At 38.2% G+C, this 72,089-nt stretch overlaps 1 protein-coding gene, 3 long non-coding RNA genes and 4 other non-coding genes across 8 annotated transcripts; 4 read left to right on the forward strand and 4 right to left on the reverse strand.

Annotated features, from left to right (window-relative positions):
* Window positions 1-4,448: 4,448 nt before the first annotated feature.
* On the reverse strand, window positions 4,449-6,352 carry LOC118487122. Its single transcript, XR_004880351.1, has 4 exons — window positions 6,324-6,352; window positions 6,104-6,124; window positions 5,429-5,496; window positions 4,449-4,468 (listed from the first exon to the last, which is right to left on the reverse strand). It is a non-coding gene; the product is annotated as an uncharacterized LOC118487122 (long non-coding RNA).
* A 2-nt stretch (window positions 6,353-6,354) lies between these two features.
* LOC110910915 lies at window positions 6,355-6,931 on the reverse strand. The gene is made up of 3 exons (XR_002576577.2): window positions 6,632-6,931; window positions 6,490-6,537; window positions 6,355-6,398 (listed from the first exon to the last, which is right to left on the reverse strand). It is a non-coding gene; the product is annotated as an uncharacterized LOC110910915 (long non-coding RNA).
* A 21,846-nt stretch (window positions 6,932-28,777) lies between these two features.
* LOC110912971 (probable apyrase 7) lies at window positions 28,778-35,790 on the reverse strand. Its single transcript, XM_022157818.2, has 3 exons — window positions 35,483-35,790; window positions 30,729-32,858; window positions 28,778-29,609 (listed from the first exon to the last, which is right to left on the reverse strand). The coding sequence occupies exons 2-3, from the start codon at window positions 32,683-32,685 to the stop codon at window positions 29,323-29,325; spliced, it is 2,244 nt and encodes a 747-aa protein (XP_022013510.1). The 5' UTR covers window positions 32,686-32,858; window positions 35,483-35,790; the 3' UTR covers window positions 28,778-29,322.
* A 3,938-nt stretch (window positions 35,791-39,728) lies between these two features.
* TRNAK-CUU lies at window positions 39,729-39,801 on the forward strand. Its single transcript has one exon. It is a non-coding gene; the product is annotated as a tRNA-Lys (tRNA).
* A 4,484-nt stretch (window positions 39,802-44,285) lies between these two features.
* Window positions 44,286-44,358, forward strand: TRNAK-CUU. Its single transcript has one exon. It is a non-coding gene; the product is annotated as a tRNA-Lys (tRNA).
* A 1,129-nt stretch (window positions 44,359-45,487) lies between these two features.
* TRNAK-CUU lies at window positions 45,488-45,560 on the forward strand. Its single transcript has one exon. It is a non-coding gene; the product is annotated as a tRNA-Lys (tRNA).
* A 959-nt stretch (window positions 45,561-46,519) lies between these two features.
* Window positions 46,520-49,603, reverse strand: LOC110912969. The gene is made up of 6 exons (XR_002578295.2): window positions 49,167-49,603; window positions 48,538-49,060; window positions 48,187-48,409; window positions 48,040-48,081; window positions 46,953-47,952; window positions 46,520-46,740 (listed from the first exon to the last, which is right to left on the reverse strand). It is a non-coding gene; the product is annotated as an uncharacterized LOC110912969 (long non-coding RNA).
* Window positions 49,604-50,412: 809 nt separating this feature from the next.
* TRNAK-CUU lies at window positions 50,413-50,485 on the forward strand. Its single transcript has one exon. It is a non-coding gene; the product is annotated as a tRNA-Lys (tRNA).
* Window positions 50,486-72,089: the final 21,604 nt, after the last annotated feature.

The raw sequence follows: 72,089 nt of genomic DNA on the forward strand, positions 1-72,089 counted from the left end.
AACTTTTTTATGGCAACAACAACACCCTGCCATCGGATCGTGGATGAGGTTGTCGACACCTCTTATTGGTGGATGGACTCATGGCGCAAAGATTTTGGGGGCATTAGCTTTGTATTAAAACTAGGTTATCACCCGCGAACTTCGCGGGTAGAAAAATTTACTTTATATTAATCGAGTTATGTCATTAAATAAAATAAAAATACATGTTTTCAAACGTAATTTTTTTATAATTGTTTTGAATTGAAAGTTGTAGTCAATGGGTTGCGAGTAAGGTCAGAAACTTCGGGCAAGAACCGGAGGCAGAAACTTGCCTCTCTGAACGACCCATGAAACAAAAAAAAAAAACTTTTATTTTTTATAATAAAATATACACATGAAGTTGTTCGAACCTGCAAAACAAACTCATTTAATTAAATTTAGAAGTTAATTAAAAGTTTAAATTAGAAAATATAAACAACAAAAACTTTATTCATTAAAATATACACATGAAGTTGTTAACCTGAGCTTCACCAACATCTCTGCATCATCGACATCGCAGAGTACATCCAAAATCATTTAACATCCTAAACCTGTAACAACCACCCAGATAAGAGACTTAATCTTCCAAGTACCTCGAATGGTTTGTCGGATCGTTCAAAATCTAGTATGTGTAACGCAACTTCACAGCTCTATGAAACAATCGGCTCTGGATCTTTGGAGAATTCCTCAAATAGAGATATACATTGGTCATCTACAAAAATGGTTTATTAAGGTCAGAAACATCAAGTTTTTCATAAAAGTGTCCCGAGTCAACCCAACACAGCCGTTTTGACCCTAAAAACCATGTTTGACTACCTACCCAATATAGTCCATTTTCCACAAAATATTATTAAAAAGTATAGTAGATTTTAGAAGCATGGTTACCTTATATTTTTGGTTTTAAAAATGTGGCAACTCTCTCTCTATCCTCTTTTCTCTGTGTTAAATTATTCTTTTTTTCCTTTTCCTTTTAGTTTTTTCGTTCAGAATATAATTCAGATTATAACAACCTCTCATTTTTTATACTTAAATGTGAATCTAATTGTTCAAACTTATTTGTCTACAATCAACAAAATCTCATATAACCAGCAATTTCATGCACAATCAAAGGTGTCACAATCAAACACAAACATAATTCAATCTACACATTTCTCAAAACACAATCTCTAACATCACTAACCTGTAGCAATAATTTAAAACCCTAACTAATGTGTTGTGCACTCACTAATATCTGCTACACATGTCTCACTTATTCATCTTCACAACTTCAAACACATCTTATCTAACACCTTATGCCAATCAACAAAATCTCATATATACATAAACCTTGAATATTACTCAAACACATCTTATTTAATGAATCAAAATAAAAACACATAAACCTTGAATATTACTCAATTTATGACTACTATCCCACAAAACAAAACTTTGTCAACAAATTATACTAACTTATGCAATGGTAAACCATAAAAATAACAAATTAATTTAGATGATTAGCCTTGCAGAAAACCCAAATCGGGAAAGTTTACCAGAATCGTTAACGAAAAAAAAATCAAACTCAGATTGGGTTACTCAAGCGGATATTAATCACGAAAAAAATCAGACTCAGATTGCCATTACTTCAAAATTTAAATTTAAAATAATGATTGACTTCAAAATTTAAAATTTAAAATCTGAAAATCAAATCACTAATATCCAATCCCATAAATCAAGCAAACTTATTAGGAAAGTCTAACCTTTCAAATTTAAATTCAATTTACAGTTTCGAAATTTAAAATCAAACACATTAATGGCAAACTTTCAAATCTAATAAGTTATGTTCAAACTTATTTGTCTACAATCAACAAAATCTCATATAACCAGCAATTTCATGCACAATCAAAGGTGTCACAATCAAACACAGACATAATTCAATCTACACATTTCTCATAACACAATCTCTAACATCACTAACCTGTAGCAATAATTCAAAACCCTAACTAATGTGTTGTGCACTCACTAATATCTGCTACACATGTCTCACTTATTCATCTTCACAACTTCAAACACATCTTATCTAATACCTTATGCCAATCAACAAAATCTCATACATCAATCAGCAATACAATGCACAATCAAAGACCTCACAATCAATTTCAAACATCAATCAATATACAAAATTTCTCAAGGCACAAATTTTAATATCACTAACCTAATGCGCTACTACTCAATAATGTGTCGGTGCCATGAAAAAACATCATAACCTTAACTAATGTGTTAACTTACCAAGGCTCAAGGCTGTATATTTTCCCAATGTTGTTTGTCCGACGCATCGTCACAAATCTAACAACCGAGTCAATCAAATTATTAGTTAAAACCCAATAAACAAAGTATACTAATATCCAATCCCGTAAATCAAGCAAACTTATTAGGAAAGACTAACTTTTCAAATTTAAATTCAATTTACAGATTCGAAATTTAAAATCAAACACATTAATGGCAAACTTTCAAATTTAAATTTAACATAATAATTGACTTCGAAATTGAAAATTTAAAATCAAACACAATAATGGTTTATTTCAAAATTTAAATTTAGAATAATGATTAACTTCAAAATTTAAAATTTAAAATCTGAAAATCAAATCACTAATATCTAATCCCGTAAATCAAGCAAACTTATTAGGAAAGTCTAACCTTACCAAGCAAAACCAACCGACATGGTACCAATTTACAGCAATAGCAAGCATATCTCTGTCCAACATAGTTGCAGCCAAAAACTCCGGACCATCCAAAATAAACACCTAATGAATCAAAATAAAAGCACATCCCTAAAATTACAAATAATATAGTCAAAGCATCTCATAAAAAAACATCAGGATTTCAAAGCATTCAAAATTTAAAATCAAACACAATAATGGTTTACTTCAAAATTTAAATTTAAAATAATGATTGACTTCAAAATTTAAAATTTAAAATCTGAAAATCAAATCACTAATATCCAATCCCGTAAATCAAGCAAACTTATTAGGAAAGTCTAACCTTTCAAATTTAAATTCAATTTACAGATTCGAAATTTAAAATCAAACACATTAATGGAAAACTTTCAAATTTAAATTTAAAATAATGATTGATTTCAAAATTTAAAATTTAAAAATCAAATCACTAAGGAAACATACCAAAAATATAGGATCATATTCCTCAATCAACTTTAACAACGAATGAGAGTTGTTTTTAGGGTCCATAACTGCAAAGGAAGTAACCATTGTTTTAAAAAATATATAATGGTAATATATTTATAGAAACAAAGTCTATTTACAGAAACCGAATCATAATTCCGAATACAAAAATAATCTTTGACAACAGTAATCTGTTTATAGAAACAAAAACAACTTTAAAATTGAAATCAAAGGCATCTTTAAAGAATTAACAACTAACTAAATACAAAAATTATAACTCAATGACTCACGATAAATCATCATCAATAATTTTAAGACATTGACATATGAAAGTTGTTCTCACCACAATAAGGTTGCAAAATCATATGGTATTTCCTATCAATCGAAAAAAAAACATATAAGTTGCAATAACTTATTGTGTGCACAAAACTGAAAACTTAAGAAACATAACAAAAATATAGGATCATAGTCCCCAATCAACTTTAACAACGAAGGAGCGTTGTTTTCATGATCCATAACTGCAATGGAAGTAACCACTGTTTTAAAAAAAATATAACGGTAATCTATTTATAGAAACAAAGTCTATTTACATAAACCGAATCATAATTTCGAATACAAAAATCATCTTTAACAACACTAATCTATTTATAGAAACAAAAACAACTTTAAAAAGAAATTAAAGACATCTTTAAAGAATTAACAATTAACTAAGTACAAAAATCATAACTAAATACAAAAAATTATAACTCACAAAACAAACCATAAGAACTTCAAAAGATAATCACATAAAATTTCATCTTAACACCTAAAGACAAAAATAAAAAAGAAAGACTATACATATCAAAAAACAAACAACACCAACAAAACTGAACTAACCTGTTTTTGGTCGACGAACAATTCGAAAAATATAGGATCATAGTCCTCAATCGACTTTAATAACGAAGGAGCGTTGTTTTCATTATCCATAACTGCAAAGGAAGTAACCATTGTTTAAAAAAAAATATAACGGTAATCTATTTATAGAAACAAAGTCTATTTACAGAAACCGAATCATAATTTTGAATACAAAAATCATCTTTAACAACACTAATCTATTTATAAAAACAAAAACAGATTTAAAAAGAAATTAAAGACATCTTTAAAGAATTAAAAACTAATTAAATACAAAAATTATAACTAAAATACAAAAAATTATAACTCACAAAACAGTGCAAGATATACCTTTTCTTCAACTTCTCATAGGAACCCATTCAATAGTTCCTTGTAGGGGAAGAAGTCTGAAAGAAGCTCTTCACCTAAAATTACAAAACACAAAAAGTTTGTGAGATATGCAACTCGAGTACAAAAACAATAGTCAAAGACTCGAAACATCCCTAAAATTACAAATAATATAGTCAAAGCATCTCATAAAAAACATCAAGATTTCAAAGCATACAAAATTTAAAATCAAACACAATAATGGTTTACTTCAAAATTTAAATTTAAAATAATGATTGACTTCAAAATTTAAAATTTAAAATCTGAAAATCAAATCACTAATATCCAATCCCGTAAATCAAGCAAACTTATTAGGAAAGTCTAACCTTTCAAATTTAAATTCAATTTACAGATTCGAAATTTAAAATGAAACACATTAATGGAAAACTTTTAAATTTAAAATTTAAATAGAAACCTTAATTCCGGAAAAATTATCATACTAAAAATAAATCACTAAAATTTAAATTTGAGGTTTCAAAAAAAAAAACATTAACGAAATTTAAAATTGCTCACAATTTAAAATTTAAAATTTGAATTCCGGAAATAGAAATAGAAACCCTAATTCCGAAAAATAATCATACTAAAAATAAATCACTAACGAAAATTAAAATTGCTCAAAATTTTAAATTTAAAATTTAAATTCCGGAAATATAAATAGAAACCTTTAAATTTTAAATTTGAGGTTTCAAAAAACGTAACACCATTTATTTATAGAAACAGAAACCTTACTTCCGCAAAATTATCATACTAAAAATAAATCACTAACGAAATTTAAAATTGCTCAAAATTTTAAATTTAAAATTTAAAATAGAAACCTCAAAATTTAAAATTTAAAATTTGAATTCTGAATATTATATCACTAACATCCAATGCCATAAATTATCATACTAAATATAAATCACCATTTATTTGCTATAAGTTTAAAACAAAGTAAAAAAAAAAGATAAATATCAGTTTACTTAAAATATGATTAGTAATTAGAATACACATAAACGTACCAAAAATATCGGGTCATCTTCATCAATAAGCTTTAAAAATGAAGGACTGTTGTGCAAGGGATGCATATCTGAAAAATATATATGAAGGTTTTTAAAAAAAATAAAACGGTAAAGTATTTATAGAAAAACAATCAATATTCCTAAATCAACAATCAATAAGCTTTAAAAGATAATTTAATCAATTGAGAAACTTCCAAATCCAAAAATAAAAAGAAACGGTTTAAAAAAAATAAAAAATATTTATTTTTTAGAAACAAAATCAAGATTCCGAATACAAAAACATTATACCGGATGAAAAAATATCAGACCACTGTAAATCTTCATCAACACAATCAAAAAACATCGGACACAATCAAAACATATCATCATCAACAACAAACTAAAAGACTGTAAATAAAAATATGAGTAACATGAGAACAAAATCAAAACATCAACAGAATATCATTTCATATGATTGGAATCGGATAATGCAAAATCATCATCAACAAACAACGAAAAAAAAAGAAAAATCAAACAATAAGCATCTGCGAAGAAGGAGATGAAGAACAAATTTTTTATAGATCGTTGATTAAACTTACATATAACAGGTTCGATCAACAAAAAAAAAACATAAAAATCATCAAAAATTCACATTAAACATTTACAATAAATAACAATCTAATATAAATTACATACCTGCAAATTATGTGGAACGATCTACAAACAAATAACAACGAAAATGATTAAGACCTGCCGAATGGGTTTTGAACAAAAAAAAAGTTCTTATAAGATCTAATAACATAAATAAACAGTATAAGATCTAATTACAGATGAAACCGTAGATGAGCTTTAGGGTTTGTAAAATTGAATGTGGATGAAAGATGATTGAATAACAAAATTGAGAGAAGAAACTAACCATATTGTGAAGAACTTTTGACGATTTCTTCGGTCGATTAGGGTTTTGACGGATACGAAAGACCACAAGCAAACCCTAGATATGACAAAACACATCGTAAATCATTATTAAACAGCAAACAAATCGATCTCTTCAAATCTGGAAACATGAAACAAATAGCATTTACATGAAGATGAAGAAAGCATCAAAACATTGTCGTCCTTATGAATCTCATCTGAATATGTATGATAGTTGATGAAATCGAAAAAAATCAAAGATGTATTAGATTAACAATACGAAAACAAAGAAGGAATGGCATAATAACATACCTAAGGACGATGAATCTCTGAAAAACGAAGAAGCAGATTTAGGAAATGGTATGTAGGGTTTGTGAAAAGTGAGGTTATGAGATATGGTGGTCTGGTAAAGATGATATATAGGATCCGTTTTTTAATATTGGGTGACCCGAATCACAGCCGGATCCCGCCACTTTTTTGTTAAAATCGTGAATGATGAAGGCATTTGAGAATTCCCTCCTAAACTCAAAAATATAAGTTGCCACATCAGCAAAAATGTCCCAAATCCAATGCCACCTAGCCCAAATCACATCTCATTTATATATATATATATATATAGATGTGTTAATTGTAAGTGTGTGCCTAAATGAATGAGGGGTACTAGACAAGTGTTGTAACTTTTGGCCTCTTAGTTCTTTGCTGAGAGTGGCCCATTGTTAAATAAAGATATGCTTAGCTTTGTCATCCAATTTTTTTTAATATAATTAATGATATTTACACGTATTTTCACTGTAGATTTAATCATATTCAATGTCATGATATGGAAAGGTTTATGTTTAGATGTCTTGACTCCGGAAAAAAAGAATTTGTTACATTCTTAAGAAAACTGTTTGGCTACGGTTTATGTTTAGATGTCTTGACTCCGGAAAAAAGAATTTGTTACATTCTTAAGAAAAGCATATGGCATTGTTTGGTTTCAAAGTGGAATTGAAAATAAATACGAATCATAAAAAGAGAAGAAAAAAAACAAGTATTACTTTAAAAAGTCTTAATACGGTATGCCCCTTATGTGGTTAGGCAAGGGCTGGTAATTATTAATGACCTATGCCACTTAAGTTGTTGTGCCCAGGAATCATTCCTGGCAAACCACCTTCTAATATCTTGCTCGGTGGCCCAATTAGTGTGGCGGTTGGTATGGGTGTGGGTTCAAGCCCTATTCCCGGGCTAGGTTGGTATGGTTGCAAGTATGCTCGAATATGCATCAGGTCTTCCATTTACAAGCTCTAAGGTGAAGATCATCCAAGTAATAGTTATGCTAACCTGCTGGATATTATGGCTTTGGCGGAACAAGGTATTCGGAAGTAGCTGTCAAAGACCGGAGAGGCTAGAGGATGAAATTGTTGAAATGTCTTTTTGGTGGGTCAAGCAGAGATCGAAATGGAGAAGTCTACTAGGAATCTTGGCGAGAAATTTTGGAGGCATTTTTTTTTGTTAATTGGCAGTATAGTTTAGTAGTGGTGGATCAATTTGTCTAAGTGTCCAAAAGTCCTCTAATGCCTCTTAGATTGTTTTATTTAAAGATCAAGTTAATGATGGTTTTCGATTCACTTTGACGAAAAAATGGTCAAAGAATCTTTACATCGCGGCCATTTGTTCACTGGTATTGTAGGTGCACCTCATCAGGCTTATTTTGGTTGGATGTTGTCCTATGAACAACTAAGTGGCTGTTGAAGCAACAAATAATAGAACAAATGTAGTAGCGAGGATGGTTAGGCAAAAGGGTTAAAGGGTTTAACCTTGCCTAACGCAGGTCGTGGGGTCCCCCCACGTTTGCAAGACGTGGAAGGAGGTTCACTAGTTTATTTTTGTTGTTTGCTGAGGATCCTTCTATGAAGTGTATTCAGATTCGGATGAAGAAACAAATAGAATATGTGTGAGTTGGATGTGAAAGGGAGTAACTTGCATGAAGCAAGTACACGATGTGAATGACCAGAGTTTTAAGGAAACAGGTCTGGTCCGGAATGTCCCAACTCAGTAAATGAAGTGTCAATTATATAGGAGAAGACATCTCCCAAAGAGGCATGCATTTGACTAGTGACCTAGCTTGCAACGAGGGGCTTGCCCTTTCGGGGGTTGAAGCCTTTTGACCCCTAGATAATAGCATGTGCTCTGCAGACCTGCATTGCTTTTGCGGCTGTGGTTGGTGAAGCAATCCCTGGATGTGACTGGCTACTGTTTCCGCATTGCTTTTTCCCCACTTCACAACTTTTTTAACCTTCGAACCATTTAACCTTTCGGTCGTTTATGTACTTAAGTCATTTTATTTGGTCTTGGGCTACCCCCATCATCAGCCCCGCAAGTCAGAGGTTTTTGTGGGATGAGCTCAAAGACGTCTGACTTTTGTACATGTATTTTATTGCCTGAAGGTTTCAAGGGTTCAATGCTTGAAGGCTTGAAAGGTTGTAGGCAGTTAATTTTTGAATTTTAAATAACTGACAATCGATTTGATTGATGTGTGGCAGTTCATAGGGTGGCGGTTTTTGCAGTAGTTACTGTTTGCAATTATCACCCCTATTTAGGTTATTTTCTTTTTATATTTACATTATTTCCTTCACTTTTTACATATTTCCTCAAGTTCCTTCCTGCGATTTCTTTCCTCCTTTCCAAGGTTAGTTTCAGTTTCCTTTGCATTTTCCTTATATTCTTCGTTTATTTCGAAAATGGGTGCTCGTAAGGATTTAGCAAAATCCTTTTCCCGATTAACACAAGAAGAGGTAGACTTATTTTGTATGGAATATGGTATTGATAGAAAGTTTAAACCCATTGCTCCTGCTTGTGATGTTCCTGTTGATAAACCGATTTCTGGTTCGATTGCTCTTTATTGTCGCCACTTTGAGTTTTCGAACCTTCGTTATCCCTTTTCTCTCTTTGTTTTGAATCTGTTAGAGTATTATCGGATTTCCTTTGGGCAAGTTCATCCGAAGGGCATGGCTAGGGTTTTGCATTTTGAGGTTTTGTTCCATGCCCTCGGATATGATCCTTCATTATTGCTTTTTCGCCGTTTTTTCCGTTTGGCCAAAAATGGCGATTGGTTTACCTTTGAAACATCCAAGGTTGATTCTTGCCTCATTTCATCTATGGTTACAACACTTGGGACTTGGAAGGATCGTTTATTCTGGGTTTCCGATACTATTGTTCCATTTAAGATGGTGTGGAGGCACCCAGATGCCGTTCTCAATGATCCGGAGCCCTCTGAATCGGAGTTGAATGATGTTTTTCTCAAAGCCATCCGGGAGTGCCCTTCGAGGGTTCGTCCCTTTCTTGAACATTTACTAGTTCATTTAGGGGTTAGTAAAATCTAGGGAAATGCCGATCGGGATCCGGTTATAATGAGAGGTGGCATGGGTATGCATTTTCCTTTTTTGCCCTCTTTGCTTTTTCTTGACTTATGCCTTATGTGCTTTTGTTTTGTTATTTGCAGTTATGTCTGCTCTGGATTTCATTAAGAGTGACGACACCTCTGATGTTGTGTTTGGGGATGCTCCATCTGTTCCGGGTGAAAATGTTGTTGTTAGAACTGCTGAGCAAAGGTTTGAGGGTTTCGATTATATTAGTGCTTCCAATGTCAAAGGGTTTTCTAAGCCTAGTGCTCCCAAGTCCTCAACCCGTCGATCTACCCACCGTTTGTTGAAGGCTGCTCCTCAATCCACTTCTACTGAACCAGTGGAATTGAGTGATGATGTTGAAGTTTCTGAAGATCAAGGTGTTGAGGCAGGTGTTGAAAAGGAGAAGGGATTGGTTGTTCATGGCAAGAAGGCTTCGAGCAAAAAGGTTGTTGTGACCCCTGTTCAGGGTTCTTCGAGCAGGGATGTTGAAGGGTTGGATCCCGAAGAGGTTTATGTGCCTGGTTGGTCGGTGAAAAATGATGACAGCTTTAAGGATGCTGCTGTTTATGAAGATGCTCTGAGTCATCTTTCTCCTCCTTCGGTTCACAATACTATTGCTGGAATAGATGATGACTTAATGTTATCCCGTATGATTTTGAGCACCTGTAACCTTGCTTCTATGCTTCCTCAAGGGATTGCTCATTTTCGTAAGAGGATGCAGGAATATGAGGAATTTTCTAAGAAGAAGGATAAAATGAAATCCTCCATGGTTGTGATGAAAAAGGAGATAGCTGGTTTTGCTGAGAAGGAAGAGGCGTGGGACAAAAAGGTTAGTGAGCTTACTAGGGTGCATGAGATTAAGATGGGTAACTTGAAGAAAAGCTTTGAGGCTGATCGGTTGAAGCTTAAAGCTGATAGGGAAGCCTTATTTGTTCAGCAACGGGTTTTTGATGAGGAAAATGAGGGGTTGAAGGCTTCGGTTGCTCGATCCACCCTTGATAATCAATGGTTAATTGAGCAGGGTTTTCATCAGGTTGTTACTTACCTTCTTCATTCCAAGGAGTTTAATTCTGCCCTTGGTGAAGTTTATACTAAGTTGCTCAACCTAGGGAAACACCAAGGCCTCATCGCTGGTTATAAGCTTCATGAATCCGGCCAACCTTTGGAGAAGTCTCCTTTGTTTTGTCCCGAGGCTTCCGATGTTTTCAAAGGCTCCGTTGAGCAGATGGAGAAGCTGACCTACCCTTACATTCATCAAGTTTCTGCTTGTTTTGGTAAGCCTCTTGCTGTGTTGCAGGACTTGAAGCCGGAAGGCCTTAATGAAAAGGTCTGTGCTGAAATCTTGGGTTCCCTTTCAAGGAAAAGGTCCTACTCGGGTGATAGTGATGACACTTTTTCAGCAGAACAAGGTGTTCCAAAGGATGCAAGCTTGGAGGCTTCAGCGGTAGGCGGTGATGGTGATGTAAAGACTAAGAAGTCTAAAAAAGCGAAGAAGGTGAAGGGTGAAGGTTCCAGGGTTTCTAAGTCCTCTGCTGATGTTTGATTCGTAGCTTTCTTAGCATCAAAAACAATTCGTGGTTTGTAATGTTATCTTGAACAATATTAGGTTTCCAGGAACCCTTAAGGTTCCTGTTGGTTGTGTCTTCGGCGTGTATGGCCGTTTTAACAATAGCTAAACTTGCAAGTTACTAGGACTTGCCTTAACTCTTGTTTGAAAGTCTTTCAGGGCTTTCTTTGATATGGTATGATGTTTAACTATTTTATTTGTGTTATGTTTTTATACTTATGCCTGTTTTGTTAAGGCAGTTTGGTTGGCTTTAACCCTTCAAGCCTTTTGGCTACCCGTAGGTAGGTTGAAGCCTTCGGGGTTTCGAGCTGTCACGTAGGTTGCTTGAAGCCTTGACGGTTCTTTATGACTTGATTTGGTTTGTATTTTTTGCAAAAAAAAAAAATTTCTTTTTGCTTGTATCCTTCCTTAGATAATTTTCGTCTTCTTGTAACTTTGTCTTTGTCGAGTTTGTGTTGCCTTTATGTTTTTTACACCTTAAAGGGTTCAGTGCTGCAGACACTTAGCCTTGGTGTTTCTTAACAAGAAGACATAGCACCTATCCTTTTTTATCATTTCTTTGTTATTTATTTGACTTCGTAAGCCTGTTTGTTGGTTATATTTCTAAGGCTTAAGGAACATTTGGTGTAGGTTGTTCAGACCTGTCTATGAGACAATTTTGCTTTGGCTTAATAAGTCTCATGGAGTTGTATTGATTTAGGAACTCACCCCTTATATAGGTTCATTCAACCCTTGAACCTATTGAGCGATGTGGCCTGGGAGCTCATCCCCTTTCATGGCCCTTGCCATGGAGGTTTTTGCTAGGTTCTCAACCTGATTTTAGGATAGAAAGACAAGTTTGATAAAACAACTTCATTCATTCAAGCAATACTTGCTTTTTTCAAAAGGTATTCATAGTGTTGTTCGATATACATTGTAATACAAACCAAACATTCCTGTCTAAACATAGAACCTTTTCAGGGTTTTGCCATTCCAATGCCTTGGAAGCCTGTTGCCTTCTGAATCTGCTAGCTTGTAGGATCCACCCTTGTGTGCTTCAAGGATGGTATATGGACCTTCCCATTTTGGGCCAAGCTTTCCTTGATTTTCTTTTTTGCTAGCTTCATTGTTTCTAAGGACTAGGTCCCCCGGCTTGAATCGTTCATTCTTGACTTTCTTGTTGTAGTAGGCTTCCATTTGTTGCTTATATTTGGCTTCTTGAATTGCGGCTTGATCTCGGCCTTCCTCTAGGAGTTGTAAATTCAACATGGCCTCTTTTTGGTTTGTTTCGGGATCCATGTTGACAATTCGTTGGGTTACAACTCCTATTTCAGCGGGGATTACAGCCTCGGATCCAAATACCAAGCTATAAGGTGTTTTCTTGTGGCTGGTTTTTTCGCTTGTCCTAATTGCCCATAGAACACTAGGCAATTCTTCAAGCCAGTTGCTTTCGTATCTTCCCAATCTTGTCTTGATACCTTCCACTATGCTTCGATTTGCCCTTTCAACCTGGCCATTTGATTGCGGGTAAGCCACTGAGCTGAAGATCTGATTGATCCTGTACTCTTTACACCAAACGCTGAAAGGCTTCTAAGCAAATTGCTTCTCGTTGTCGGTGACAGTTACTCCCGGCAATCCATAACGACAGATGATGTTTTCCCAAACGAAGTCAATGACCTGTTTGCCTGTGATCTTTGCGAGTGGTTTAACCTCGGGCCACTTGGTGAAATAATCTATTGCCACTAGCAAGAATTTTACTCCTTCTTTGCTTGGAGGGAATGGTCCAACAATGTCCATTCCCCATTTATGGAATGGCCATGCCGAGGTTATTGGGACAAGATCATGCTTGGGATTTTTTGGGATTGGTGCATGAATCTGGCAAGCATCACATTTCTTCAATTGCTCAGTGGTGTCACGGTGCATTGAGGGCCAGAAATATCCAAGGTTCATGAGTTTTGCAACCACCGACCTAGCTCCAAAATGAGCTCCACACTATGCCTTCGTGAACCTCTTTGATCAAATACTTACTTTGCTCAGGACGACACATCTTAGCAATGGGGCAAGGTAACCCTTTTTGTAAGGGTTTTCTCCTTGCAGCACATATTGCCTTGCTTTGATTTTAACCCTTTCAGCTTCTACTTGATCATCGGGTAGTTCACCATTTTTAAGGAACTTTTTGATAGGAGTCATCCAGTTTGGATCTTCCTCGGTGACTACGTCTTGAACTTCCAATTCATCAATCGATGGAGCCTTCAGCACTTCTACCAACACCTTCTTAGTGAGGTGGGCAAAGGTGAGAGATGCTAGCTTACTTAAGGCATCAGCCTTTTTGTTTTGGGATCTGGGGATTTGTTTGATGCAGCATGCTTGGAAGGTATTCATCAACTCCTTGGATTTTTCCTTATATCTTCTCATGTTGGGTTCTTTGGCAACATAGCTATCGTTTACTTGGCTTGAGACTAGTAATGAATCTGTGAACACTTCAAGCTTTTGGACTTTCGTCTCTTTGGCCAGCCTTAAACCGGCGATCAGTGTCTCATATTCAGCCTCGTTATTGGTGGTCTGAAAGTCAAAACGAAGAGCATATGTGAATTCCAACCCTTCTGGGTTGATTAAAATTAGCCCAGCCCCTGACCCTTCAAAGCTTGAAGCTCCGTCGGTAAAAAGCTTCCAGGCTTCAGGGTTGGAGGGTTCAGTGGTGGTAGTGTTTACTTCATTGATTATTTGGTTCGGGACTTCCACGATGAAATCAGCCAAGACTTGGGCTTTGATAGCTTTTCGTGTGACGTAGGTGATGTTGTGTTCACCTAGTTCCACTGCCCATTTTGCCAACCTTCCCGAATTCTCTGGTTTTTCAAGCACATTCTTAATAGGTTGGTCAGTGACCACTTGTATAGGATGTGCCTGGAAATACCTCCGAAGCCTTCTAGCTGTTTGAACTAGGGCTAGGGCAAGCTTTTCAAGGGGAGGATATTTGGTCTCAGCCAATTTTAAAGTTTTGCTGAAGAAATAAACGGGTACCTAACCCGTGTCTCGTTCGATGGTGAGGACTGCACTTATGGCCTCTTCAGTAATTGATAGATAGACTGAAATTAATTCCCCCGTTTTAGGAGCTGCAATGTCTGGCAGGAAGCGAGATGTTGTTTCATCTGGTTGAAGGCTTCTTCAGCCTCATCAGTCCACTTGAAATCCTTCTTATCAGAACAATTTTTGAGTGTTTTGTAGAAGGGTAGAGACCTTTCAGCCAACTTGGAGGTGAAATGCTTCAAGGCTGCAAGCTTCCCGTTTAAGCTTTCCACCTCCTTTTTGGTTTTTGGTGGTTTGGTTACGAGGACAGCTTTTACTTTGTTTGGGTTAGCCTTGATGCTTTGCTCCCGACAATGTGACCCAGGAATTTTCCTTCTTCAAATCCAAATGAACATTTTTCAGGGTTAAGTTTCATGTTAACCTTTCTGAGATTCTTGAAAGTTTCTTGGATGTCGTCAAGCATTTGATACTCCATCTTGCTTTTGATCACCAAGTCATCGACGTATGCCTTCATGTTTTTACCAATTTGGTTTGCAAAGGCTTTGTCTACTAGACGTTGGTAGGTTGCTCCCGCGTTCTTGAGTCCAAAGGGCATCTTCTTGTAGCAGAAGATCCCTTTATCGGTGTGGAACGCCGTTTTCTCTTCGTCTTCTTCTTTCATGAGTATTTGATGATACCCTTTGTAAGCATCAAGAAAGCATTTGAAAGGGTAACCGGTGAGCGAGTCAACCTTGAGATCGATTTCCGATAGTGGATAACAGTCCTTAGGACAAGCCTTGTTAAGATCCTTGAAGTCTATGCACATCCTCCAAGAGTTGTCTGGTTTTTTGACCATAACCAGGTTTGCAACCCATGATTGGTACTTGACTTCTCGGAGGATGTCGGCCGATACGAGCTTTTCAACCTCTTGGCAAGCAGCCAGGCTTCTCTCGGGTGCTAAGCTTCTTTTCTTTTGGACCACGGGCTTAACATCGGGCGGTATTCTTAACTCATGTTCAGCAATGTTTTGGGGGATCCCTGTCATATCTTCTGGACACCAAGCGAAGACATCGCTGTAATGTGTTAACAACTTTTCCAGATAAGAGAGAGTTTCCTGTGAAAGGCTTGGATTGACCTTTATTCTTTGTTCAGGATACTTAGGATTTATGATTAGCCTTTGCTTGTCTTCTTCACTTCTGGGACTTTCACCTTCAACCAGGTAGGCCTCTTGAGAGGGTTGAAGGGTTGCTATCCCCCTCTCAGTTAGAAATTTTACTGTGCCATGTCCAACAGACACGGCCATGTAGAAGGCACACTGTCCTGGTCTTCCTATGATCACATCATAGTTTGAAGGTATGTTGATAACCACAAAGGTGAGTGGTTGGATTCTTTCCTTCTGACCTTCGTTAAAACGAACATTTACTGTCAGTTGCCCTAAAGGCTTGAGGGGGATATCAGCAATACCTTTTATGGAAGTTCCAGAGGGTTGAAGCCTTGAACGCTCTTCACTACTCAAACGGTTGAAGAACTTCTCGAACATGATTTCAGTGGCCGCCCCAGTGTCTATGTATGCCCTATATGTTTTCAACGTTCCCACAGTAGCTTCTACAATAAGAGGGCTTGAAAGAGGACCTTTTTCTGTTGGGGGAAAGCAAACACACTGAAGCTCCCAAGCTTCCAACCGTTGTCTTTTATGAGGAACCCTTTCCTTAGAGTCCACCATATTGACTTCCTTACCCTTTCCCTCAGCCATTTTGTCTTGAACCCCTTTTAACAAATGAGCGAGTTCCCCGGACTTAACAGCCTCTTCAATTCTTTTCTTGAGCTGGAAGCAATCATTGGTGTGGTGACCCTTTTCTTCATGGAACTCACAATACTGTGTGGAGTTCTCATTTTTCCTGCTTTTGGGGAGAGGCCTAGGAGGCCTAAAGTTCTGCTTGACTTCTTCTGTTGCAAGGATTTCTTGAGGAGTCTTTGTGAGGGGTGTGAAGCTCATGCCTTTCTCCCTGGTTAGAGGGTTCCGACCTTCAGACCTTCGATGGTCTGAACCCTTCTGTCGTCTGTCATAGGAGTTATAGTTCCCTCTTTTTCTGGCCGGGCTGTTACTTCGCCAACTAGACCCTCTTGTAGTAGCGAGGATGGTTAGGCAAAAGGGTTAAAGGGTTTAACCTTGCCTAACGCAGGTCGTGGGGTCCCCCCACGTTTGCAAGACGTGGAAGGAGGTTCACTAGTTTATTTTTGTTGTTTGCTGAGGATCCTTCTATGAAGTGTATTCAGATTCGGATGAAGAAACAAATAGAATATGTGTGAGTTGGATGTGAAAGGGAGTAACTTGCATGAAGCAAGTACACGATGTGAATGACCAGAGTTTTAAGGAAACAGGTCTGGTCCGGAATGTCCCAACTCAGTAAATGAAGTGTCAATTATATAGGAGAAGACATCTCCCAAAGAGGCATTCATTTGACTAGTGACCTAGCTTGCAGCGAGAGGCTTGCCCTTTCGGGGGTTGAAGCCTTTTGACCCCTGGATAATAGCATGTGCTCTGCAGACCTGCGTTGCTTTTGCAGCTGTGGTTGGTGAAGCAATCCCTGGATGTGACTGGCTACTGTTTCCGCATTGCTTTTTCCCCACTTCACAGCTTTTTTAACCTTCGAACCATTTAACCTTTCGGTCGTTTATGTACTTAAGTCATTTTATTTGGTCTTGGGCTACCCCCGTCATCAGTGGCAGATGTAAATTATTTTACCAGTGATGTGTTGTAAAATGAATAGAGAGTTGATAATCGAAATGAAAATGATAAAAGAAAGGAAAGAAAGAACTCAGATAGAAAGGTAGAGAATTGTGTGTTATAGACTCAAATGTGATTTATAGAATTTGGCTTGGTTTGGTTCATAAGTCATAACATTTTTACCTGATATGATTATGGGATGGCGAAATCTAGGGATAAGCACGGTACTCGTTCGGTATAAAAAATATAAATGTCGGGAGTTGGGTATGGGGAGTGGACGTCACATAAGTAGTTATAAATTATCTTTATTAAAAATAGTTTATTAATCACAAGATATTATTATTACCACATTTACACTACTTTGTTATATTAACCTTAAAATTTGAACAAAATCTGTTTGGGCTCCCCTAGGTTACCGGGTGCACATTTTGGTCCACTACCAAACCCGCGGATTTTGCCAAATGGAGACTGCTCATATAATTGTGTGTAATATGACCCAATTTTATTTCTTTGTGTTCGCAGGTTCATTCATGTTTTATCTCTCTATCAGTTTTATTTTATACTGTTTGTTGTTGTACACCGTTCACGTAGGTTTTCCTTTTATAAATTAAAAATGGTGTTTTTGTTTATAATGTTCTTTAGACTTGTGTTCACCTAACGTGGGTGTTTGGGATTGTTTATTTTGAGCTGCTTTTAAGTTTTTGACTTCTTAAAAGTTAGTATGTCATTTTTGTAGTGTTTGGATAATGTGTTTTGAGAATGTGTTTCACTGGTTTGAAAACAAGAAAAAGAAAAGTTCGATGGTTGTAATATTTTCAAATAGGAGATGGAAAAGAGGAAAAGGAGAAGCAAACTGAAACACCATCAATATACATTGTCTTTGTTTGTTACCTTAGCGTAACCCGTCCAACGGACGGATATTAAACTAGTTGTTGATATGAATTAGTTTCAGTGTGTAATCTCACTAGAAACATCATTTAGTCAAGAAACATTTAGAACATATTGTTAACGTTAAAATATTTTTTAAAATTAAAATACGTGACCACACATTTAAATAGATACGTGACCACACTTTTATTTATATATTTGTAATTGTAATTGATGACGGGGGTATCCCAAGACCAAATAAAAGTGACTTAAATACATGAATGCTCAAAAGGTTAAATGGTTCAAAGGTTGAAAACATGGGGAGTTGAGATAAAGCAATGCAGGAACAATAAAGGGTCACATCTCTGGATTGCTTCACCAACTCACCAGCCGCAAAAGTGACACAGACTCACAGAATACACTCTTTTATCCGCAGGTCAAAAGGCTTCCACCCCCGAAAGGGTAAGTCCCCCACTGCAAGCATGTTCACTAGTCAACACATTCCCCTTTGAGCAATGTCTTTTCCTATAAATTAGACACTTCATTTACTACGGAAGACATTCCGATCAGCTCTGATCCTTGGAGAATCTCTGATCATTGTTCTCGAGTACTTGCTTCATGCAAGTCACTTTCTTTCACATTCAACACACACATTCCTTTTGCTCATACATCCGAATCTGAACACACTTCAGAGGAGGATCTTGAGCAAACAACAAAAACAATCTAGTGAACCTCTCTCCACGTCTTGCAAACGTGGGGGGACCCCATGACCTACGTTAGGCAAAGTTGAACTCTTCAACCCTTTTGCCTAACTGGCCCAGCAACTATCCTTGGTCTATTATTTGTTGCATCAACAAGTTGGCGCCCACCGTGAGGCTACGCCACTATTTTTCTTCAAAAGACCCAGTAGTGTAGCTCCATTATCTTGAAATTATCATGTCAGAAAGTGGATCCCCGGGAGAAGTGAATCAGGTTCCAAACACCACTACCCCAGGTACTAGCCAGACTCATGTGGCTATACCAACTTCTTTTTCGACTCCGGGAAGCACTCCCGAGTTTCTCACTTTCAACACTCCAACCCCATCCAGGTCCGGGGTCCCTTCCCCTAATGTTGGTGTCTCTGGCACCCCCTCACATGCTAAACTTACCCCTGAAGGGGTCGCTAACAATTTCCTTGAGTTGAGGTCTCTTCTCAACCAATATGTGAGTAGGGAAAGGGACAAGGGAGTGAGGATTCGTTTAGACTATGATGAGTCAGAACCAACACTATCTCCTGGACCTCCTATCCCTCCTTTTGCATCTAGGGATGAGGCTGGTCCCAGTAATCCTCCTCCAAACCCTAACCCATATTTATCCGCAAGGCCAAATCCTACAACATATCCTCTCTTTTCATCCCAACCAGCCACCAATGGTGCTCCTTTGGGCCATGAGCTGACCCTTGACCAGCTCCTACAGTCCCCAGTGACGAGTATTCCACCCTCAACAACAACTTCATGGGAACAGACCTTGTCCGTACTCCCCTTGGCATGAAGTGCCGTTATGAGCACTCCCTTGGGAGTTAGCTGCTCAGTTGCACCCGGAAGCCTTCAAGGCTTCAACCTAATGCCCCAGATGATGGCCCAGATGATGGCCAACTTCCCATGGCATCACTTTATTAATCAGGTGATAGACACTCAAGGGAACAACAATAATAGCAACAACGCGGGTGCAAGGGTTGAAGAAGATTTTGCCAAACCTTATAAGCCAAGTAACCTCTCATGCTTTTCACAGAAAATAGCCGATTACGATTTTCAAACGAAGATTAAAATGCCATCCCACATCAAAACATATGATGGGACTGAAGATCCCGAAGACCATCTTCAGATTTTTACTGGCACTGCAAGAATTGAGAAATGGTCAAATGCTGAATGTTGTTTAATGTTCATGCAAACCCTTGTCGGATCAGCCAGAATTTGGTTCAATGAATTACCTGTTCGAAGAATTCGAAGCTTCGATGACCTCAGCAAGGGGTTCCTGGCCAATTTCTCCCAACAGAGGTGATATGTTAAAGATGCTACAGTAGTCTTTCAGATCAAATAAAGAGATGATGAGAGCCTTCGAGAGTTCATAGAAAGATACAAGAAGGAGGATCTAACATATGTAGGGGCAGATGAAAAGATGAGGGTGATCGGTTTTATGAACGCCATTACATCCAAATATCTCACAAGAGATTTCAACAAATCCATGCCCAAGACCTTGGAAGAAGCTCTCGAAAGTGCTGAAGCCCACATCCGGGGAGAGGAGGCAGTAGACATTAAAGAGCAAAGGAAAAGAGGATCCAGCCGGCGAGGCAACAGCCCAGCTAGAAAAAGGGGGAACTTTAACTCCTATGACAGACGCCAAAAGGGTTCAGACCATCGAAGGTCTGAAGGCCGGAACCCTTCCAGCAGGGAGAAAGGCATAAGTTTCATACCCCTCACCAAGACTTCTCAAGAAATCCTCGCCACAGAAGAGGTCAAGCAAAACTTTCGGCCTCATAGGCCTCTCCCCAAGAGCAGAAAGAATGAAAATTCCACACAATACTGTGAATTTTATGAAGAAAAGGGGCACCACACCAATGATTGCTTCCAGCTTAACAAAAGGATTAAAGAAGCTGTTAAGTCCGGGGAACTTGCTCACTTGGTAAAGGGAGTAAGGGACAAAATGGCTGAGGGAAAGGGCAAGGATGTCAATATGGTGGATTTTGATGGAAGGGTTCCACACAAAAGGCAACGGTTGGAAGCTTGGGAGCGTCAGTGTGTTTGCTTTCCTCCAACCGAGAAAGACCCTTTTTCAAACCCTCTTGTGGTAGAAGCAACTGTGGGAACATTACAAATGAGCAGAGCATACATAGACACTGGTGCTGCCACCGAAATCATGTTTGAAAAGTTCTTAAACCGTTTGAGCAATGAAGAACGTTCAAGGCTTCAACCCTCTGGGACCTCCATAAAAGGTATTGCCGATATACCCCTCAAGCCTTTAGGGCAACTGACACTTGATGTTCGTTTCAGTGAAGGACAGAAGGAGAGAATCCAACCACTCACCTTTGTGGTTATCAATATACCTTCAAACTATGATGTGATCATTGGATGGCCGGGGCAGTGTGCATTCTATATGGCTGTGTCGGTTGGCCATGGCACTGTCAAGTTTCCCACCGAGAGGGGAATAGCAACCCTTCAACCTTCTCAGGAGGCCTACATGGTTGAAGGTGAAAGTTCCAAAAGTGAAGAAGACAAACAAAGGCTAATTATAAATCCTAAGCACCCGGAGCAGAGGATAAGAGTCAATCCAAGCCTTTCACAAGAAACCCTCTCATATCTTGAAAAGTTGTTAACACATTACAGTGATGTCTTTGCTTGGTGCCCGGAAGATATGACAGGCATCCCTTGAAGCATTGTTGAATAGGAGCTGAGAATACCACCTGATGTCAAGCCTGTTGTCCAAAAGAAACGAAGTCTACCCCTGAAAGAAGCTTAGCTGCATGCCAAGAGGTTGAAAAGCTTTTGTCAGCCGGCATTCTCCGAGAAGTCAAGTACCAATCCTGGGTTGCAAACCCGGTCATGGTTTGAAAACCAAACAATTCTTGGAGAATGTGCATAGACTTCAAGGATCTTAACAAGGCTTGCCCCAAAGATTGCTACCCGTTACCAGAAATTGATCTCAAGGTTGACTCCCTCTCCGGTTACCCTTTCAAGTGTTTTCTTGATGCTTACAAGGGTTACCATCAAATCCTCATGAAGGAAGAAGATGAAGAGAAGACCGCGTTCCACACAGACAAAGAGATCTTTTGTTATCGAAAGATGCCTTTTGGCCTCAAAAACGCTGGAGCAACCTACCAACGCCTTGTTGACAAGACCTTTGCAAGTCAAATTGGCAAAAACATGGAGGCATATGTCGACGACTTGGTGATCAAAAGCAAAATGGAATATCAAATTCTCGATGACATCCAAGAAACCTTCAAGAACCTAAGAAAGGTCAATATGAAACTCAACCCCGAAAAATGCTCATTTGGGTTTGAGGAAGGTAAATTCCTTGGGCATATTGTGGGAAAACAAAGCATTAAAGCAAATCCAAACAACGTGAAAGCTGTTCTTGAAACCAAACCACCGAAAAGCAAGAAGGAGGTTGAAAGCTTAAACGGGAAGCTTGCAGCCTTGTAGCGTTTTACCTCAAAATTGGCTGAAAGGTCTTTACCCTTTTTCAAAACGCTCAAGGGTTGCTCTGATAAGAAGGACTTCAAATGGACTGAGTAGGCCGAAGAAGCCTTCAACCAGATGAAGCAACACCTAGCTTCCCTACCTGACATTGCAGCCCCAGAAACAGGAGAATTAATCTCAGTATACCTCTCAGTCGCTGAAGAAGCAATAAGTGCGGTGCTCACCATTGAACGGGACAAGGTTCAGGTACCCGTTTATTTCTTCAGCAAAACACTAAAATTGGCTGAAATCAAATATCCTCCCCTGGAAAAACTTGCTCTAGCCCTAGTTCAAACAGCTAGAATGCTTCGAAGGTATTTCCAAGCACACCCTATACAAGTGGTCACCGACCAACCTATTAAGAGTGTGCTTGAAAAAACTAGAAAACTCGGGACGATTAGCCAAATGGGCAGTGAAACTAGGTGAACATAATATCACCTATGTCCCAAGAAAGGCCATCAAACCCAAGTCTTGGTTGATTTTATCGTAGAAGTCTCAAAGAAAACAATCACCGAAGTGAACACCACTGCCACTGAACCCTCAGACCTTGAAGCCTGGAAGCTTTTTACCGATGGGGGTTCAAGCGTTGAAGGGTCAGGGGCTGGGCTCATTCTAATCAACCCAGAAGGGTTAGAATTCACATATGCTCTTCGCTTTGATTTTCAGATCACCAACAACGAAGCTGAATATGAAGCACTAATAGCTGGCTTAAGACTAGCTAAAGAAATGAAGGTCCAGAAGCTTGAAGTGTTCACAGATTCGTTGCTGGTATCAAGCCAAGTGAATAATAGCTACATTGCAAAAGAGCCCAACATGAAAAAGGTACAAAGAAAAATCAAAAGAATTGATGAACACCTTCTAAACATGTACCATCAAGCAAATTCCCAGGTCTCAAAACAACAAAGCAGATGCCTTGAGTAAACTCGCATCTCTCACTTTTGCCCACCTTACCAAGAAGGTATTGGTAGAAGTGTTACAGGCTCCATCAATCGATGAGTTGTAAGTTCAAGATGTAATCACCGAAGAAGATCCAAATTGGATGACTCCAATCAAGAAATTTCTTAAAACGGTGAATTGCCTAGTGATCAAACAGAGGCTGAAAGGGTTAAGATCAAGGCAAGGCAGTGTATACTACAAGGTGAAACCCTCTACAATAAGGGTTACCTTGCACCCTTGCTAAGATGTGTCGGTCCCGAGCAAAGTCAGTATTTGGTCAAAGAGGTTCATGAAGGTATATGCGGAGCTCATTTTGGAGCTAGGTCGGTGGTTGCAAAACTAATGAACCTTGGGTATTTTTGGCCCTCCATGCACCGAGATACCACTGAGCAACTAAGGAAGTGTGATGCCTGCCAAATTAATGCATCAGTCCCGAAAAGTCCCAAACATGATCTTGTCCCTATAACCTCAGCATAGCCATTTTATAAATGGGGGATGGACATTGTCGGTCCATTTCCCCCAAGCAAAGGTGGAGTAAAATTCTTGTTGGTGGCCATAGATTATTTCACCAAGTGGCCTGAGGTTAAACCACTCGCAAAAATCACGGGCAAACAAGTCATTGACTTTGTTTGGGAAAACATTATTTGCCGTTATGGATTGCCAGGAGTACTCGTTACCGACAATGGAAAGCAATTTGCCGAGAAGCCTTTCAGTGTTTGGTGCAAAGAATTCAGAATCAATCAGGTTTTCAGCTCAGTGGCGTACCCGCAATCAAACGGACAAGTTGAGAGGACGAATCAAAGCATAGTGGAAGGTATCAAAACAAGATTGGGAAGGTATGAAAGCAATTGGCTTGAAGAATTGCCAAGTGTTCTATGGGCCATAAGAACAACCGAAAAAACAAGCCACAAAAGAACACCCTATAGCTTGGTATTTGGGTCCGAAGCCGTGATTCCAGCTGAAATAGGAGTTGTAACACAACGAATTGTCAACATGGATCTCGAAACAAACCAAAAAGAGACCATGTTGAACTTACAACTCCTAGAGGAAGCACGAGACCAAGCTGCAATTCAAGAGGCCAAGTATAAGCAACGAATGGAAGCCTACTACAACAAGAGAGTCAAGAATGAACGCTTCAAGCCAGGAGACCTGGTGCTTAAAACAATGAAGCTAGCAAAAAAGAGAACCAAGGAAAGCTTGGCCCAAAATAGGAAGACCCGTATATCATCCTTGAAGCACATAAGGGTGGATCTTACAAGCTAGCAGACTCATAGGGTAAAAGGCTTCCAAGGCACTGGAATGGAAAAACCTTGAAAAGGTTCCATGTCTAAATGGAAGAGATTGGTTTGTATTTCACAAGTTGTATTTCAAGAGTAGCACTATGAATACCTTTTGTAAAAACAATATCTCTTGAATGGATGAAGTTGTTTTATCAAATTTGTCTTTCTATCCTAAGATCAGGTTGAGAACCTAGCAAAAAACTCCATGGCAAGGGCCATGTAAGGGGATGAGCTCCCAGGCCACATCGCTCAATAGGTTCAAGGGTTGAATGGACCTATATAAGGGGTGAGTTCCTAAATCAATACAACTCCATGAGACTTATTATCAAAAACAAAATTGTCTCATAGACAGGTTTGAACAGCCTACACCAAATGTTCCTTAAGCCTTAGAAAAATAACCAACAAACAGGCTTACGAAATCAAATAAAGACAACAAAAGAAATAGGATAGGTGCTATGTCTTCTTGTTAAAAATACCAAGGCTAAGTGACTGCAGCACTGAACCCTTTAAGGTATAAAAAACATAAAGACAACACAAACTCAACAAAGACAAAGCTACAAAAAAACAAAAATAACCTAAGGAATAATGCAACAACTTGAACGAAAAATTATAAAAAACTTAAAGATACAAACCAAGCCAAGTCACAAAACTAAGAAGCCTTAGAGGCTTCAAGCTACATACGTGACAACTCAAAGCCTTAAAGGCTTCAACGTACATACGGGATAGCCAAAAAGCTTGAAGGCTTGAAGCCAACCAAGCTGCCCTAACAAAATAGGCACAAGTATAAAAAACACAACACAAAGCAAATAGTTAAACATAATAGCATAGCAAAGAAAGCCTTGACAGACTTTCAAATATCCAAACCAAGTTAAAAGCAAGCCCTAACGACTTGTAAGCTGAAAAATTGGTCAAACGGCCATAAAGGCCTAACCACAACCACATAACAAGAACCGTAAGGGTTCCTGTAAAACCTAATATTGTTTTAGTTAACATTACAAACCATGAATTGTTTTAAAGAGTGCTAAGAAAGCTACGAATATCATGCATCAGTGGAAGGCTTAGAAGCCCCAGAACTGTTACCTTTGGTCTTCTTGGTCTTCTTAGCCTTCGAGCCCTCACCACCAACAGCTGAACCCTCCAAGCTGGCATCCTTAGCAGCATCAAGTTCTCCCGAAAAGGTATCTTCGCTATCTCCTGAATAGGAACGTTTCCTTGAAAGAGAGCCAAGCACTTCGGTACATACATTCTCATTAAGACCATCCGGCTTTAGTTCCTGCAAAACGGAGAGGGGCTTAGCATAGCAAGAAGCAACCTGGCTCACATACGGGTATGTCAACCTCTCCATCTGCTCAACGGAACCTTTGAAGACATCAAAAGCCTCAGGACAGTACAAAGGAGATTTTTCCAAAGGATGGCCAGACTCATGAAGCTTATAACCTGCAACAAGACCTTGATGTTTCCCCAGGTTGAGCAGTTTCGTGTAAACTTCACCAACAGCAGAATTAAACTCTTTAGAGTGAAGAAGATAGGTAATAACTTGATGAAAACCCTGCTCAATAAGCCACTGGTTATCCCTAGTGGCTTGGGCAACCAAAGCCTTCAAGCCATCTTTTTCTTCATCAAAGGCCTTCTGTTGAACAGCCAAGGCCTCCCTATCAGATTTTAGCTTTAATCGGTCAGCTTCAAAACCCTTTTTGAGATCATTCATCTCAATTTTGTGTCTTCTCGTCAACTCACCCACTTTCTTGACCCAAGCTAGCTGCTTTTCAGAAAAGCTATCAATCTCTTTTTTCATAGCGGCAATCGAACCTTTCATCTTTTCCTTCTTCTTGGAGGCTTCCTCATATTCCTGCATGCCCTTGGCAAAAACGGGTAACACCTTCAGCCAACAAGGCTGAAAGGTTGCAGGAACTCAGCATCATCCTAGAAATTAGATGATCAGCCTCCATCTCAGAAATAGCGCTTCGAACACCAGGAGGAGCAAAATGAGCTAAGGCTTCAGCACAAACAGCCGGGTCTTTGAAACTATCTCCAACTTTAACCCCCTAGTTGGGCACATAAACCTCTTGACCCTCTGAACCTTCGAAGCTCTCAACGCTTTTGACTGACGAACCTTGAATGACAGGAGTGCTACCTTTCTTAACTAACTTCTTCTTCTTGCTAGAAACAATCAACTCCTTCTCCTTACCCTTGCTGACATCAATAGCTTGCTCTGCTGATACTTCGATATCATCGCTAACATCGATAGCCTCCAAACCAGATGGCTGATCAGCACCTTTCAGATAACGTTTTGAACGACGAGTGGAAACCTTGGAAGCAGTAGCCTTGGTAAAGCCTTTGACATCGGGAATATTTGCATATCCAGAACCCTCGAACCTATAATCAGAACCCCTAACAACCGCATCCTCACCCGGAGTAGCAGCAACATCATCAAAGGCAACGTCGAAGGTATCATCACTTTTGATAAAGTCAAGTGCAGACATAACTACAAAACAAACATAAAAACACATGAGCAAACAAAAAATAGGAACATAAGAGCACGAGAAGAATAAATGAATACCTTTCCCATCTCTCAAAAGCACCGGGTCTCGATCACGTTTTTCCCACAACTTACTAAGACCCAACAACACCAACAAATGCTCGGGAAAGGTACGAAGCCTTGAAGGACACTCCCTAAGAGTTTCTAAAAAACGAGCATTTATATCAGAAGCAGAAGGTTCAGGTTCATTCAAAACGGTATCCGGGTGTCTCCAAACAAGTTTAAAAGGAACAATTTCCTCGGACACCAAGAAAAACCGGTCCTTCCAGACCCCAAGGGTAGAAACCATAGACGAAATCAGGCAAGTGTCAACTTGAGTGGTCTCGAAGGTAAACCAATCACCATTCTTAGCCAATCGGAAAAAACGGCGAAATGACAAAAGAGTTGGGTCATACCCGGAGGCCCGACACAAAATTTCAAAATATAAAACCCTAGCCATGCCAAGGGGGTGAACCTGACCAAAAGATATGCGATAATATTCCAAGATATTCAAAACAAAGTTTGAAAACGGATGACGAAGATTGGAAAACTCAAAATGTCGAATACAAAGCAATCGAACCAGGAGGACATCGATCGATAGACTTATCACAAGTCGGTGCAACCGGTTTAAACTTCGTCCCTATTCCCCACTCCATACAAAACACATCGACTTCCTCTTGAGTCATTCGAGAAAACGACTTTGCCAAATCCTTACGAGCACCCATGATATGAGAAAATTAAGCAGAAAATAAGCAAAGGAAACTAACCTGTTTTGAAAAAAGGGGAAAACTTGAGAAAAAAGAGAGCAAGTGATGTTTTTCTGTAAAAGTATATGTAAATTAATGAGTTAAAAATAATATAATTAGGCGATAGAATTAAAAACCGCCGCCTGACAAACTGCCACAAGTTATATCAACTGTCTTGTCAAAATTCAAAATTCAAAAAACCCAAACTGTTTCCAACCCTTCAAGCTTTAAACCCTTGAAGCCTTTGGGCAGTGGAATACATGTATAAAAGTCAGAAGTCTTTGAGCTCATTTCCCAAAACCTCTGACTTGGGAGGCTGATGACGGGGGTAGCCCAAGACCAAATAAAAGTGACTTAAATACATGAATGCTCAAAAGGTTAAATGGTTCAAAGGTTGAAAACCTGGGGAGTTGAGATAAAGCAATGCAGGAACAGTATAGGGTCACATCTCTGGATTGCTACACCAACTCACCAGCCGCAAAAGTGACACAGACTCACAGAATGCACTCTTTTATCCGCAGGTCAAAAGGCTTCCACCCCCGAAAGGGTAAGTCCCCCACTGCAAGCATGTTCACTAGTCAACACTTTCCCCTTTGAGCAATGTCTTTTCCTATAAATTAGACACTTCATTTACTAAGGAAGACATTCCGATCAGCTCTGATCCTTGGAGAATCTCTGATCATTGTTCTCGAGTACTTGCTTCATGCAATTCACTTTCTTTCACATTCAACACACACATTCCTTTTGCTCATACATCCGAATCTGAACACACTTCAGAGGAGGATCTTGAGCAAACAACAAAAACAATCTAGTGAACCTCTCTCCACGTCTTGCAAACGTGGGGGGACCCCACGACCTGCGTTAGGCAAAGTTGAACCCTTCAACCCTTTTGCCTAACCGGCCAGCTACTATCCTTGATCTATTATTTATTTCATTAACAGTAATTGGTATAAGTAATTGATAGTATGAAGTAGTTTCAGTGTGTAATCTCACTAAAAATATCTTTTAGTTGAGAAACACTTGCAAAAGATTTTTCTTTTTCATCCTTTCAAAAAAAATTCATGTTGAAACGTTAATAAAAATAATCACCGAATTTTATAAAATATTTCATATTTTAAAGATTTAAAGCAAATTATCTGTTTTCTGTATTTTACTGTTTTTTCTTGAATTTTTAAACATGGAGCTTGCATTACTAATGAAATTGAGAATATAATAAACTTTTACATGCCAATGAGATCTGCCATACTTGCTGCCAGTTTGTGTTGTAATAAACTGATTACTGTTCAAATTAGCTACACCGCCAAACAAGAATGACGACTTGCTTTAGCTCATTTTGTTGTAACCGAGTTTTTGGGTCAACGCGTAATTGCACATTTGCTTTGCACTCATTCTGTATTCCTTATAGATCGCAATGTAATCCTAAACCATAAACCCTGAACCTATCTTAAATAGTACAGTCTGCTATGCGTGTCGATGCAAAACCTATCATAATTTTTCAATTCAGTTGCTAATTGTTTAAAATGATTCAACAGATCATGACCCGAACATCAATCTCTCCTAATCAACGATGGCAAATCGATTGTACAAAACAGGCCTCAGCTTCAACAACCACTTGGTCAAACCCGTCAAGATCAACAAGTTAAGGTATTTACAAGGTATCCATCACAACTTTCAGTTGACTCGCTTCGGGTCCAAAAAGACTTTGCATATAGAAACAAAGTCCCCATGAAAATCGAGTTTATTGTGAGCAATATGCTGGTATACTTGACGAAAAAGTCAAACCTTGACCAAATGTGCATCGGCAACCGAGGAATTAAGGTCTTCTCGAGATTGTGATCGTCTGCTTTGAAGACGCATTTGACCCCGGTGAGGGCCAGAGTAAAACGCACCCATGTTACTGCTACTATCGAATTGGGACTGACCCAGACTACTTGAGGAAAAACTATGTGCAACACTGCTAGATGACGGGTATAGTGAAGATTCCGCCAGCTGGATATCCGAACCAAAGGCCCGGTTTTGCGCACTTGCCACCGGGCTCAAAGGCATCTTAACTCTTCCTTCCCCTGAGACACCACCACAAATCACAAGTTAAATGAATATTAAAAGAAAGAGTTGATAACTTGGTATCATAACAAGCCAAGAAACTTTTTTTTATTAAAAAGTCGAGTAAATTGCCATTTTCGTCCCTGAGGTTTGGCCATTTTTGCGACTTCCATCCAAAGGTTTGTTTTTCACATCTGGGTCCTCGTGGTTTCAAAATCTTGTCATTTTCGTCCCTGGGGGCCAAACCTCGAAGGACGCAAGTTACAATAAATTGCCAAACCTTAAGGACGAAAATGGTAAGATTTTGAAACCACGAGGACCCAGATGCGAAAAAACAAACCTTTGGATGAAAGTCGCAAAGGTGGCCAAACCTCAAGGACGAAAATGACAATTTACGCTTAAAAAGTCCCTCAACTTAATTTTGATGATTAAAGTTCCTCAATTTGTAAAAGGTACACGAAAAAGTCGATAAACTATTTTTTTTTTTATATTAAAGTCACTGAACTTGTCTAAAATGCACAAGCTTGTGATTTTAATTAAAAATAATGATTTTCTTTATCAAAATTTGATAATGTCATATTCAATACTTTTGTTTAAAAGGATTATACAACAATAGTTTAGTAACTTTTCGTTTACTTTTTACAAGTTGAGGGACCTTTATATACCAACATAACGTTGTGGGACTTTTTATTAAAAAAAAAAAAAAAAAAAGAGTAAAATGCCATTTTCTCCCGGAGGTTTGGCCACTTTTGCGACTTTCGTCCAAAGGTTTGTTTTTCCGCATCTGGATCCAAAAGGTTTGAAATCTGGCCATTTTCATCCGACTCGTTAACTCCATCCATTTTTTTACGTTAAGTCGGGGGCATTTTCGTCATTTTAGCTGTTTGTTTTGTTTATCTATATCAAAATGGCAAGATTGAATGACGGAAATACCTCTGACTTGTCGTTAAAAATGGATGGAGTTAACAAATCGAATGAAAATCGTAAGATTTCAAACCTTTTGGATCCAGATGTGAAAAAACAAACCTTTGAACGAAAGTCGCAAAGGTGACCAAACCTCAGGGACGAAAATGGCATTTTACTATAAAAAATAAGAAAGTATAGGGGTCTTTTACGGTAATAACCCTACAAGAAATCACCTGAAATAATAGGACTCCATCGCCGGAAATTAAGAACAGAAGTCCCCGAGGCGTTGTTGTGTCTGAAAAACGGCAGATACAACCTACGGAAGAATCGGGGCCCACAATTACCCGCACATGATAACGCACAAACCACAAGAAACAAAGAAACAACCAATATCACAGAAACGATAAGCGGGTTTATCTTCATTTGTAACAATCTGTAGCTATGCAGGCCTGCACGTGTCGATATCGCTTTCCCAGCTTCCAATAACGCAACACCCGCTGTCCAAGTAATACCTCCCGAACCAATAGTCATTTGACGGTCCGTTATGTGCAAGCCTTCTCGTAATAGTAAAACGATATACGGCGCCCTGAAGCAGTATTGCTCGATAAAAGGCTGAGGTGGCACACTCGTCTTAGCAGAATCCCATGTTTTTTCACAAAATTCACGACCTTTTTCTAGAACATCGTCAAGGGCAGCATCCGAACTCAAGTTGAAGAACCTATACACAACGTAAAATCCCGACATCGCGTAGAATTGTCCTTGCGGACGCGGGAAGTTTTTTTGAAGCGCGCACGGGTGTAAGTCACAATCGATTCCTTGACTTTGAGTTGACCATTCGGATATATTGACCGTGATCTTCGCTAACGCACTGCATTCCTCCCATTTCGGTTCACCGATTAGCTGAATGGGAATTCCCGATTTTCCGACTTTACCCAAAACTTTCCGTCTGTTCGATTGTGACGTTTGACACTGGGAACATATATATCTCTCTTTATATCCAGACTGCAAGCACGGATGTCGAATCACAGCTTTTCCATTAAGTAAATTCGGTTGCGGATTCTTCTTTAAAAGATGAACGACTGATTTGTCAAACGCGTCGTTTAAACCGTAACCCGGGAGGGAATAAGCGCTTAAGTGATGGTTAAGCGGACCGATTTGTAAGTTTAAGCTAGTCTCGTTGTTGACATAATCCTCGCTCTCGAATGTCACCTGTAACGATGAACCGCCTAAATCAAGCGCACCGAACGATTCTTTCTTCGGTATAGATCCAAGCACGTTAGCGTGATAATTCAACGCAATCCACCCATAATACGCTTCTTCCATACCACTAATGATCTTAATCCACTCTTTTCGACACAAAAACGACGAATGTTTGATTATGGACCATGCATATTTCAACAGCCAATCGGAGTCGGAACTCGGTAGCCGACGAACGCCACCTGTCGCGTAAAGAAAAACTGAAGTGGACTTGTGAGCGTGTTTCGGGATTTGTTTTTCTGCCCATTTAAGAAGCGGTTTTATCGCATGCTTTAAACCAGACGCGTTACGGACCAGTTTGTCGAATCCAGGTTCAGTTTCCATACGATTATAAGCCCGCCCGCTTTGCGAACTAGGTCTGGTTTGAAGACTTTGAAGATCCTCCGGTATCGATTTCAATAAAATAGGAAGTGAGTCTGTTTTTTTGTGATTTATCGACGCTTGATAAACATAAACACGCGTTCCAGTGCTACCACAATCGAGCACAACGTAAAACCGGGCCGATCCGTGAGCCCAATTAGAATACAAAAACAGCAACCCATAAATAAAAAGAGCCAAAAAAAGAAAGCAGAAGAGAACCATGATTACCCGAACCCATTTTCGTCTTACACCGGTTTGCGGTGACGATTTCTCCTTGGAGAAACTTGTCCCACCGTTAACGAAATGATGTTGGTTCGTATTCGGTGAATGCGTTTCAACGCCAGGTATAGAATTGCCGTTTTCAGGATCAAGTCGCCGATACGTAGAGAAATCTTGAAGTGATGACGAGAGTCGTAAAAGATTCTTTTGCCTGGAACTAGGAAAACCGTAACCGTGAGGAGAACCACCGAGTGGCGGTAAACCGGATGATGCGTATGGACTGGTGGATGATTTGGAAGATGAAAACCGACTTGTTACAGAAGAAAATAGTTCTTTAATTCCACTAAACGCCATGTGTGCAGGAGTTTTAGAAGTTTTAAGACGTATAAGATTCCATCCCAAGAGGTGATACCGACGTAAGTATTAAGACCTGCATCTCCCCTTTGCGGAGCTTCTAAGAACAAAACCGTTCATGTCACTATGCGGAATATGTCACTAGTGTTGACAGTTGAAACGCATTTGTTCACCTGCAATATCACATTGTGAGCAACTTGTCAAATAATGGCATTGTCATATTAAAGTTAAAACGAGATCAAAAAATCACTCTTGACACTTCAAATTTACTCTTGCATCTGTAATCTCCATCTTTTAAATTCAATCTTCCACATTTCAGTTTGATTATAACTAAAAACGTAAATAAAATTGGCGTGCTGACTATACTAAAAACCTAATATGAGATCAAATCATTCTGACACTTTAAATTTACTCTTGCAGATCTCCATCTTCTGAATTCTATCTTCCGTCATTACAGTTTGATTACAACTATTATCCTAAATGCAATTCGCATATGATTACAACACTAAAAACCTAAAAGTGAGATCAAATCATTCTGGCACTTCAAAGTTACTATTGCATCCGCAATCTACATCACGTAAATCCTATCTTCCACCATTACAGATTGATTACAACTAAAACCTAAATGCAATCCGCGCACGCTTTCAACACAGAAAACCTAAAAAAAAGATCAAATCATTCCGACACTATAAATATACTCTTGCATCTGCAATCTCCATCTTCTAAACCCTACCTTCCGCCATTTTAGTTTGATTATAACTAAAATCCTAATTAGCAAACGATTTCAACACACACAAAAAAAAAACCTAAAAACGAGATCAAATCATTCTGACACTTCAAATTTCCTATTGCACCCATAATCTCCATCTTCTAAATTCAATCTTCCAGTTTGATTATGACTAAAATCCTAAATGCAACGTGATGGCTATGCTACAAACATAAAAATGAGATCAAATCATTCTGACACTTCAAATTTACTCTTGCATCTGTCATCTCCATCTTTTTAATTCAGTCTTCCGCCATTTCAGGTTGATTATAACTAAAAACATAATGCATTTGGTGTGATGATTATACTAAAAACCTAAAAAATAAGATCAAATCATTCTGAGTTTCTGACACTTTAAATTTACTCTTCCATATCTCCATCTTCTGAATTCTATCTTCTATCATTACAGGTTGATTATAATTTATAACTAATATCCTAATTCCTAAATGCAATCAGTGTATGGTTTTAACACAGAATACCTGAAAATAAGATCAAATCATTCTGACACTTTAAATTTACTCTTGCATATCTCCATCTTCTGACTTCAATCTTCTATCATTACAGGTTGATTATAAATTTATAACTAATATCCTAAATGCAATCAGCTCATGGTTTCAACACAGAATACCAAAAAATATGATCAAATCATTCTGACACTTTAAATTTACTCTTGCATATCTCCATCTTCAAACTTCTATCTTCCGCCATTTCAGATAATTATCATACGATTTCAACACAGAAAACCTAAATACGAGATCAAATCATTCTGACACTTGAAATTTACCCTTGCATCTGCAATCTCTATCTTCTATATTCAATCTTCCACCATTTCAGTTTGATTAGATCTAAATTCATAAATGCAATTCCACTTCCAATTCACACTTACATTTACAATCTCCATCTTCTAACTCCTAACAAAAACCTAAACGCAAAATCAGCATACAATCTCAACACAAACAAAAACCTAAAAACAAGATCAAACTCACAATCTCAATCTTCTAAATCCTAATATCCGCCATTCCACTTCAATCGCAACTAAAAACCTAAACCTCAATCTTCCACCATTTCAGCTTGATTAGATCTAAATTCCTAAATGCAATTAGCATGATCACTATACTAAAAACCTAAAAACAAGATCAAATCATCCAAACACTTCCAATTCACACTTACATCTACAATCTCCATCTTCTAACTCCTAACTAAAACCTAAACACAAAATCAGCATACAATCTCAACACAAACAAAAACCTAAAAACAAGATCAAACTCACAATCTCCATCTTCTAAATCCTAATATCCGCCATTCCACTTCAATCGCAACTAAAAACCTAAACCTCAATCTTCCACCATTTCAGCTTGATTAGATCTAAATTCCTAAATGCAATTAGCATGATCACTATACTAAAAACCTAAAAACAAGATCAAATCATCCAAACACTTCCAATTCACACTTACATCTACAATCTCCATCTTCTAACTCCTAACTAAAACCTAAACACAAAATCAGCATACAATCTCAACACAAACAAAAACCTAAAAACAAGATCAAACTCACAATCTCCATCTTCTAAATCCTAATATCCGCCATTCCACTTCAATCGCAACTAAAAACCTAAACCTCAATCTTCCACCATTTCAGCTTGATTAGATCTAAATTCCTAAATGCAATTAGCATGATCACTATACTAAAAACCTAAAAACAAGATCAAATCATCCTAACACTTCCAAATCACACTTACATCTACAATCTCCATCTTCTAACTCCTAACTAAAACCTAAATGCAAAATCAGCATACAATCTCAACACAAACAAAAACCTAAAAACAAGATCAAACTCACAATCTCAATCTTCTAAATCCTAATATCCGCCATTCCACTTCAATCACAACTAAAAACCTAAACCTCAATCATCAAAACCACATCACAATCAAAAACCGCAATATAACACAAATTCAGATCCCGTACTAACAGCGAGTAAACAAAAATCAAAATCTGAAAACATGATAAGATAATAAGATTCGCAAACACTTACAGAATAATCAACAGCAATGAGGTTTTTGTTGACGAATGAGTGCAGAATGAGTTCGGATCTCGATCGATGAGTATGAATGAAGTGAGAGGTTTGATCGGATAGATTGAGAGGATAATTATTGAATAAATTATGGAGGAAAGTTAGATGTGGTTGCCGGAGATGGTGAAGAACGGCGGTTACCGGAAATTGGTTGGATCCAGAAAGGGGAGAATAGTGATGTTGAACAACTCCGACGCGCACATCATACCAAAGTAATTTTTAACCTTCTTTTTATTATTATTCTTTTGCTTTTTACCATTCTACCCCTCACTTCTTTCAAATGTTTTCCTATGTATATATAAATCTTATTCATACAAATATATTTGGTTAATTATCCATATATCGTGTCTTGTCGTATTGGTGTCTGTCGAGTTAACAGATTACTTGTTAAGTTCAGCGGCGGATCTAGAAAATCCGTCAAGCCGTAACGTTTTATAAATAAGCCGTAACGAAATCGAAAAAACCTCAAATTTTTCCAAAATTTACACTAATTTTTCCAAATTTTTCCGCGCCAAGCCGTAGCGGGCGTTGCCCCCCGGCCTAAGGTATATCCGCCACTGGTTAAGTTGTTAGCGGTTTGAGTGGTTAACCTGAACATGAAGTGTATTTGTATTCATGTAAAAAGTGTCAATTTATTGCCCACACAAATTGAATTTATACGTCCCGCTTACGGTTATATGTCTTGCTTACAGTATACGCATATAATGTATATATTGTGGGCTCTCGGAGGCAAAAGTGAAAGTGCACTAATTTTAACGTTATTTTACTAATTTCGTGAAACTAATGTTAAAAAACGAGGGACGGTTAATCATGCATCATGTGGTGGCGTTGATAGCCGAAAGACAAGGGGGTACATGCATTAATCGGCTTTTGTACCAATTGTTGAGTGTTATGTGCCTTATGTCCAAGGCTTGATACAAAACTACTATCGAGTCGGGGGTCTCACTGGAAGCAGCTTCTCTATTCCTATGGGATAGAGGTAAGGTGATCTAAATCTTACCCTCCTCAGACCCTACCTTGGATTTGCTATTGGTGGGATTTACTGAGTATGATGATGATAATGATGACAAATTGAATTGTGTGACCTAAGTACGTTTTGTTTAGTACATTTATATGGAAGTGTTGATAGATTGTAAACATGTTGGTTAGGACGATGTGTTGTAATAAAATAGGTTCAACATGTCATGAATGGGTTAGTGGGTTGACTTTTTAATTAAACAGATTGACGAGTTGACTTTTTTTTAGCTAAACGGGTTAAACAAGCCAAACATTAATTAAACTAGCTATTAGACACAACGAAACTATAATGCGTTAGAGGTGATTTTATGTAAATATAGTTAGAGGAGGGTATTGTGTAAACGTGTTCACTCCTCATCTTGAGTCTTAGGCCAATGGGGGTGGTGCGTGATAGGGAGTCCACCACGCGTGGAAGTCCACCAATTCCCACCGCCACCATCATATTCCACGAGTGATTGGTTGATGTCCGTGATAAATTCAACGAGTGATGGAAGTTGAGTGATAAATGGATGTGAGGGGGTGTGAGGGTTTATTGTTGGGTGTTGTGAGTGATGACCATTGCCACTAAAAAAAGTTGTGAGTAATGAAAAAATGATTGATGACATGACGGAACTTGATTGCGTGTTGTGAGTGATGAGTGATGACCACCCCCACCCCCCTTAGAGTTTTGTATTGGTTTTCCCATATTCAACATCAAGTTCTTGATTTATCTACTTGCAAATTTTTTTTTAACATTTTCAAGAGATAAAAACTTTGTTGCAAGATTATATTATGTTGTTAACATTTGTATGTACTTTTTTATGCAACATATTTTAGCTTCTAAATGATAAGAGCACAATCAGTAGATAGATTTTGTGTTGTCACACATTTTGCTTGACCTCAAATAGCACTTTGTCATCATGAATATCCATTGGACCTCATAACAAGATAACAACCATTGTCATACTTTCATATTATCTTGTTTCTCTAACACCTATAAAAGTACTATAGCCGCTGACCCCACATTCCTTTTAGTTACCACATTCTTGACAATACCTATATCTTGTCAATGTAATGTTTATCGGTAACAAGCCTTGATCGAACATAAAAACACGATAAGAACAAATTCATCCATCTCTTTAATTATTATGAATCAGAGTACACATTACAATGAATGATAAGAGATCATGTACGAGACAGAATTCTTATACGAAGTCTAGGAGACAAACTCAATCATTGATCTCCCACAATCAATTGCTCAAAATTAGGTAGTGACATTTTCGTAATATTAGGTTAAAACAATTGAAGAAACAAATAGAGAAAATGTATTCTGGTCTTTTCTCACTTGAACTCTTTCTCCACCTTGATTTTCAAATGGCTATAACTTTTTCATAAGTTAATATTTTTTTTTAAATTACACCGTATTAACGAGCATTTTATTCTCTTTAATTCGAGCAACCTATTGCTATAGTTTTCTTAAAAAAATACATGATTTTGAATACTTATTACGTGATCACATGATTTTGAATACACACCTGTATATGATAACCGACACATGTTTTTTTTTATTTTTTCATTATTTCTATGATTTGTTGTTTTCTGAGTTCCCATTGAAGTAATCATCTATGATTTGTTGTTTTCTAAGTTCCCATTGAAGTAATCAAACGGATCATCATGGCTTCTTGACGTATTTAACAACGATCTGATCTATTTTCCCATTTCAATGGCAACATAGGCAATCTTAGGAGCTGTTTGGTAGCCTCTGAATGGTCATTAAGAGGCTGCCTCTTAATGGAACCATTAAGAATTTTACCAATGAGAAGGTAGAAGAATGTGACATGTGATGATTTACCATTCAGAGGTTACCTCTTAATCATTCAGACTTGAGGTTACCTCTTATTCATTCAGAGGTTTTAAACCATTAAGAGGTAGCATCTGAATAGTCATTAAGAGGCTACCAAACAGCCCCTTAGGGTGTTTATTATTTGGTTACAAACAAAATGAACCAAAAACCAAACAAAATCATAACCGAAAAAACTGAAGAATTCTTATTCGGCAATTCAATTCGGTTTGTAACCCATATTACTTATCAGCGAGTAACACGTATCAACTGAATCACTAATCAACGAGTAACAAGTATCAATCGAATTTCCATAATATATTTTTTTATTATATACCATAGATCTAATCACTTGTAAGGAGTAAATGAGTAACCCATATTAACTGAATTTCCATAATATATATTTTTTTATTATATACCATACATCTAATGCTTAACAAATTACATAATTTTCCCATGTGTTTCAAAATCCCAACTCTCAATTATCGATCTATAATTTATCAAGTTTCTTTATACTCACATTTTTACTATTCAATTTTACTTTATCTTATTTGTACATTCATTTCAGTCCATCATTAAAACAAAAAGGTCACTTTTATGGAGCAAAGTGTGTATTTTTATATTATTGTTTGTCATATTATATTATTTTTCAACATACCAATCAATATCATACATAACAAAAAACATACATTCTTCTAATTAATTTTTAGGGTTATTGGATTTTATCATTCCTAAGTATTAGATATTGACTGCTGTCACCCTCGACTATCACTTTGACGTCCGTCACCCTCAACTTAACACTTAGTGTATTCTGTCACCACTTCGTTAACTGATAACTAACTTTTGATCCTGTTTTTATACTCTTGGGGTTGTTATAGGGATCTTAGGAAGGTTTTAAGGATCTTTGGACACCCCGAAAAGTATAGTAACAAGCTCAAAAGTTAGTGACCGGTTACCGACGTGGTGACAGAACAAACTAAATGTTAAGTTGGGGGTGGCGAGCGTCAAAGTGATAGTTGGGGGTGGCAACGGCTAATAGCCAATAGTTAGGGGTGATAAAATCCAATAACCCTAATTTTTATAATATCATTTTAATACAATATAGTAGTATAATTTAACTGGTCCAGTTACATACTAATTTTAAACTATTATTAATTTAATTTTCAAGTTTTCCAAAAACGTGTTGTATTCGAATGGTCCATGTGGTTTACCAAAATACGTATATGATTAGAGGTCTGCCGCAAAGCATGGGTCCTCGGTACTAGTTTAGATAATAACATAATTAAATTTTGTACAATACTTTAGATTAAATAAATTATAGTTATTTGATTGTTGATATTGATAAGATGTAAAACTCATATAAAAACAGAAGCCCGTCTAGCTCAGTTGGTAGAGCGCAAGGCTCTTAACCTTGTGGTCGTGGGTTCGAGCCCCACGGTGGGCGATTAATTATTGTTTTTTAACAAATTTAGCTGGTGTATTTTTTGAGATATACAACCACCATGGATTTTAAGTTTTAACATCTTTATATTGGTTTTTCAAACTTGCGTATAGACTTGTTTACCTTTAACCGTGATCATGATAATCTTTAACTACAGTTTAAGACTTTAAGCTTATGCAATTTTTAACGTGACCGGATTAAACACATATTTTCCTAATAAGGAGAGGGGTTAAGACATTAAAATAAATCATAAAATGATTAAAATCTATGAATTTATGTTATATTTATATATGGATTAAAATTACCTTGCCATAGAAAGTAAAACGAGTACTAAAACTAGAATTTAATTGTACGTTGTTTATAAAGTCTTCCCATTTGTCACTAAAATAAAAGACCATTTATCACCACACCTAAGTCCTAACTCCTAACACACTTTAATAACATTTAATTAACCTTTAATAAATAAAAATACACTAACCACGCCTTTTTTGAGTAAATTACGTTTTTGGCCCCTGTGGTTATATCACTTTTACTATATTAGCCCAAAATAAGAATTTTTAACATATCTGGCCCCATGGTCTCTATAACTAACCATTTTGGTCCCTAAGTCTAGAGATCATGGGGGCCAAAATGGTTAGTTATAGAGACCATGGTGGCCAAAATGATTAGACTTAGTGATACGAACGTGAGTAGATAACCTAGGCTTACCCTAGCGGCGTTACCCTTGGCCAACCAAGATAGCAACGACGGTCGTGATCCGGCCGACCGGAATTCACAAGAACAACAAAAAAAACCTTGTTGCAGAGAAGAGGAATTTTCCAATAACTGATAAATCCCTTCCAGCCATAATTGCAATATAAATAAAAGAAAGATAACAAACTAATAGATAAAACTTATCCACCTAAGAAATTCAAATGTTTAAAAACAAACCAACAAATAGATAAAATAAATAAAACAAATACTAGAACTCGGCTGGAAGTTAAAACGAACTCGGACGCGCCCTTTAGCCACTTTGCATCGAACCCAGTTTGTCACGGTCTTGACGGTCATCCGGTTCCGTATCATTCTCCCCCCCCCCTAAAAAACGACTCGTCCCCGAGTCATCCTCTAAATCAACATCAGCCGTATAGGGGGAAAGATCAGCAACATTAAATGTAGCCGAAACATTGTAGTGGCCTGGTAACTCGACTTTGTAAGCATTATCGTTGATGCGCTGAAGAATACGGAATGGCCCATCGGCTCTCGGCTGGAGTTTCCCGAAACGTCCCTGCGGGAATCTTTCTTTCCTCAAATACACCCACACGAGGTCACCCACCTCAAAAACAACACGGCGTCGATGTTTATTAGCCCGGTTTTAGTACTGCAGATTATGCTTCGTGATTTGCTCCTTAACACGTTCATGGATTTCCTTGATTTGTAAAACCTATTCCTCGGCATCTGTAGACAATCGCTCGGTATCCACGACTAGCGACAAGTCTAAAGGCGTGAAAGGATTTCGGCCGTAAACAACCAAAAAGGGGCTACAGCCCGTGGTACTATGAGTGGACCAATTATATGCAAATTCGGCTTGAGGAAGGACTAAATCCCACTGTTTTGGATGCTCTCCCACTAAACTTCGAAGTAAATTCCCAAGACTTCGGTTTGTAACCTCGGTTTGACCATCCGTTTGTGGATGGTGTGACGAACTAAATTGCAATTTAGCACCTAGTCGCTTCCAAAGGGTTCGCCAAAAATGACTAACGAACTTAACATCACGATCCGATCTTATAGTCTTTGGAATACCATGTAAACGTACGATCTCGGTGAAATACAAGCGGGCGACTTGGGAAGCATCAAACGTTTTATTACACGGAAGGAAATGTGCCATTTTAGAAAATTTATCAACTACGACCATAATGGAGTCCTTCTTCCGTTGGGTGACCGGTAAGCCGAGAACAAAATCCAAAGAAACGTCCTCCCACGGGGCGGACGGTGTAGGCAACGGTGTGTATAACCCCTGATTAGTACTGTGTGTTTTCGCCACGTGACATACACAACACCTTGCCAAAACTTTGATAACATCCTTAGTGATACTCGGCCAATAAAACCGCTCGACGACTGAAGCGACCGTCTTTGCTCATCCAAAATGACCTGCCAAAGTACCTGCATGACATTCGAGAATAAGGGCCTCCTGAAACGACGAAAGCGGAACACACAATTGGCGCCCTTTATAAAGGAGTTCCCCTTGTCGATAAAAATCTTTAAACGGGCCAAGAGCACATTGCGACCAAATATCACAAAAATCAGGATCATCACGAATAGAGGTATGAAAAAGAAGCCACGCCGGTTACCTCAAAACTCGAAGAAGTGAATAAAACGGGACGGTGGCTAAGTGCATCGGCCACGAGATTAGCGGTACCCGGTTTATGACGAATTACGAACGTGAAATCTTGGAGTAGCTCAACCCACTTTGCATGACGTGGGTTCAAATGTGTTTGGCCGTGAATAAACCTGAGGGCTTGATGATCAGAGCAAAGGATGAACTCATTCGGAAGAAGGTAATGGCGCCAATATTCGAGACTTAGGATAATGGCGTAAAACTCCTTATCATATGTACTATATCGCTTCCGAGTGTCACTAAACTTCTCACTGAAAAAAGCAATGGAGCGGTTATTTTGACTCAAAACCCCACCGATGCCTAAGCCGGAAGCATCGGTAAAAACTTTGTTGAAAGACGGCATAGCTAAAACCGGAGCCTTTGTGACCGCCTCCTTCAACGAGTCAAAAGCTTGTTGTGCGGCCTTTGTCCAAACGAATTTGGACTGCTTTAAACAGTCCGTAATTGGTGCAACAATGGAACTAAAATCCCGTATGAACCGCCTATAAAAAGATGCGAGGCCATGGAAGCTACGTACCTCGTGGAACGAAGAGGGTGGCGGCCAAGAAGTGATAGCGGCTGTTTTTGACGGGTCCATGCGAATACCCTTTTTGGAAACTAAATACCCCAAAAACAAGACCTCGGATGTCAAGAAATGGCACTTCTTCGGATTAGCATATAGCTTTTGATCCCGGAGTACTTGAAAGATTTCACATAATTTACTCTTTTTTTTTAGTGGCGATTTTTCATTCAACAAGCCTGCTAGTAAGCAACTAGCAGGGCAACAAATAACAGAAAAAGAGAGAGATACATGGAGGGGTATTATTATTATACACGAATGTAAAACTAGTATGCAATTACCAGTTTCCACACAACATTTGAGCTAAGCGAGTATTAGGATAGAAGGGGCACCTAAGGGTACTACCCTTGCCCCGCCGAATTCTGCGTTGTCATGTACTCATGTCCAGGGCCGGCTCAACTATTTTGGTGGCCTAAAGCAAATTCAAAAAACTCGAGGCCTTTTTCCGAAAAAAATACTATTTGAGAAAAAACTCTCTTTTACCGGGGCTTGGAACCGGCAAAATAAGCTAAAAGATTTATTGTTGGCGAAGTTAACTTAATTTTTTTGTATTTTTATATATTTTTTGTATATGTAAAGATAAGTTCAATCCAACTCAAATATCATATATAATTTTTTTTTTTAAGTTGGAGACCCTTTTGATTTGGAGGCCTAAAGCCCAAGACTCAAAATACTTGGGTTTGGGCCGGACCTGATCATGTCAATTCTACATCCAAGGATCTTAGAACCACCAATGCCTTGTCATGTCAATTCTACATCCAAGTATCTTAAAACCACCAAAACACTGGTGATCATAGAAGCATGGGCTCCACCCCTTTACTTCATCCACCGACACACACCATAAACCTTAAACTCTCCAACCCTCAAGGCCTTACCCTAGCGGCAAACCTTAACCTGACAAGGAATCCACAAGGCATACCCATGGGGGTGGCGGCGATATTACCGTGTGGTTCGAAACCACGGAGCCAACCCGCAAAGGTGCCCCATACTCCCTTATTGAAAAAACAATATGATACCCGACACTATAGGCTATAGATGCATAATTGTATATCACAAATATAAAATAAGTATTGTTGGACTTTAGTTTCACCTTATCCTTGCACATAACGTTGTGGGCCTCATTCACATTCCATGTCTTTAGATCCCCATTTTCTAGTTTCTCTTTTGGTATCTAAAGAAAACCCAAATCATGGGGTTTGTTTGCTTGATGTAATTCAGTGAAGACATTCAAGGGTCGATTTTTCTTAACTTGAAGGTATTTTCTTCCATTACGCATCTTTGATTTGTTGTTTTATCAGTTTCCAATATAAAAATAATCAAATGGATCATCGAACGCCCATATTGATTTGGATCTAAACTGATCACGATTTCGGATCAAAAGTTTTTCCTTCTCACCGTTTGGGTATTATTATCTAAATAAACTTGTATATGAGGTTCTAGTTCTAAACATAAATAATAACGATGTGTTCTTCTGTTAATTTCCACTTGTTCTTTCGATGTAACCCAATAAAATATAAACCTATGCTATTGAGAAGATACATATAGTCAAAAGCCCGTCTAGCTCAGTTGGTAGAGCGCAAGGCTCTTAACCTTGTGGTCGTGGGTTCGAGCCCCACGGTGGGCGATTTAATTTTTAAACCCACACCAGTTTTATGGGGCAGTTACCACACAACTAGACCACTAATGATTTGATTTACTCGCATCCAGGGGTATTCTTCGTGTTATTTTTCGGGTTTTTGGCTAAGAAAAAGTGACCCGATAACCGACCCATTTAAAGTTCGGGTTGTTCGGGTTAGTTCGGGTCGGGTTGTTCGGTTTTCGGGTTTAGATGTAAAATGAAAAAAATGTGTTTTTTTTTTTCACAAAATATCATCAAATATATCATCATGTTAAAAATATCATCACAATTCAAACATCATTTAACAAATATGGTATGATAACATTCAAACGTCTCGAAACTCAATGTTTCAAATACAAAACACTCCAAATCAAATCGCATATATAAAAAAAAGGACAAATAATGTTCGGGTTTTTATTCGGGTTTCAAGTTTCGGGTTATTCGGGTCGGGTTGTTCAGGTTTTTGGTTGGGAAAAGTGACCCGATAACCGACCCATTTAAGGTTCGGGTTGGTCGGGTTTGGGTTGTTCGGGTTCGGGTTTTTCGGTTGTTCTCTAGTTCGGGTTCGGGTGACTTCAAATTCGGGTTGGTTTTCGGGTTTCGGATAAAAAGAACCGCCCTACTCGCAGCCGTCTAGTTTGATTTCAATTCGATTAACTTTGTGGTTGATGGGTTCTGCCTTATGTCCTTATCAGTCTCTCCTTTTACACACACACATAAAAAAAAAAAAAACAGTAGCTTGTCTAGCTTAGTTGATACGGTGCAAGGCTCTTAACCTTTTGGACGTGGGTTCTAGCCGCAGGGTTGGCGGATTGGCCCTTTGTATACACATGTAACTATAAAGTGCATTATGTACTATTTTGGTTATCGGAGTTTTTATTACTCATTCTTTTCTTGAGCTACGTTTGGAGTTATAGATAATAGGGAAGGTCTCCATGGGCCGGATTGTGGCAACACAAACGGTTTGTCTCAACTCTCGGACCCAAAATTTTGACATATTTAGCAGCTATCTGATCTATTATTTCCAACTTGTTCTTTCAATGGCACCATAACCAATCTCGCAGATGGATATTCAAACAGATGTTGCATCAAGAAAACAAAGTATGTATAGTGTAAAACTCATATAAAAACAAAAGCCCGTCTAGCTCAGTTGGTAGAGCGCAAGGCTCTTAACCTTGTGGTCGTGGGTTCGAGCCCCACGGTGGGCGTTTATTTTTTATAAGGTAATCGTAAGAACTTGTTTCAGTTTTTTTTTTTTTTCAATTGGATTAATTTTTTAATAACTAGCTGTTTGAATGCCATCTAGTTTGATTTCAAATTAATTAACTTTTGTGGTCAGTGGGTTATTGCCTGCCTGATTAGCTTGGTACATATGTGTGACCTATGTTAACTTTTTGGATGCGGTTTCGAGCCCCACGGTTGGCCGCTTGTCTCCAGGGCTGGCCCTGAGAATTCGTGTACCCTGTTCGAGCTTCAAAAAACATGCCCTTAGGCCTTAACGAAATTGGGTATTGAGCTCAATAAAGGTCTAAACATAGTGCTAATGGGCTAATAACTAATTTAAAGCATAAGAATAGTTTTGAAAGTGGGCCTATGTTGGTGTTTGTATAAGTATACTCTATTAAAAAAGAAATTTGTACGTATACATATCGGGTTTTTTTCTTAAAATAACGTGCCCTCCGAAATAACAGGCCCTGGCCGGTGGTCCTCCCCGCCCACCCCCAGGGCCGGCCCTGCTTGTCTCTTTGGTGTGACTAAAATATGTTACACTTATCATTACTAGTGGGAAACCCGCGCGTTGCTGCGGAGTCGATAATACGGGACGAGAATATAATTCAAACCTTAAAACAATAAAAAATTATAATATATTAGGTGTGGTTCTCATTATCCGCCTATGCAAACAATCAAAACAACCCTTTTAAAGAAAGCAATTGTTAACCAACCTGACCCGACCGGACCCGAAACCCATTTTGACCCGGACCCGTTTCAACCCGAACTCGTTCCGACCTGAACCCATTTCGACCTGAACCAAAACAACCCTTTTTTGTAATGGACTCGTTTTGACCCGAACCCGTTTAACCCATGGCCCGACCCGACCCAAACCGACCCGTTTGGCAGGTTTCAATTGCATGGTACAACATAAGCATTTAGGTATGCTCCTAAAATGCGCGTTATAACATAAAACTTGTTAAAAATGGAGCTAAAGATTATAATGTTTTAACAAAAGAAATGCCAATAATAAAGTTTTAAATCATTAGGAACGCAATGCCTCAACATCTTCAGGTCCTGAGAAACTCTTTCCTCCTTGATCCGCCTTCGTATGCGGGTCACTGCTGTTATGTGACGGATGCTCGAACTTCATTCGGGAACTAACCCGTCTCTGATGTTCTGAGAGAAAAAAATAATTGTTAGATAAAGAAAAAGTGGTTGACATTTTGAATCCACATATTTGACTTTCAAAATTTCAACTTCTGTATTCTTATTCCATTAATTCCAAAACTTGGAAAAATCATGGTTTCTTGAGGTGAAATGTCAATGTAAAAAAATTCAAATAGTCAACTACTGGAAAATATACAAAGTTAAAAGACAAGTCAACTTACTTTTGCTGTTGATTGCTGACCGAGTCATGGTTAAGAAATCATCCCAAATCAGTTGCTTGCCTATTAAACCATCTCCATATTGCAATGCAAAGACTTGCATAATGTGTTGGCACTTTTCATGGAATTGAGTATTCTTATAAAAGGAAACTTTTGTGCAGTTTCGCTGTGAAGTGTAGAAAGGATTGTTTTTCTATGTTAACCACAAGTTGGTAATGTAAGTGTGATTATTATGTTGGTATAGATTTAGAAATGGGGTGATAGAAAGCAGGGATGTTCACTGCCTGGTTTTGACAGCAATTTAGGTTCGAGTTACTAACGACAACTTTGAAAATAAAACAATCAGAACCAGTTTTGACAGTAAGGCGGTTCAGTTTTAGCAGTTTCGCGGATTAAAAGGAAAAGATAAAAAAACATAATTTTATATTAAAGTTTTAAAAATAATTTAGTTTCGCGGATTAAAACATAATTAACCTAAAATGGCTCAGTGTAATCCAATAGACCATACCCATTAAGTTTCATAACAGTCAATTATAAGATATATCATCAACCATAACTCATTAACACCTTACATGATTTTTGTGTCATAAAATTTTTAGTGTAACATATTATATTCCATTAACACATACAAAAGCCTATTAAGGCCCATATCAGTATTAATGAAACTATCTTCATACATAAGTCACTAACACATAACATAACTTGTTATAACCTAAATGACTTAGTGTACTAATATAGCTCAGTAACATAATAAAGCGCAAACCGGATGATGGAGACAGCCCTTTCTAATGAAATGGGTCTTTGTCCAGGTGATTTTGAAGACGTTTTTGTTTAGGAGGTGTTTGTTTTTTCTGAAAAGCTCTGTCTTATTATGTCGGTGCCGCATATAGCCGGCATCCCCGCCCCATTGTCATCCCTCACAACCAGCTGCCCCTCCACCCCTCTCCTCCATCACAGCCGCACCCCTCCCCAATGCATGCAGGATCAGTCGTAAATCTTAAACCTGCAAATACGTATAAATTAAATGGTATTAAGACATTGCTTTGTTCACATGATAAGATGGTGAATATTAATTATTAACTCAAGTTACCCTGATGTAGCCCAATCGATTTCGGTCAAAAAACCTAAAAGCCTGTTAACAAACAAGCAAGCGCACATCAAAATCATAAATGTGTATGTGTATATATATATATATAACTTAACAAATGAAATACAGTAAATAGTTCAAACGACATACCTGCAGAAGTTTCTTGTCAATGGTAACCGTAGTTTCTTTCTTCTTTGCGTCCGCCATTTGGTTTTCTTTTTTTCAGATTTCACACGCGCAGAGTTGCTTACACGTCGAGCATTGGGTTAAGAGCTCAAGCCGGACCCGAAAAAAATAACCCTTCTTGAACCAACCTGTTTTGAACTACCCATTCTGACCCGCAACCCAAACCCGCCCGGCCCGTTTACCATGCCTAGTTGTAGAGTAAAAGTGAGGTTATCTAACTACATGAAAGTTGTTGAGTTTGGATTTTTATAACAAAATTAACAACCCATATCAACATTTTTCTAAACAAAAAGATAACAATATGAAACAACTAACCTCATGCTCAGTGGCTTCACCGATATGGAGATCGGCCTGAACCACTCTGGCACCACATTGATCACCACCAGTCATCATATCAACAGGCAACTGATCAAATTGCGGCACATACACCTCTCTAATCCGCTTATCCCTGCACAAATCCTGTTTGGGCGAAGTTGCATTCTTCAACCACTTAAACCAACCTAAAACAAAGACTTCACATAAGGCAAGTTAGGGGTAAGTTTCTGCTAACACATATACACTAAAAGCTGTGATATGCTTTCGCTACAGCCTCCCATTCCATTAACCAATTTTGGTTGTTTTCGATAATCATTCGTCTTGATCTCCTAATCCAATTGGCTTTACCGGCGTACTGGTGGCTGGTGGTCGACAAAGACGCCACCTCAGCCGCTGTAACCAACCTCAGCCTAATTTCAGTTTCACAAATTTCAAACCCTAATTTTATGAGTTTTAAGATATCTTGGATCACTTTCCTGTAGAAATTGGAGACGAATTGATCTCTCGTCGAGTCGTCGGCCCACTGTTAAGTAAACGCATTGCAGATTCAGATCATCAATTCAACAAAACCTTAACAGTGAAAAATAAACCTTTTCAGAAGATTAAAAAATAAATGAAGAAAATCGTACCTTTGGCCAATATCATTAGGGTTTGAAACCAAGCGTGGTGACGAAAGACTACTCTGTTTGTCGCTAACGTTTTCGTGGTGGTGGCTATACCGCCGTAGACCGGTCATCGAAATCACCGACCGGATCCATCATATTCTCTCTTTCTCCGTTTGTAGCTCCATCTCTCTCTCCAACTCTCTTTTTCTCCGATCTGAATAGGTATTATAGAGAGTAGAGGGGGCGATGGAAACCACCGGAAGCCAAGACGCTTCATTTGCAATTGGAAACTGAAGGCATGTGATAGGTTTTTGGGGGAGAAGAGAGAGGCCGTGTGAGGGGAGAGGGGCATAAATGGAAGAAAATGACAAAAAAATTATAGATTTTAACTGACTCTTCATATGCCATCTTAAAAATTGTGCTAGAAATTACCATTTTGTACATGGAAGATGTTTTATATAGTTATATAGATATACTATTTGGGCTACTAGAGTTTTGCTTACTTCATTCTTTCCTTTAGCGGGTGGTTTTTGAGGGCTTACGTTGATGCCATGCCAAAAACCAGTTGGTAGGGTTCGCTTGTACTTGCGATCTTGGTTTGTATACATATGTTTTTTTCACAAAAGAGAGGTTAGAACTCTTGACGTACGTTGGTACGTTTTTTTGTGTGTTTGTGACATTTGACATGGGTGTAATGATATAAGTAGGGGCACATTCTTAAGAATACTGAGAGTTGCAATAATTGAACCACATATCATCATCTCATGAAATGAGGCGTCTTATGTATGAGTCCACAAGAGGTTATCCCGTCTTTGATAAAGGAGAAATTTGTCTGGTTTTAAATGAGCTCGACTTGGATCAAACGTGTATGATACATTGATACTGTACGATATATAGTAACACAAAAATGTGGGTTGCATTAAGCTAAGTGTATTGATAGTGGATACGGAGCTGACTAGAAGCTGGCAAGACTCATATACTTGGACAAGGTGGACAAAGGCAAATATGGTTGAAGACATCCCAAGGCATAACTTGAGCTACGTTTGGAGTTATAGATAATGAGAAGGTCTACATGGACCGAATTGTGGCAACACATAAACGGTTTGTCTCAACTTTTTGACCCAAATTCTTGACACTTTTTACAAGTGTCTGATCTACTTTCTCCTTGTTATTTCGATGGCACCATAGCAAATTTAACTTCCGAAAAGTGTTGCTTAAGAAAACAAAACAATTGATATTCATAAGCTATAAAACTTAGAAAAAAACAAAAGCCCGTCTAGCTCAGTTGGTAGAGCGCAAGGCTCTTAACCTTGTGGTCGTGGGTTCGAGCCCCACGGTGGGCGATCAGTTTCTTTTATACCTTTTTCGACAATGTATTTAATTGTATTTTGTACGTTAGCTGGTAAGATTTTGATCATACCCATAAGTAAAAAGCAGAACTCAGGAATTCAAAGTGGAGCAATCATGAAACAAGAATTAAAACATCAAGCTTTGGATTGAACCCCAGCCCCCCAGGAATCATGTGTGATCGATCAGGAATGATCTTGATTTAAAACAACGTGAGGCTCTTCGAGGTGTTTAGGTCCTAGACTCCTAGGAATCATGTGTGATCTAGGGATGGCAATCAAACCCGAACCCGTTGGGTAAACCCGAAACCCGACACATTTGGGACGGGTTTGGGGTCGGTTAATCGGGTTTGGGAATAGTTTTTATTTTTTTCGCGGGTTTGGGACGGGTTTGGGATTAAGTGATATACCCGTTTACCCGACCCAATTACCCGATAAAGTGTACCCGTTTACCCGATTGTATACCCGATATAATTTCTTTTATATTATTAAATATGTATATATACGATACATCCATTTTTACACATATAGGTATTCTATTCCGTATACATTGTAGTAATTTGATATATATTTCTATAATTTCAATACAAAATGTAACCGGTTATTGTTACCCGATAGATACCCAATGGGTTTTGAGATGAGTATACTCAACGAGTAATCTTTTTAAATTAACGGGTTTACCCGAACCCGTGGGTATGCCCGATACCCGATGGGTATTTACCCGCTAGAAACCCGACGGGTTTTGGGACGGGTTTGGGACAAACTTATCTAACCGGGTTTGGGTTTGGAATTACCTAAACCCGTCCCATTGCCATCCCTAGTGTGATCAGGAATGAACAAGACATTTACAAGTTAAAATTAAATTACCGGCTTTTTAATTGTCTTTTACCTCTACTTTTGACACTTTTTTGGTTCGTTCTTTGTAAGTTAAATTTTTTAGAGTTAAATGCTTGGTTGCTCCTTGTAGTTTGCGAAAATTGTAGACTTGGTCCTAATGATTCACTAATTACAGAGTTGGTCCTAATAGTTGTAATTTTTGCACTCGGGTGGTCCTTATCACTAACCATGTTAAGTTTTTCATTTAAGTTTGTGTGAAATGACCAGATTACCCATAAACAATAAAAAATTAAAAGAGATGGCCCACCTCATAAAACAATTAGAGGACATTTTTTTCTTTCTCTAAACCATCTTCTTTCTCTTTCTCGCTACCATCCAAAATCACCTCCACTCTTATGGCCACCACCACCATCACCAGCCGGCCACCATAACCCTTGATCACCTCGCCTGAAAAACAAACATAACCTTGTGTACGTCGTCGATTCCGGCTGCTACATAAAAAATATCTTCAGATTGTTGTCACCGGATACATTTAATCTGGAAACAGGTGCCGTTTTTTATTCTAGATCGAGCTCTGGTCGGATCTGATCTGAATACACGTTGACCGACAATCAGATCTGAATCGAAATGGACGGATCTGAACTGAATCCGAAACGTCCTTTGTTAATGAAGTGAATCTGAATAGGAATTATTCCTTGCGTATATGGAGATGTGATTATTGCAATTTGATTGTTTGATTTGTTTTCTATTGTGTATGCAGTATGTGGTTATATTGGACCGGATTTCGTGGAGTCGTTTGAGTTAAGTTAGGATAAACATCTGAAGGTGTAATGATTACAATGGAAAAGCAAAACAATCTGGCATGAAAGCAACATCATACTTATGGAACATAACCAAGGAAAGATACTTGCAGAGTGTTTTAAAGACCAAAATTATGTTATTATTATGATAGAGGGGATGCAGGTAATGTGTTTTGGGGTTTCCGCAAATGGAGTAAAATTGAGTTTAAGAATTGCAGTGGCGCAAAGGTAGTAGCGGTGGTGGTGGTGGTGTAGTGCTTGCGTGTGGTGGTCAGAATGTTTGTGATAGAGGTGGGGTTGGGCGGTGGTGGGTGGTAGGGATGGTGGTGATTTAAGGTTGAAGAAGAAGTAGTTTGGGCCCACAAAGATTTAAATATTGTTCTAATATAACTATTTTTTTTTAATAAATAAGGGTATTTTGGTCATTCAATATAGACTTAACTGAGAAATCTAACTCAGGTTAGTGATAAGGAACACCCGAGTGTAAAAATTACAACTATTAGGACCAACTCTGTAATTAGTGAACCATTAGGACCAAGTCTGCAATTTTCACAAACCACAGGGACCAACCAAGCATTTAACTCATTTTTTTATCTTGTAAAAGTTTATTTTAAGAGTAAATTTCTGTTTTTGTCCCTGAGGTTTATCAATTTTAACTAGTTTGGTCCAAAAATCTAATTTATAACAAATCCATCCCTGAAGTTTGCATTTCTTAACGCTTTTCATCCCTAAGGGGTTTTTTCATTTATTCTTAGAGATGAAAAGCGTTAAGAAATGCAAACCTTAGGGATGAAAAGCGTTAAGAAATGCAAACTTCGGGGCTGGATTTGTTATAAATTAGATTTTTGAACTAAACTAGTTAAAATGAACAAACCTCAGGGACGACGAAAACAGAAATTTACTCTTATTTTAATTTTCTATGAAATGTTTGATGATAACAAAATGTTTATGAAATAGAGGTGGATATGCAGAGGTTCAGGGCTAATGTTGAATTTACTAGGGATGAACTGGATGGTTCAAGTGATGGGGATCATGATGATGAGAGAAGCGAAGAAGGTCATGAGCCTGTTGACCTGGAGGATTTTGAAAGTGGGTCTGATGACAATTCAAGCATTAGAGATAAGGTTGCCAGGAAGATAAGGAGGAGAAACAAGAGTGCTTTAAAAGGTCCAAATGATCTGCTATTCTATGTTGGTCAGCTTATTGATGACAAGAAAAAGATGAATCAGATGGTAAAAGATTATGCTCTTAAGGCAAGGAGGGATGTGTTTATTCTAAAAAATGAATTGTTAAGGTATAGGGTAGTATGTTTTGGAAGCAATCCACCACTACTTGGTCCTGTAAAAAAAGGGAGAAGAGGGGCAAAAAGGTAAATGCACCAAAGTAGGGCAAAAATACAAGCACCTTAAAAGGCATACCAAGCCCACATGTCCTTGGGCAGTTCACATCTCAAGGAACACAGACAAGGATAAGTGGTGTGTGAAGACCATTCATAATGAACACAATTGTTTGACAACAAGGGCCATTTCTTTGTACACAATGAGTTCGATTGCTAGAGAGATCCAACCTATGATTGAAAGCGTATCGCGGCAGCTGTTGCGTGTCGCGGGGGATCTAAAGGATCCTGCCGCGTGGCGTGGGGGAAACGTTTTTCCAGCAAGTGCAGATTTTTGACCTGCATTTGCTGCCAGCTCCGAAGTTTCAGATTTTTAACTTCGTTTGACCATAACTTTTGACTCGTAAGTCCGTTTTAGGTGATTCTTTTTCCTATACGTCTGTAAATTCATTACCAACATACCTATTACAATTATCATACCGAAAATTTAACCTTACGGGCCGAATGGATAAAAGTCACTTATGCAATTATTCGACCCATTCTAACTTCACTCAATTAGCTAGCTTTTTAATAGTAAACATAGGGCGCTTTCTACCCAACTTCAGGGGCTGGTTATCACCGGCATTTTATTACCAATCTTATGGTTTTATGCTCGTATAACTTTAACCGCCTATGCTAACTATTAATAATTCTAACGCTACTATTACACCATTATTCAACCCGTTTGGCTCATCTACGGAATCCTCCATTATGATGACTACCAAACGACTTCTAACCGATTCTTAACCTATTGTTTTCAATAACGAACATTGTCATTCAATTTTCACAACCTTTATTCTACAACGCAACTAAACATGCTCTAATTATCAAAATTACTCAATGTAACGAATCAAGTTACATACCTTCAAAGCACGCCCTTTAAACGCAAGTCGCCACCGGCTTGTCCACTTGACGCTCCGGTATCCTTTCCTATAGAGTTCAATCATGGGGTATTTAGAACTCTTTGCAAATCATGTATCGCATATTTTACCGAAATATCGAAATTATGCGTTTTAACTTTAAATTTTCATTTTAAGTCTTCTTTGAGGCATTTTTACAAACACATTATGGGCAGAATTTTCACACCATTTATATGACAAGTTCTCAACTTGTCATATAGCCCAAATTTTCATCAATCAATTATCTAACATAAATTTTAGCCTCTATAATTCTGAAATCACTAACAAATCTTAGATTACACTAGAACAACCACTATAATCCTAGTGTTTATCAAGCTTCACAAAACCCACTTATCACCTTTAATGGTGATTATGGATTTCACACGAAATAGGCGGAATTTCATCAAGTAATTGACTAGGGTTTGTCCCTAGACGTTATTTCATTCCAAACAACTAACATGCAATCATCAATTCGAATTTCCTATGTTCATTCAGAAATTTAGATGAGAATTTTCTACGAAATTTACATACCTTATGATCCCTTTCACTGAGGTGATCACTAATCTATGTTCGGATTTTGATTTGGGACTGAAATTGGCCTTCAATTGAATCAAATAGCATGAACTTAGGGTTTTGAGAAGCTTGGGTTGCCCCCTGCTTTGGTCGATCTCCAGCACACTCACCACGGTGTGTTTGTGTTTTAATAAATTGTTTTTTTTATTAAAACTAGTTTCAAGTTAAACACTTTTGGTCCCTTAACTTTCGTTTTTATTTTGTTTTAATCCGTTAACTACTTATAAGTCATCATCTAACTAGGTTAGTGCCATTCCTAGTTAGTTTATTTTACTTATTTATTTGCAACATGATCGTAATTTAAGTATTTGTATTTTCGGGATGTTACAGTGTGAAATGAAGGTCTTGATCTTTCATGCTCTTTTATAAACCATTCTAGCACTTTAACCTTTGTATAACATGTCATTTAGGAGGGAACAAGATCTTATTTTATATTGAAATAAAATCATTTTGGTGGGCCATATGTTGGCCGTAAATAGGTGGGGGTGGGGGGGGTAGTAGATTAGGTTGTAACTAGTTTGGTTAATGATAAGTTGAAATCTAAGTGTTAGTTACATGCTTTAGTTATTAGATATTTTTAGGAGGTGTTATGGTGTTCGGGGACCATAACTAGCTTGGAAATGTTAAAACAGTGCTTATAGTGTAAATTTGGTGTTTCGGGTAGTGTCCGGTTGTTCGGTTGGTTATTGGTTTGTTAAGGTGCTAAACTATGCAGTTTAGTGTGCTTCACGTATCTTTTTGTGACACTTTTGATTCCCGACACTTAGGAAAGCATTCAGGACCATTTAATCATTTTTCTGCATTATAGTAGTATGTTAAAATGCTGATTTTTGCTGAATTCAGCACTTTGGGTGAGTTTTAGGCACTTTCCGGCACTTAAACTATCACTAGGAAGCCAGTTTTATGATTCTTACTTTCGTATACACTACACTAGTGTAGTACTTAGTTTCTGGCTCATTCTGTGTTTAAATGCACTGTCTGTCTATGTGCTGAGTTCTGTCAGCATTTTCCTGATTATCAGATAACTATTCTAACTACACTTAATGCATTATTTAAGGCAATACAGCTTTCAGGCAGTACTGATATGACATTAAACAATGTATGATACACACGTATGTATAAGACAGTAATCAGAAAGAAGTTAATTGAAATTCAGCACAGTCTTTAAGCACTAATCATGATTAATTAATTATACGGATACCTGAATTTTTGACAGTTGTCACATTCTCCCCCTGTTAAGAAAATTTCGTTCTCGAAATTTGTAATACCTTAACTCCTTAGGGTTATGTCATGCATGTATAGATATGGATAACACCACAGTAAATAACCACAATACCGAATCAAGACCTACTGAATCAGGTGAATCTAAGGACATCTTTCTATACTAAGAATCCAATGGTTAAAAGGCATGTCTCTCAGAAATCGACATCAAGGGATACGAGTTGTACAGATGTAACATCTGGTGTCACTTACAACACAGGGATCCAATAAAAGAGGGGTTCTGACCAATAGAATTTCAACAGATTGTTTACGATATGCAAATGAATTCTAGAAACAATAACATCCGCTAGATGAACTCGAAATTAACAACTCGGAAATGATAGTAACATGAAAATGATCTGTCAACTTTCGAACAAATAAACGAATGAAATTAGGATGTTGACATTATTGAATTGCGGAAAGACATCGAAATGGAATATAATCGAATCTGACGTATCAATGTCTTAATTCGTAGTTGCACTACGAATGTTTAAAAGACAAGTTGAGTAAAAATATGGGTAGATGCGTGTGAAACGGTTGATTATGACTAGCACAAGCTACAAGTTTGTAACAATACCACAAGGTGTCGTAATCGACATAATTAAATAATAGCGGTGACTGAACAAGTTCACCCTATTTGAAATCAAATGAAAGTATAATGAAGAAATTTGAAGATTTGATTTACACAATGTCATAGAGTTTTCAATTGAATACGGAACATCAAAGGACTACCGGTTTTGATTGAAGATGAAAAAGTGATAAACACTATAAGCATCCGATCGCTAATGAAAGAACCGTTAGGAGGTACACTGTAATATAAAATGAATCTTATGTACCATTGTCTTGACACACAACTGTGTTAAGACTACTTTAATCATGATGAAACAGAACGAACTCAGAGCAAATCAATAAATAATCCATTAAATCCGAGTATGAGATGCGTAAACGAGATTAGCGCAAGCTTCAATCTAGCGAAAACATCATCGCAAGGTGTCGAAAACAACAAACGATTTAATGGAGCCGTAGACCAAACAAGTCTACTACGACTCGAAACAAAAGAAGCAGTTGCAAAAATGAACTTGAATATGATGCCCTCAATACATCATATGATATCTTGAATGGAAGACGTGAAATGGACAAGTTCAAGCAATTGAACTTGGTTTTAGCGAAATTTGACAATAAATACATGTATCGACAAGGGAATTTCGGCATGGTTACAAGGATAAACCATGTATATAACTTAAAAGAAAAGAAGTTTCAAGAAAGTGTGTTGACTTGAAAGCAAAGGAGCCAACAATTCCAATAATGTAGGCCATTCGAATCATAAATCAACAATTAGCTTTTAGCAAAATGACATTTGAACTTGGATGAGACGCTTATTCGAAACGAAACCGCAAGCATAACAAATGGTGCATGCTTAACATAGGAATTTCCAAGGAATGAAACAATGAGCACTTGTTAAAATGATGAAATGATCAAGTGCCGAGACAAAGGAGTGTTTACTTTAATGAAGAGAATTGTCGGGATGCAACTACCATTAAGAGGAGTAGAGACGCAAGAATCTACTTGCTAGAAGCAAAAGTGGGAATTTTAAAGAAAGAAATTCGAGTACTTTACCTGTTTGGTTAACTAGAATAGCTTACACGACGAAGTGATAGGGTTTTCCTGAGTTAATAGACGTGGTTTCCTAAGCGATATCTTTTAACGAGTTCCGACCTACGCTCCTGGTAGTTGTTGCACATACAAGAGCTATCGCCCTTCTTCTTGACTAGCAAAACTGGAGTTTCCCAAAACGAGAAACTTGGTCTGTTAACTTCCTTCTCTAACAACTCCTGAAGCTACACTAACAATCCTTGCATCTCCGAAGGTGTAAGTCGCTAAGGTGCATTGACTACAGGCGCGGTGCCCGGAACCAAGTCGATGTGGAATTCGACTTGTCGCTGAGGGAATAATCTCGGAAAGTCTTTGGGGAAGACTTCAGGATATTCCTTTCCACAGGGATCTCTTCGAGCTTCAGTTCTTCGGCTTCCTTGTCCACGACATGAGTTATGGAGACAATACACCCTTTACGCAAAACTTTCATGCCTTCATACAACTGGCAATCTGTAGGGGCGTATTCTGCTTATCTTCACGAATCACGATCGTTTCTTCATTTGCCATCGGGGTGCAGATAATCTTCTCCTGGCACGCAATCTCTGCTCGAGCACTTGGCAATTCATCCATCATAGCTATGACGTCGAAGCTTCCTAATTTACTGGCAGAAGATCTATCGAAACTCACATTTCCCAAGCTTTACAACGCAGTCCCTAGTCTCTCCTTAGGCTTCCACTAGCCTCCTATTAGTTAGTTCTATCAAGTATAGGATATCTAACTTATCTGCTACTATCTCAAGTATATTCTTAAGCCCTAGATGTACAAGGTTATAGTTGGTACTAGTATCAGTTAGCATAAGTGCAAGGTGTTGGTTAGTAGGGAATGTACCAGTGACTTCGTTCGGACCCTGGCATGCTTCACGAGCTCCAATGTTGATTGCTCCTTCATGGTCTTGGTTAATCTCCCTTGGGCAATCTTTCCTCAAGTGCCCCACGTCACCGTAGTTAGAACACCCTTGACCACGCCCTTGATTGCCGGCGTTTCCGCTCTGATGGTTGTTGTTGTTTCCTTTGCGATTTCCGCCACCTACTTGGCCCTCTTTTCCATATCCAGCACCATACCAACACGTCTCCTTGAGATGACCAATTTTCCCACAAGTTTCACATTTGCTATACTTGCATCGCCCAATATGATGGCGTAGACATTTGTCGCACTTAGGGAGAGTACCCAAGTATCCTTTTCCCTTTTTGTTGTTGTTCGCCTGATCACCTCCTTGGAAGTTAGTGGACTTCCTTTTGTTCTTTCCAGACGACTCCACCTGAGCCTCCTTCTTCTTGTCAGGGGTTGAAAGCTTTTCCAGTCTAGCCGCTTCTTTAATGAACGCCATACTTAAGTCAACCGCATCGATAGTTGTTAGCGGAGCTGATGCAGGCATCAAGCGCAGGATCTGAGGTGCCAGTCCCCATATGAATGGCTCCATCCTTTTCAACTCTGGTTCCACCAGGTACATAACAACTCACGACAAATCATGAAGTCTCTGCACATACTCCACCACCTTTGGACCTTCCATCTTTAGTTTCCAGAATTCGAATTCCAGCTTCTGGATCTCCATCTGAGAACAATACTCCCTACGCATCATCTCCTTCAGCTCATCCCATGTTAAAGCATTCGTAGCAGCTTCGCCCATCATTCGAACCCGAAGGTTCCACCATAACAGGGCCTCATCTTGAAATGATCCTGATACATATGGGACTTGTTGCTCTGGCGTACATCCGCTCACTCGCAAAACAAAATCCATATTTTCGGCCCATTTCACAAAAGCTTTGGCACCTCCAGTGCCGTCAAAGTTCCGAGGCTTGCAGTCCAAAAACTGCTTGTAGGTACAACCTTTACCTAAGCAATTTTCATCACAGAAGGCATTAGCAAAGCACACTTGGAATTGTCCAAACGTATTGTAATGTGTCTTAGGTGACCTAAACATTACCGTTAGGCGGGTTATTACCTGAGGTACTTTCGCTGTGTTTGTAGCGAAGAACCTCGTGCCGAGCTATAGCCTGTGAGACATGCGCTTGCCATTCTGCCTTGGTCAGCCGAATGATTTCTTGATGAGACATCTACTAAGAAGAACTCGAATTGGTCAGGTCTCATTTGTTCAGGGAGTGTATATAGTTGTTTAGAGGTCATATGTACATACACTTAATAAATTATCATATCAACCAATCAAGCAACAATCATATTCATAGCATAAACAAGTAAATGGGAATATGTTTAATGAGAGTATAACAGACAAACACGTAACATTACATTCATAGAACAAACCTGTATATCAACAACATGTTTGACGAGAACATTACGATTGGGCTTTCATTGATCATTGACCACAAGGCATTGTTACATGTTTTACAAGGTGCTTCATATCAAAGGGAACACAGGGTCACACTACCCTAGTCTAACAAGTCTACCAATCTACAAAGGTCTTATAATCGAAAGTGATCTCCAAAAGGCTTCCCAAGCTCAGCTCAATAGTGGTGCTCTCATCTTAGGTAATGCATCTGCATAAAACCAAAAAAACTACTGTACTGATGGCGGAGGAGAAGGAGGCAGGAAAATCAAACTGAGAACATGTGCAAGCTCCTCCTCGAGCTTGTACACATGACGAAGCAAGTAACGGACCTGCTGCTCGACTGTGAGGAATCGAGCATCAAACTCTGGAAAAGGAGTAAGTGGAGCAGGTGGACGGGCAAAAAGAGGCGGTGATGAACGAGGGGGAACAGAAGTAGACTGGCAAGGACACGGTAAGGGACGTGGTATCGACTCAAGCTCCAAGACTCTGCGACTCACAATCTCAAGTCGGAACTGAAGCGAATAAAGCAACTCTTCTTGTGTATATCCAGCAAAATGCGAGGGATGGTAGGGATCTGAGGTCGGCATGGAATACGGTGGGGACCCCCTCTAAGTGGCTCATCAAGTGGTGAAGAAGTAAAATGAACAAAAGGTGCAGACTGAGGTACGTGGGGAGAAGCTGCTGGAACATGATGATCATGGCTAGGCTACTGGCTAGAAGTGCCTTCTCCTGGATGGGGTGCGGGTATGTCCTGCAAGAAACCGGTAGGTAAATCAACACGATGGACATCAGGCTCCACAGAATGAGAAGGAGCAACATCAGTGGGTGTAGGTGCAGGTGGAGGAACAAAAGGCTCAACAATAGGAGGATCAATGGGTGCAGGAACTGGGTCAGGTATGTGGGGTGCAATGTCGGGTATGCCAAAAGGAATAGGGTCATGATCAGGTAAAGGCTCAGTGTAACACCCCGTGTTTTCGAATGTCAAAGTCAAAGTCAAAGTCCAAGTCAACTTTGACTTTCTCTGACTGTAGATAGTCGATCTTGTGTTTTAGTTGTATTATGTGGAGTAAGTGTTGTAATCAGCAAGAATCGAAGTAATCGAATGTGTTTTAATGCGAATCGATATACGACTATGAATGATAGGAAGTAACAATGCGATAAAGTTAACCAATCAGTAATCAAACCGATCTAACAATCAATCGAACTCGAGACTCGAATCATGCGAATTTTGGTATTATTATACGTGTGTGTGTGCCTTATGTGTTACTTGTGCGTGCTTACTTTATGTTTGGTGTGGTATTCAAGGAAATCAATCGAAAATCGAATCGAAACTCGAAAGGCCATCGAACTCAATCGAAACCGACATCGAAACGTGACTTATAGAAGATTGTATGTTAGATATAGTGGTTGGGATTAAAAGTAATTTGACTAGGAACTCTATCGAAATCATAACATCATACGTCGGAATCGAAACGTCGAAAATCGTCGCAAAATACTCGAAGTGCGTGGCGGATCGAACAGGAAACATCCTGATAGAACAGGCCAGCCGATCGGCTAAGCACCTTGCCAGCCGATCGAGCTGCCCACTCGATCGGAGTTCCCAGCCGATCGGCTGTCACTTTCCCCTTTTGGAAGCCTATAAATAGGGCTGTCATTGTCATACTTTCCATTTTTGGAAAGCTTTGACCGAACCAGCTATCTTCTTCACCTTTTTCTCAGATTTCTCTCAATCCCGGTAAGTTTTCACTCTAATTCTTGTACGTTCTTGATCATTACTTGAATCTACACCTTTCTACCTTTCAAAACTTGGATTCTAACCGTGAAATCACCAAGATCTAAGTGTTCTTGGGTGATGTCATCATGGTGTTCTTGAAGAACATCATGTTTTGGCCTCATTCCACTACGATTAGCTTAGACCTAACCGATTTCCACATAAACAAGCTAAGATCCATCATGGATCTAAACATTTTCATAATGTAAAGGATTGAAAGAAGGAGTTCCAACTTTCTTTCAACTCTTTTACACTCAATGCTTTCAAACCGGTAGAAACGGAGCTTGAACCGGCTAACCAATTATTCAAATGGTTTAGAAGGTTCAAGATTCGGGTTCTATGAACAAGGTTCACCGATATTGGTTAAACTCTAAACCGACATTCCAAACCGTTCAACCGGCCGGACTTGGGTGATTCCTGTTCGAGCCAAGGGAACAGGTGGGAACGAAGGTTATCATAGTTCAACACGTTGTCAAGATACCTTGAAAGAATCACAAATAAACAAACAACCAAGTGTTAGACGAAAGGCCGACCAGGTCAGAAATGCTGGTCGAACGGCTAGGCTGTCGAACAGCCCAGCCGATCGGATATGCCAGCCGATCGACCGGGCCAGCCGATCGGCTAGCACATGGCCCCACACTCCCAAACTTTTGAAGAATAGTATTGACGAAGTAATGTTCAATCGAATGGGTCACTCGATGGGTAAACATTACTGTTCGGATCATGAGATACTATGCTTCAACACTTAATCGTTTTCACAACTTGTTCGTAGTAGAGAATGTCAGCCGATCGAACAGACTGTCCGGTCGAGTGACATTCAGTTGGGGACTAACATGAAGCTCCTAGCCGATCAAGTGAGCTAGCCGATCGAACGAACCGTTCGATCGAACGACTCGAAAAGGTAGGAACACTTCAGTGTTCTCAAATACGGCAACAAAAACTTCCAAAGTTCAAATCCTCTAACACAAACACACGAGAGGAAAAAACAATCCACTCAAATGGTCCAGCCGATCGAGCCAGCCGGCCGATCGAACAGGACTGTCCAATCGGATATACCAGCCGATCGAACAGGCTGTTCGATCGAACCTGCCGTTCGATCGACCAGTCCATTCGATCCATCCATACTTGTTTACCTTTCCGCGTTACTTATCGTTATGCTATCGAACTATTCAGGCTAATCTTACTCTCAGCGGTCCCTTCAATCCACAATCAATCACTGTGAGTATACTCGATCCCTTTTTGCTTTTAGCACTTTTGGGTGTTACATACGTTACCTGTCAAATCACAATCAAACACAAACTATTTGAACGCTAACCAACTTGCATGTGCTATTTGACTAAATGAATGATGTTTATTATGTTTACACGTGGAGTGCTATCTACCTGCCTTAGCAACATAGTACTATAGTTTGGACTCAGCACCCGTTCACACGGGGGTTGTTAAGGACAAATACTTGCATGGATTACGGTGGTAATCATGTATTGCGAACCGTCTTGGACGGTCAATCCGTAGTCGTTGGTACCGATGGTCCCATGTCGATAATTAACATGCATCGTTTTCCTCTGTGTACGTGCCTGGTTATGCGTAAACTATTCGAACTCTATATGCTATTACTAAACTTGTGTGCTCATCTTTACATTTTATGTATTGACTTTATTTTAACGTATGTGACAGGTGTTTAAGGTGTTAGCTTGCTAGGAAAGCGAGGCAATAATAAAGCTTTAGAGCCCATCTAGCAGTTGTAGGTCGTAGCCTACCTAGGGGTCTCTAGAAGCGAATAAACTATAGCCATGGAGCCGTTGGAGTTGTTCGATCAAGCATCTATGGCACTAGTTGTCTGTAGATCTTGTCCGGATGAGTCCTAATGACTCTGGGCAGTACTTTTAAACATTTGGTTTGTAATAAATTAAATCTGAGTTGTCGAAACAGTACTATTTGTTTAGTTGTATTCTATGATAACTTGTTTATTTATTTGGGATACGGTATGGGACGTATCACTTAACTGAATTTGTAATAATAGTTGTTGTGGAAACTTCTGGACAATCTGTTTCGCTCAGTGCCGCGCCCCGATGATTTCGCCATCGGTTGGGGTGTGACACTCAGGACCAACGGGTATATCAACAGGCTGATTGACAGGGATAAAATCAAGCTCAAGTCCAGGCTCAATGCCATGCGGAGGAATCGGTGTAGCTTACATGGCCGTCTCCTTATCAGAATCAGTAGCATAACATCGCAAACCAACTGCCTGTAAGGCGGAAGAAGTCACAGACTCAAAGGAATCTGAGACAGAATGTAAACTAGTATCAGAGGAAATCTCAATGACAGGGATTTCAAAAAGTGGAATAGCAGCAACGTCCTCGTCTAGCTTTTCATCACCATGGGCGTCGTCAAAAGGACCATCAACCAACCAATCAACGTCAATATCAATTAAGTCTTCAAAAGGCAAATCCTCGAGGGGAATAGCCACTAAAGGAGCGGGAGTGAGGATTGGTGCCATGACATGCTCACTATCGGGATGATCGATGATAAGATGATCATGGACAGGAGTGGGAATAACAAGAGGATCCTCGTCTGGAATGCCATCAGTAGTCGGTAAATCATCTCCCAAGTCGGGCAACGCGAACGCTGCAAGTTATCGTCGGACATCATCTCCTGGTCACTCTCTGAATCTGAGGTGAAGATCTCCGGCTCTGACATAATCTCGTCGTCGGAGACTACTGCTATGGGATCAAGGTCATCGGGCAATCCGCTATTAGGTGAAGACATAGTGTCAGTAACATATCAATCACAATATATGCATATATATCAACTACTATCATTAAACATGCAATCAATGATAATGCAAACAGGTATTCTTCCTAGCCTCCCAGACTAAACCACCCAGTCTCCCAGACTGAACTACCCGGTCTCCCAGACTACACCACCTAGTCTCTTAGACTAAGCCACCCAGTCTCCCAGACTGAAACACCTAGTCTCCCAGACTAAACCACCTAGTCTCCCAGACTGAACCAACCAGTCTCTCAGACTAAACCAACCGTCTCTCAGACTGAAACACCCAGTCTCTCAGACTGAACCATCCAGTCTCTCAGACTAAACCACCCAGTCTCCCAGACTGAACCACAAACATAAACCTTGAAATGTGTTTCGTGTCTTTTCCTTATAAAAATGTTTGTTTCTTGGATCTGGATGTTTCGTGTATGCAATGAAAACATGTTGGAAAAATATTTTCGTGGGAGCCCTAATGATTGTAGTCTAGACACGAGAGAGAATCCTAGTTCGCTACAATCGAAGCTCTGATACCAAACTGTCACACCCTGACTTTTGCGGAAGCGTGATAATGGTGTGACTTGCTTAATATCATTGCATTCAATTATAACACAACTATATGATAAAACCGAAGGTGTTCATCCTTTAACTTAGATTAGTACATGACAACATTGTTTAAAACACAGACATCAAATTTGGGTACAAACCATGCAACTTGTTTTTAAAGTTCACAAAGACTCGACAAAAGACATTAATTAAAACTAGGCTTTTAAGGTTGGGTCTTATCTAGGATAAGACACGATCCAAATCCTCAGACATAGGACGAAACCTTTTATTCTCAACTTCATTTGAAACATCCAAACGCCCGCCAGATCCATTCTTAATTTCCTGAAATACATGCAGTTTGAAAACATCAACAAAAGTTGAGCGAGTTCATGTGTGTGTGTGCACGAATAAACCTTTATAATCATTGAAAGTATGAATGTATGTTTGTAAACTCCTGGTATGAAAGCAACAAGGAAAACAGATCACCAATGGTTTGCAAGGCCATTGATATGTGTGAAGTAATGCAGGAAAACTCAAACCTAGCAGATTTGTCTCCGGAAAGAAGACATAGTCACCACATGGGCCACCCTGGTCCGCATGGGTGTGGGCTCGCTACACCCAAATAGATCTATCACTCATGTCCCTCGGTCCTACTACGAGGATTAATGGTCTTAAGCGTTGTACCCACCACTCACATGATCTAGCAGTACCCTTCCTTAGCTAACCATACCAAATCAAAACTTTGTAAACAGTTGTAACATGTATTTCACCCCCGAAGTTATAAAACCGAAAACAGTTAAAGAAAAGGGGGAACATGAACTCACAGTCTTGCGTCTTCAGCAATCGTAACTCAAGCTCCTTCGGTGAACACGACTACCTACAACGTACTAATCTATTAGACGAACGGGCCGTGCCTTAGTATTAATTTCTTTGAGTTACGTTTCTTTTGTGTCTTCGATATTATTCCAAGTTATATAATTATTCGTTAAAATAATTAATATTTTAACTTAAATTATATTTATAAATTTTGGAATAGTTATATATTTTTGGCTTGATACACTTCGGGTATTTACACATGTATATTCTTCCCAAGGATGGGGGTATCTTTTACTTGTATATTTTTGCCTTATACCGGAGTCGTATTCCGGTGTGTATTTATACGTACGAGAATACGTATTTTATTGAATTGATTAAGTATTCTTTATACTTAATTTCATATTAATTATTCCGAAATATTATCTTTAATAAAGGTCCAATATATATTTTCAAAATATATATTTAAGGGATACTAATTAGAAAAATTATTTATAATTTTTCTTTGGGCAAAAATGTTTGTAATTTTCTCATAGGTTTCAAAAATTAATATATTTTCAAGTCCAATTTAGAAAATATATTTAAACTCATTTTTCTTCCAAAAATGATATGTTTCATATTTATTTGAGAGAATGTATATTTCACCCAAAAATACTATGTTTCATGTTTGTAAGAAAATATATATTTCTTAAAGATAACATATCTTCTAAAAATTTCGAGAAAAATATATATATTTCATAGTTATCAAAAATTAATATTTTCCTTGTCAAAAATATGATATATTCTTGTAGTAATTGTAAAAATCATATTTTTACTTCCTTGATGTCCAAAATATTATTTACCAAAATATACTTTGTGAATAATTCTGGAATATTTTGTAAGTCTTATTCCATAGTTCGGTTTCATTAATATTTTGTGTAAATGTGTAAATTTATTTGTTGGAATTTTGGTAATATTTTGATGGGAATTCCTTGTATTTTTGTGAGTTATATTACTTCAAGTCCTAAAATAATATAACTAATACACAAAGTATACAAATAATCACACACATGTGACTTCTAAATACATATTTTCCTAAATACATATTTAGTCATTTTTACTTATGAAAACCAACCTCCAATATTTATATTTTTGTAACAAAAATTATGGCAAAGTTTTGTAGGAAACTCATGGTTTAAAATACACTTGTAAATATTTGTTTAAAAATATTTTTCTAAGTGTTTGGATCTTTAGAAAATTTTGCCATAGTTTCCCCTAAAAATGGAGGTTTCCATGCTTTCAAGCATATCATTTTCTTTTGTAAAAATCATCACAATCAATCCACAATCATCAACAATCAACCTTTACTTACCAATTTTGCCAAAAACAAGTAATAATCCATTACTTCATGAACTTGAATATTTGTAAAAAATTGTAGTAACTTACTAGTGTTATTAGTAAGCCTAGTTATCCTTTGAAATATGATTAGTTCTTTAAAAACTTCATTTTTAAAGAAGTTAGATGTTTACAACTTCAAATCATATTTTCCAAAAATATTTCTTTATGTATTCTTCTTGTTACACAAGTGTTTCTACACTTGTTTAACCACTAAAAATGAGACTTGTTTATGTAAGAACCAAGTTTTAACAAAACTTATATTTTTAACTTGGTTTCTTTGAAAAACCATTCATAAATCTTCAGATCTACAAGTGTTACTAATCACTTTGATCATTATTTTTCAAGAAACCACTTTGTTATTTCAAGTTCATGCTTCATGTGTGGATGATCTATCATCCTACAACATTTTTACTTTCTCATCTTGCTAGATTATGTTTTTAATCATGATCTAGCAAGATCTTATGATGATCAACATCATTCCTACAAACAATCAATGATCAACAAGCATAACAACTCATATTCATCAAGATTACTTCATTAAACAAACTTATGTTCATGTTTACTTCTTGTGTTCTTTAGTGTTCTTCATGTTTTTGATTATGATTCTTCTTTAACCACTAAAAATGGAGTAAAATAGGTAGATCAAGTCTCTTACCACTAGCACAAGGCTAAGGATGATTCAAGAGTAGAAATCAAGAGGATAAAAGCAAACAAGATATATTCTTCAAGATCCAAAGCCACCAAGCTCCTTAATCTTGCTTCTAGCACCTTGATATACACTTGGAATGGTTGTAGGTTGGATGAAAATGGTGGATGTATGGGTGTGAGGGGTCGGCCGAGAACAAGAGAAGAGGAAGAGAGGAGAAGGTGTGTGTTTAAGTGTGTGTGAAATGAAGGTCTTGATCTTTCCTGCTCTTTTATAAACCATTCTAGCACTTTAACCTTTGTATAACATGTCATTTAGGAGGTTGGGGTAGTAGATTAGGTTGTAACTAGTTTGGTTAATGATAAGTTGAAACCTAAGTGTTAGTTACATGCTTTAGTTATTAGATATTTTTAGGAGGTGTTATGGTGTTCGGGGACCATAACTAGCTTGGAAATGTTAAAACAGTGCTTATAGTGTAAATTTGGTGTTTCGGGTAGTGTCCGGTTGTTCGGTTGGTTATTGGTTTGTTAAGGTGCTAAACTATGCAGTTTAGTGTGCTTCACGTATCTTTTTGTGACACTTTTGATTCCCGACACTTAGGAAAGCATTCAGGACCATTTAATCATTTTTCTGCATTATAGTAGTATGTTAAAATGCTGATTTTTGCTGAATTCAGCACTTTGGGTGAGTTTTAGACACTTTCCAGCACTTAAACTATCACTAGGAAGACAGTTTTATGATCCTTACTTTCCTACACAATACACTAGTGTAGTACTTAGTTTCTGGCTCATTCTATGTCTCAATGCACTGTCTGTCTATGTGCTGAGTTCTGTCAGCATTTTCCTGATTTATCAAATAACTATGCTAACTACACTTAATGCATTATTTAAGGCAATACAGCTTTCAGGTAGTAATGATATGACATTGAACAATGTATGATACACACGTATGTATAAGACAGTAATCAGAAAGCAGTTAATTGAAATTCAGCACAGTCATTAAGCACTAATCATGATTAATTAATTATACGGATACCTGAATTTTCTACAGTTGTCACAGATTGTGAGTTTTAAAATAAAGCTCGAAATCCTTTGATTGAGCTTGAGGTCTCATAGGTTAATGAGTTGAACATGTGCTTAGTCAAGCTAACGTGACATTTACACATCTAGTCTTCGTGTTGTGTATTTTAAATAAATACGTGTTTGCTTCTTATTCTACATGCAACCCACGTGACATTTACACATCTAGTCTTTTCTAACTGATGTCAATCCGTTTACAAAACTCATAGAAACTTATACTAGTTATATGCTCAAACGAGATTAATTTTTAAGATTTTGATGTGATATGGTAGATTATGTTAATTAATCGACTAATGATATTGTACTTTGTACCTTGTTAAGACATAACCCAAACCTTCTTTTATTGAATAATCAGGTTAAAATATTATAGAAATTTTAAATTGCTTTACATTTTATTTAAATGAACTATATATATTTATTTATAAACATATTAAAGCTTCAACTAGTTATGCTTAAACAATAATATAACAAGCTTTGGGCCTAAAACAATGATATTGTGGGCTAAACAATTATTCATAGGCTATTAGTGGGCCAAATGAAAGACAATGGGCTGATGTCCGGATACGTATGGTTGAAAAAGGGATGATAATGATGTGATACTTTGTTGTCTAAGTTCCTTCAACCTTTGATTTGGACTAGTTTCGGTCCTTTCAATCACATTGTTCTCGACACCATCCCAACATATCGATGCGCTACACGTTCAGGCATATACAAGTTGTAACGTATCGTTCTAAAGTTTGAGTGCGCATGCTCATACATTTCATCTTAGTCTCCTATCCACTCAGGTGCGGATACTCTGAGCATATTTTTCAATGTTTGACTTATGCATTTACGCTCTCATACAAATAGCATAGAAACCCTTCTAAACCATAGTTAAATAATCTTTTGAAGTAACCCTTAAGTTACCGACAAAATACCCCTAATGAATAGGTAGGTAGTGTGCCGATTTGTAAGTCATTTTTGTGACAACCCTCACAATTACAGGTACTATACAATTAATTAATTCTAATTATGTGCTTAATGACTGTGCTTGATAACAACTGACACTTTAAACTGCTTACTGATTTATGTTACAAACAAACATACATGTGCATCACTTTACATACAATCACTCCATTTATTTCATACAGACTCTTAGTGACAAACCTGATGCACAAAGCACAGTTAGCACAGTGAGCGGATAACTCAGACACATGCTGACAATGCCAGCACATAGACAGACACTATATTGAGGCCAGTATGAGCCAGGGATAAAGTACTGCACTGGTATGGAGTGTAGGGAAGTGAGGACCATAAGACTATGTCACTAGGTGATAGTTTGAGTGCTGGAAAGTGCCTAAAACTCATTTTAAGTATAGAATTCTGCATTTTCATCAACAAGTCAGCTTTTAACATACTCGTATTACACAGAGAACTGACTAAATAGTCCTGAATGCTTTCCTAAGTTTTGGAATTAAAATTCGTTACAAAAAGATGCATAAAAGACACTATGCAGTACAATTAAACGCTTTAACGGAACGATACGTAACCGAACAACCAGACATTACCCGGGACACCAAAATTTTGTCAGAAACATTATTTTATTATTCTTAAGTAATCATGGTCACAAAAATCCCCACACACTATAGAAACATGACATACACCCACTATTCTAGAAAATACCCGTAACCTCCTAATTATTTACCTACTAACTATCAAATTTTACACTTAACCCCCCCCTCACAAATTTTCGGCCCGCATATGGGACCCACCCCATCATTACAAGATCCTACCAAATATTCCATCTATTTTGTGATTGGACCACCTTATTTGCTACACCTACCAAAATATTACAATTATTACAAATAGGTTGGGCTAGATGCTTAACCTCATCATTTCACCTTCACCAACAAGACACTCCACCATTTTCCTTCACTCTCTCTCTCCCTCTCGGTTGATTATATCCGCCACCACCGCCATCACTTCAACCTCCACTCCTTTGATCCATTTTTAAGTCTAAAACAAGTGTTAGAAAGAAGCCTTGTGGAGTTTGGAGCATTAGAGCCTTGAAGAAGCATCACCACTTGCATTCTCACACCTCTTTCACCATCATTTCTCGTTCACAAGTTCATCCCTAGCCCTTGTGCTAGTAGTAAGTCTTCGATCTAGCTCATGAATCATTTCTACGTTGATTGTTCGAAACATTGTTGTTTGAAGCATAAAATAAGAACACAAAGAGAAAGTGAACAAGAAACCTAAACACAAACTTATATAATGATAAAATCTGGTTGGATTATGTTGGTATAAGTATGTATATTGTTTGATCATTGATTTCTCGATAAACCCGTTGTTGGAACAATCGTTGACGCGTTTTTAGTAACTTTTACATTGTAAACAGCATGCTGATTGGTATTTCCAGCCAACTTCAACAGGCTGTAACTGGACCGTTTTAAATTGAAAAACTGACTTTCTGAAGCCTAAAATATGCATTTTGGAATAACCGAACAAATGGCACTGGAATCGTAATTTTTCGAGGTCGTTTACTATTTTTAAAGGACTGTTTTTGGACAGCAGCTTAAGCTGTGTTTTTACTGCAGAAAAAGTGTGTTGTATCTGGAGTCATAACTTGAAACCTGAGTAGAATCAACTCATGGAATTTTTACAGTAGATGGTCACCATTGTCACGATGATCCTCCAACTAGAATTTCGTCAATCGGACTTACGGTTAATTTTTAGTGAATTATTCCGTAAACTGCAATTAGAAAGTAACAAATCTGATTGCAGTCGGGTAAATAAATTTCTATAAAATATTGGTAACGAACTGGACCCTGATATTTTTACATAATAAAATTTTGATCATGTCAGACATTCTGTAAAAATTTGGGAATTTTTGGAAAAGGTTAACTATTTTATAAAAAATCCTCGAAAACAGTCCAGTTCTGA

The sequence above is a fragment of the Helianthus annuus genome, chromosome 15 (assembly GCF_002127325.2).
Source record: "Helianthus annuus cultivar XRQ/B chromosome 15, HanXRQr2.0-SUNRISE, whole genome shotgun sequence".
Taxonomy (NCBI): Eukaryota; Viridiplantae; Streptophyta; class Magnoliopsida; order Asterales; family Asteraceae; genus Helianthus; species Helianthus annuus.

Excerpts from the sequence above, each read along its gene's own strand:
- LOC110912971 (XM_022157818.2), bottom strand. The coding sequence starts at position 32,685 with ATGGCGTTTAGTGGAATTAAAGAACTATTTTCTTCTGTAACAAGTCGG. Across the intron at positions 29,610-30,728 it reads ATGGAGTCCTATTATTTCAG|GGGAAGGAAGAGTTAAGATG; the intron begins GTGATTTCTTGT and ends GTGGTGTCTCAG.